This window comes from Pelobates fuscus, chromosome 8, assembly GCF_036172605.1.
Source record: "Pelobates fuscus isolate aPelFus1 chromosome 8, aPelFus1.pri, whole genome shotgun sequence".
Classification (NCBI taxonomy): domain Eukaryota; kingdom Metazoa; phylum Chordata; class Amphibia; order Anura; family Pelobatidae; genus Pelobates; species Pelobates fuscus.
Genome location: NC_086324.1, coordinates 49,991,288 through 50,063,376, shown reverse-complemented (window position 1 = coordinate 50,063,376; position 72,089 = coordinate 49,991,288). Strand labels below are relative to the sequence as shown.

The following is a 72,089-nucleotide window of genomic DNA, read 5'->3' as shown; positions in this document are numbered from 1 at the left end:
TGACGCCTGCAATAGCATCCTGTCATACCCTATACAGTACAGAAAAAATACTTACTATTTATGGGCATTAAACACACATACACACACATTCTAATAAAATTTTTTGAAAAAATACTGATTATTAGACATATGCATCAGAGACATTTTCTTTTCGTACAAATTAATTTGTAGTAAATAAAAATGCAATTTTTCCATTCCAAATTTAATCCATAAAACATTTGTTTTTCAGATGAAATTTGGTAAACAATAATTAATTTTCGTCCATTAGGACAAAAATAACACTGCGCATGCGCAAAGAAAAAAGCAAGGAGGGAGCTGGCAGTGCTACCAGCTCCCTCCTTGTAATAAAATATTAACAATTCCTACCCCCCTTGTTTGTTTTCTTTTATCATGCAATGTAAATTAATTTAATAATTCACTAGAACTACTCAGACTAAAACTAAAAAAACTAATAGTCAGTCAATTCATAGTTAGGGCAGGAGGGATTAAAATGTAATTAAATAAGATTCAGAAAATGTATAAATTGTATTAGAAGGGATAGGAAAGAAATGTTTACTGAAAACAAGGTTGTATTGTTGATCTGAAGATATAAGAAGGATATGAAAGTGTTACTGAAGATGAAAATAAGGCAGAATAGATCGTAGGATGTATAATGTAAAAGGTGGCATATATTATTTTGCATTTTGTATGGTATTATTTTATTTTTTTGGGGTTCTTTGTATATTTTTCTGTTAATTTTTTTGTAATTGGAAAAGCAAAATAAAAATCTAAATATGAAATAAAAACTACCTATGGGGTAACTATGACCCCCATAATAATAAAAGGGAGGTTAAATCCTCCAGCATGCCCCTACTCGCCTGTGGCTGCTCACTGTCATTTAAAACTACTAGTGACTGCCCTGGTCAGTCTCAATTCATGAGGTTCCTGTGCGAACACCATGCAAGGAAATCTCTTCATTTCAGGATACAAATGCTCCCTCTGTTCGGTAGTTCATATCTCCCGAAAGTTGTTCGTGTAGGTGATCGGGAAATAGAACGGGCAGCAGTCTAAATTTTAACAGGGTTTGCACGGGTGCCTAGCCGAAAAGAGTTCCAGGCACTTGACGACCAAGTATCGATGCCCACGTTTGGGAGACAAGATGGCCGCCATTCTTTTGTCTGCCACGTGTTCGTTTATACGAAATGGATTAATTAATTACTTCCCTTGTGGTTTCGCACTTAAGTTTATGGTGTTAACGTTCTAATGGGGTGGTCCTCGTTCGGGAGACGAAAGAATTCTGTTCGCATGAAGTACTCACGAATGGAAAAAGGATAAAACATACGAAATAAAGGGGAAAGCATACGAATAGGTGGCAAGTTCCGCCACAAGACTCTTACACGCACGGGTAAAGTCTCCAGCTGCAGGGAGATCCAGGTTTTTTTTGTTTCTCCTCAGTGCTGTGTGGGGTTAATTCTCCTGCAGCATGGAGTCTATTAAACGAAACGTATGTAGGACTTTCGTTTATGTTATAGTAAGCGAATATGAAAAAAGTCAGAAAATTCTGACGAAATCAGATTAGTCCGATAACGAATGTCTACTGATTATTTAAAAATAACAATAAGCAGGAGAGGAGGCTCCATTGTAATTTATATTTTGTCACACCTACTGTATTCGACAAAAAAATATGTGGGCCCCTATAGGCAAATATTTCAGAACCAGTCAAAAAACAGTTGCAAAGTACATTGCAAGGAATACTTACCATCTTTACCCCCTCCAACATATTCCTGTAAATTAAAAAATAATTAATTAAAATTAACATTGAGTAAAAGGTATGCTGAGAATCCCTGGACAGTGACTTGAAGGTTTTTCCTAAATTTCCGTTGTAGCTATTTAAGCCATATTTCAAACAAATAACAACACACAAAAACAGAAAGAAAGGGTGTGCCTAACTTACTTAAAAATATACACAAAAGTCCAAAGTCCTACAGTGAGTCTGAAGTAATAAGTTCCACAAAATATGGGAGATGCTTGAAGATGAAGATAGTCTTTACGAATTGACACTTGTAATTCGGTGGTAATATGTGGAGATAACAGAAAGACAAAATCCCAATGGTACAGTATGTCAGCAGAATATAATGATAAAATGGTAGTAGTGAATATTACTCACACTTTTCAGAACTTCGGACTCACTGTAGGACTTTGGACTTTTGTGTATATTTTTAAGTAAGTTAGGCGTACCCTTTCTTTCTGTTTTTGTGTGTTTGTATCTTACCTATATAAGGGGATTAGGGGAACTCCACTTTTTAAGGTGTGCAGCCGTTCTATATATCAGTTATTTCTCTGTGGCAATTTAGCGCTGACTCTTCTCCCTATTTTTTCCATATTTCAAACAAATGTTCATATTATTGTAAAAAGAATAACAAAAGGCTCTATGCATTATGTACTAGAAGTAAAATTTTGTATTAACAGCTATTGGTGTGTGCATGATACCCATTACATAGTAAATGATGGTGGATTGCAAGAGTAGAGATAAATATTTATCCTGCAGCTTCTCATTTTTTTGTTTTTTTGTTTTATAATAATATTTATGTTTAAAGTTTTAGAAATGACACAATAAAAAAAGATGAGTAAACATAATTATGAATGCATCCAAAAAGAAATGCTGACTTAATTTATACAGGACTACAATTATAGGAGTAAACAAGCAGACGTCAGAAGTATAATAGTAAACAATAAAACCTCAACAAATAATAAAGCAACTTAAATGTAAACCTCTAAACAAAGCTAGGAGCATCCCTTCAAAGACAAAATGGAGAAAAAAAATGGATAAAACAGAGAGAAGGGGAAGGATGGGAAGAAGTTGGCCATGTTGGGCAAATTAAGGGTTCAAGAAACATATATAACGTGTAAGTTTCAGGTAAAGGAGAAGAGGGAGAGAAACTCTTTCCAGAGGAACCAAATGAAGCCAACCTGGGCCGAATGACCCTGAAGAGAAGCTTCATAGAAGGCAGTTTCTCTATTTTGGTAATCCATTGCTGGATGGTGGGAACAGCAGATGTCCGCCACAGAGAACGGTTATTTGTCTCTTACATGTGCTCCTGCAAAAAACACATTGATTTATTTATAAAATATTTTACCAGGAAGGATACATTGAGAATTTTCTTGTTTTCAAGTATGTCCTGGGTCCACAAAACATTGCATTGTTACAATAGGGTACAATAAATGACAAAAATAATATTGATAAACAATATATACAAAATTTAACATGTAAGAAATATATAATCAACCATGACATGTGTATTCTGTTTTGAGATATGTAGAGAAGAATCTCTTAAAGAATCTTAGGCCAGGGGAAGATTTGAAAGTGTGCTAGAGGTCGTTCCATAATTGCGGTGCTCTGTAGGAAAATGAGGATCGAGCCACTTTCATTTTGTATTGAGATAGACTAAATAAAGTGCTGGTAGTGGATTGGAGGTTATAGGAGGTGGGGATAGCTGGGGACAGCATTCTGCTCAGGTAGGGTGGGAGCTTCCCAGAAAAGCTCTTAAACACAAGGCTGGAAAGATGAAGGGTGCGTCTGGTTTCCAGCGACAGCCAGTTTAGCTCTTTTAACCTGTCACAATGGTGGGTCATGCAATTACATTGTAGCACAAAGTGGCAGAACAAGTTATATAATGTAGTAAGTTTATTAAGGTGGATAGCTCTCAAAAGTGAACTATTCCTACTAGTGTCTAAAACAGAGAACAAAGAGGTGGAAATTTTATTACTAAAATATTTTAAGGACAATGATACTACAAGTCCAAAAAGACACATTTTAGCATGTCCTGTCTAACGCATTTTCTTATGCTTTAACTCCATTGTGCGACAGTTGTGAGACTTTGTAATATTGTTTCTGGCCCTTGAGCCCTCCCTACATTCCCTCACAAACCCAATCTTTGTAGTGCATTTTTCAGATGCCAGGAGTTTTCAGTTTTGCAGGGAATTCCACTAAAGGCCAGTTGCAAGGACCATGTTAAAATAAAATAGCCTGTCACGCTCATCCTTGGTGACCGGAATGCTTCAAACTTACACTGAGAAGCATTAACTTAGGATCCTTTCAGATTGAGGGAGCTGAGGAACTAGACACTTAGGAAAATTACTGGATGACTTTCATGGGGAATGGCATGGAGTTAAACACCAGGAAGACATCTAAGTGGTCTGGACACAGTGGAGTGAGGACAGAAGACAGTTTATAATTGGATGGCTTATATTTATAAAAATTCCCTGTGTGTTATCAATAAAATTTTATTTTTCTCTACCTCATCAAGCATCTTGCTGGTGTTTTAGGGGATTCAAGAGATTTATCATCTATTGATAGCTACAATGATTATCCAGGACATACCTGACAATACAAGAAGGTAGGATGTCTGACGAACTAGCTAAGAACCCAGAGCTCAGCTATGACAGGTATTGGGCTGATAAGTGATTATGAGTTGGAGATATGAGTGTGAGCAGAAGACAGGTGTAGGTCTTTTGAAGAGCTGAGAGGCCTGGATGGAACATATTTATTTTTGGGATAAATAGTTATGGGCAGTGTTATGACGTGATTGGTTTTAAATAATCACCAAGATTTGAAATTGAACTCTTAATCATATAGGAAAGCAAAGTAAAGACTGATGGAATGATGAGATGAAGGAGGTGTCAAGTTGGAATAGTATTTTATAAACTGACATGGGTGGCAAGAGTCTAAAACTGTTTTTACAGAGAAAGTACTGATTGGCATTGCTGTAGAATTAGAGAATGTTGCTTTTCCTTCGGATGACCTTCCATTTTCACAAGTTGGACAGAAAAGGTGATAAATAAAGGGTGGATATTTATGAAGAACAATAATTTCCAAATAGAAGGTGGACAGTCAAAATGAACGTAAACGCTCAAAATGCTGTTAAATTATTCCCTGTAAAGATACCTTTGCTGCAAAAAGCAATACACTAAATGCTACCAGCTGTGGTCAATTATTAGGTATCCCCGTGGTAGCTTAAAGAAATAATCACAGTAATTTAGTAAAACACATTCAGTATGACATGATTAAATTTTACTGACTGCAATAACATTTAGGGACTCAGTTTACATTGCACAGACACCACTGATTAACTAGTTTCTGTCTGTCTTGGCACTGTGCTCGGAGTGCATACTTTCACACATCTAATTTGTGGCCGTTAGAAATTTGTAAGTCTAATTGTATCCTGCAGTATGAATTATAGGCATTTTACAGAGCTTTGGAAAATTCCCATATGGTAGGTAACAGAAGAAGTGTCAGGTCAAGTCCCAAAGGAAGTACCAACTATGTATTGTGCTCAGTTTTCTGTTTACTGCTAATTGGTTGTTTTAACGGCTTATGTATATTCTAGAAAAAAAGCCTAAAGAAAATTTGAAAAAGACCCATTCGTAGAAATATATACATTTATATAAATTTGTGTATGTGTGAGCATGTACCACTTCGGTATTCAAGCAATTTATGACTTGTTTATTTATATATGTATTTAGCTATCATATACGTCATATATTATACACTAAAATTTGAGGAATTCAAAGTTAATTAAAAGTGAATATCAGGCATAACAGAGATAAACTGAAAATGTAGCTGACTATTTTTGGGGGACTTGAAATTCACTTTGAATTTTCTGACAATTCTCATTTCAAACAGAACACTAAATAGATATGTATTATCAACGTTACCATATAGCTCCACGCTCACTCATTTCACATTTCTTATATTTTCTGAACACATTGGGATCCCCTGGCAATGGTACCAAAGATCAAGATGACATAGATCTTTATATCAAACAGGTAACCATGTCGTCACATTTATCACACTACACTTTCAAAGTTCTGTCCATATGACTGTTGCTATATCAATATTTTGGCAATTCACCTTTGCTTTTATCTTTCCTTGTGAAACGTTGTTTGTGATATATATTATATATGTACTATATGTTATTCTAAATGTGGATCTGTGAAAAGAGAAAAAACACGAATAACTGAGATGCAACCTAATATTCTGTATGTCAAATCTCAGACAAAGAATTAAGCTATGTTCTTAGTCTTTCTAGGGTTAAACTGTAATCCAATCATAGCTTTTATGACATCAAAGTCTTCTGGCTGTAACTTAATCTAGTCCAACAAGACAACTCAGTAATGTTAATTGTGTATTTAAGCAGGAATAGTGGGTGTGAACACAGAGTCACTAGATAAATACAGGTACAATTAATTACTAGTTATCATTATCCTTAGTTGGACTTAATAGTTTGAAATTCCAACCGCAGAGTTAGATAGTTGCACAGATATACTTAATACACTGAAGAGAGACTTTCATCAAATAGTTTTTTAATCCTTGCTAATCACGGTGGCCCAGTAGGTCAAAGCTGATTCCATCTAAGTAGATGATCACTCTGGTACTAGAGATTTTGTGAAACCATTCCTAGCATCCTGACAATAGAAAACATTTTCTTGAAACTTGCCATAATTTATCTTTTCTCGACTATTCCATGGAAGGAGAAGGTAGCAGAAGATAGTTAGGTAGCTGCTACCCTCTTAGCTAACGGGACAATTAGAAAACAAAAGTCTTAAATAAACTGTACTGGAGGCTCTGTATATCCCCACTTTGTAATTTCCCCACCACACTGCATGTCAGTTGCCCACACTACCTACCAATTTTTGTTTTTCATAACTCAGTCTCCTACTCTCCACTGATGGAGCACAGAGTTGTACTCCAAAAAACCATCTTGCATTGAGCTTGTCTGGACCTTTAAAACCAGTTGGGTCCCTCTTCCTTGTCCTTTACCTGAAGGTAAATTGTTGAAAGGCTTATCTGGAATTTCTGGCCCCAAGTTGTGATCAGGAGCACTTCCTGAAGAAGACACCGACTTCTGTTTCACTTTGTTGGTTGAGTGAGACACCAGTGTTCTGCTGACTATCCCCAAGGAAATTCATAAATGAAGAAGGATTGATAGTGAGGAAGAATGTGACATGCGGGATGAACCCATTTTCCCTGGGCATGAAACTGCTGAAATAAAGACTCAACTAGGACTACTGGCATGTGTGGTAAAGATGCACAAATGTACGAGGAAAACTGATTCTGCTGGAGTTTTCTGGAGATCAGCCGTCAAATGTTTACACTATCACGGCTGACGGGTAGATAGGCTGATTTTACATCTGATGTATTACAAGATAAATGCTTGTTTATGGATCCCTAGATTCCTCTACACTCATTGGACTGAGCTTATTTCAAAAGAAAGAACCTTAAGAAGATTCATTAGCTTCCTGGCAAACAAGCATCTTCTTGTTTGTCAGGAAGATGATGAATCGGCCTATGTCATCTGTAACTGCTGATTGAACCTTCCTCATCCAGTCCACTGAATGAAACACTAAGTCCTCCTGGGAATCAAACTAGATACTCAGGAACACTTTGTTCAAATGTCAAGCTGATTTATTAGTTTGTCCCCCATTTAGATCCATAACTACGGCTTGTTGTCTGGTTAAAGGTAATGACCATGGTAACAGACTTTATTTTTATATAAACCTGGTCATCACTAAAAGTTGATAATTAACAGCAGTGTTCTTCATTGTTACAAAATCCACAAATATTTAATATTTCTGCAAATAAATTAAAAATACCCTAATTAAATGCACTACGTATGCTTATGGATGCAACCTAAAATGGAATATATGAAATATGGATACAACAGGATTCCATTAAAAGAACACGTACACTAGTACACAATAAAAGTGCACATAATGAAAGTTATTGTATATATGTATTTGAGCATTATACAGTTGACCTGCTTTCATTTAACCCTCACCAGGACATACTTGAACCCAGGACATACTTGAAAACGAGAGAAATCTCAATGTATCTTTCCTGGTAAAATATTTTATAAATAAGTAAATAAAATTATGGGTTAAGAGAGGTTTCAAAGGGACACTTCACTGCCCAAATTGCAAAAGGAAAAAAATATCCCTCAATCTTTAGCAGATATAACCCCGATGCAGACGTGTACGTTTTTTTTTCCATTGCAAAAGCTGCATATTTTGCTAAACTGCTTTATGGGTCCGGAGTGTCCCGTCAAACCTCACTTATACTAATGGTAGCCATATTGACCACCATAGGTTTTGTCACTTAGTTTTGGAGATATCGCTCCTGAACTAAACCTGAAGAATCCATTTAATCCCTCTGGGAAGGGTGAGATGTTAAAAATTAAATTTGTTCACCTGAATTTTGTTTGGAGCAAAAATATGCATTTTGGATGCATCGAGCAAACTCACAGATTCACTTAGTCTGAATCAGTATATTTTCGGACAAAATTTTAAGGGCAAACCGAAATTCCCATCCATGCACAAATCTATTACAAGTAAGTAGCATGATAGCGCCACCTAGTGAAATTATATTTACTTTTTTTTTCTCTCGCATACACTACTTTACACATGCAGGGAGTTTGAAAAGAAAAGATCTCCTTTACCAAAGTAGATACGCTATTTATAAAAAAAAAATCTTTATTTTTGTAGTGCTTACAGTTACAAACACGCTTATATTGCCACGACAGCAGCTACAAGTCGATGGAATAACACAGAATAAACAGTATCATGGCAATCGTTGACAGCACAATTTTTGTTAAAGGAATCATGCTAGGTATATATGTCTAGAACATTAGTCTCAACCAGGCTGGTAGATACGAAAGGTAGGATAGACATTCTGATTAATATCAGGAACGTATGAAGATTAAGCATAGTTTAAACCTACAAGATTAGCGATGCTACTAGGGCTAAGCAGGTGTATGAGTGTTGCTAGAGTGAAAATGCCATTTGTCCTATGCTATACATGAAACAAGTGAGACTATCAGGAGATTTAAATGGCAAGAGAGCTCAAAGCATGGTTTAGATTGATTGTAGGTATAAACAGTACTAATATGTTTGCTAGTCGCATTGCTATGTGTAACATGTTATTAATTACCACTGGGCATAAGATGAGGCAAATATAATACAATTAACAGGTCAGAAAAATCAAACAACTCAGAGTTTAAATAACAGAAGACTGAGGGAAAAAGACCAAACTTTGATAGCCCAGGTGATGCCTGGCTTTTGTCGATGTAGCTGTGTTCGAGGCACCTGCCTCCGCTTTCCATTTCTTGGCACTGCTTTAGATTTCCCAGCGGGTCTTATCTTAGTTTTGCCTCGCTGCAGGTGACGGTGGAGCGGTGCAGCCATGACAGATTTCTGCCTCTTGCAGTGGATTTGGGCAGGTGAGTTAGGGCTGTTGGACCTGCTGGCTATGCGGGTCCAGAAATCTCTGCATTGTTGTTCGAATCGGGGCTCGAGGCTCTGCTCCCAGTCCAGGCTCTCCAGGTTTGCCTGCTGCAGGGAAGGCCTCTGCATGGTGCCCATTTTTGATCCACCACGCGGTCTGAGACTCTGCCGATTTCGAGCTGTGCAGGTATGTAGCGTGCCCAATGGGGACCGGGATAACCCCCACCGGTCCAAGGGGGGGTGGGTAACGGGGTGTCTGTGGTGGTACCTCGAACCGCGTGGTCCCAAGCGGGAGATCGGCCGCGTCCCCCAGCTGTCGGGTCCGCAATCCAGGTAGGCCGCAAGGCAAGACGGTAGCTTTTGGCTTCCAAGAGCAAGTAGTTTGGGATCCTTTGTTTCCCTATCGTTAGAGATGCCTGTTGTGTCACATGCTGAGCCTTCTGCCCCTATTTTTTTGCAGATTTAATAGATTTAATGTTTGTGCTGGCAGGAGCTCACACAAACACGTCTGGCCAGCTTGCGAGTCAGGCCCCGCCCCCCAAAGTAGATAAACTATTAAACAGGTTTTTAGAAACACAGTGTTTAGTTCCCTAATCTTTGGCTGAAATGGGATATACATGACTGGGTTACCCAAAGAAATGGGGAAGTTGTATTCTCTAATGGAAGTCATCTTAAAGGGTTATTCTTCATAACCATTACAGCCCACTGTAAGGAGTACCATGGCAACGGTTTGGCCTCTTCCCAGAGTCCCTGTGGGGTTTTTTGCTCCTCTGCTTATGTGCCTCTGGCCTTTACAAACCATCAGATCCCAATGCAGTTACCATTCACTGGCTGAGAGGATCAGCTGACCGCTCTCAGTCAACAAATGGCACAAATGAACATTTGCACAGAATTGACATCTTGTTTCTTGACGGCTGTTGATGTCTCCATGATGTTGCCAGAGGTTAAACTCTGTATGTGCGGTGTTTTAAAGTGAAATGCTGCACATACAGACTCCAGGCACCATGACCACTTCAAATCACATTAGTTTAATTCAGTTCATTTCCAAGCTAAATTGATCTCAAATCCAAACATCAGTAATAAAAATATGCCTTGGTTTATTATAATGTCTCCAGATCCTAGAGATGTATTATCATTCAATAATACATGGCTTAACTTGATAACTATATTGTGTATAGGGCCCAAGCTTGCAGTATTTTTGAAAAAAGACTCTTTCCTTTAAAATGCATACATATTACAAGACTATTATATTGAATAAACATAAATATTTTAAAGTATCCAAAGAAGGGGCGGAACTTGACCTTCATAAGTAGCAGACACCATCTCACTTCATTCCACAAGAAACATTCTGAAAAGTTAGATTTTTGGGGACCACCCTGTGCACCCACACAGCTTTTAGCCAAAACTCTGGAAGCCATACCGTGACGATATGCCGTTTTTCCATAATCCCAAGGTGAAATCGCAGAAGCGCACAATAGGGGCCTATCATCCAACCCCAGATGTCGATTTGGCTGGTGTACATGGTGGTCTTGTGCCTCCCGGAGTGCTGGAGACAGTGTCAAGACAGATATACAAGCGGTCACTGATCGAATGAGGGCCTCCGAGGAGGATATTGATGACCTCAAACACGGTCTGTCCTCCCTAAAGTACTCTACGCAAACCTTACAACCATCACAATACGCTCTGTCCCTTCGCTATATCGTCCTAGTCGACAAGTCTCTGCGCAACCACCTTAAGATCAGGGGCATACCCGAGTGTCCTGCCTGAAGAGCTCCCACACTACGTGAGACACCTTGTGGCCTCTAGCCTCCCACCTACTCAAGCCAAGAAGTTCTCCCTTGACGGTGTTAATTGCCTCTCTAGATCTGGCAGGGCACCTACTTCCACATTGATGACTGAGAGAAGTCATCATCCGCTGCTCGCTATCTCAAGAAAAAAATAATTTTACTCATGGCCTTGAAGGACAAGACACCATACACCTTCAAAAGCTCCAACCTCACATTCTATCAGGATCTCACCTGGTCTACCTTACAGTGCCGGCAAAGACTGAACCCTATTACGATCCAACTGAGAGCGGGTGGAGTTGCTTACCAGTGGCAACTAGGTTCCACATGGTTTCACATAATGGGACAGAACACAATATATCCACTCTTGCTGAATCCCCTACACTCCTTTGGGCTTTCGACCTACCTGTCCCCCCTCTTGATTCTGCTTATTAGCCAAAACATGCATGTCTGGTACCCATCCCAAATTGTCCTATTCATCCCTACAGGTCATCAGAACCCGCAATCAGTGACATAGGGCACAGTGATGTATGCAGCTCGAGTTCTTCTGTTTATCGGTTAATTTTTACCTTTATATCTCTAGTTCATATCATTGTATACCATACAAAGCCAGTGGCGTACATACTGCGGTCGCAGGGGTTACAGGAGCCCCGCCCGGCGGACCCCTGCGACCGGGTATCTGGCATCTTTTGTGGCCCCGGCGCCACAGTCCAAGGGGTCCATCGGGTGGCCCATGCTGTTAAGGCCACCCGATGGCTATGGATTGTCAGGGGGCGTGGTCAGCGCTGGGCGATTTAACAACGCGACCGGGCCCCCTGTAATGACATCACATGCTGGGAGGAAGTGACTGCCCGTCACTCCTCCCAGCTAACACACAGAGCCCGCGCGGGAGGAAGCAGAGGGAGTCAGAGTGAGAACTTTGACTCCCATCAACCTGAGCCACCACTGGACCCCAGGAAAAGTCACCCTCCTGCACCTAAAATGTAGGAAACAGGAGGGTGACTTAAACATTGTGTGTGTGTCTGTCTGTCTGTATGTATGTATTTATGTGTGCCTTTGAAGGGACAGTTCCGTCCCGAGTGCGCAGCCCAGCCATACACAAGACATGTGAGAACAGAAACCGGAACTACAGACCGGATTGGATGAGGATCATTCCCCATTACTACTTCTCCCGATTAAGAGATATTCTTTTGAACACCTCGCCTAGAAAAAAGCAATTGAACAACTTACTGCTACTGAACAGATTCAATTCTATGATCCACATCTACAGCATATACAATATGTGGTGAGATCCAACCATTTTTCATCATTCAGTTGAGCACTTTTTACAGTCTGTTGAACACTTTAGTTTTTTCATCTTTCTCATTTTTTGGTCAGTGTTTTCTTATTTTATTCTATTATATTATTTGTCTTTTTCTTATTTTTTGTCCTTTTTTTATTTTTCAATTTTTGCCTCTTTACACCAGGATAATAATCAAGTGGTGGATCCACCTGAATATTTCTGAACTTTCTACCTCATGCATATGGTGTTTATGGACTGTATATACACTGCTCAAAAAAACAAAGGAAACACAAAAATAACATCCTAGATCTGAATGAATTAAATATGCTTCTGAAATACTTTGTTCTTTACATAGTTGAATGTGCTGACAACAAAATCACACACACACAAAAAATGGAAATCAAAATGTTCAACCCATGGAGGTCTGGATTTGGAGTCACACTCAAAATTAAAGTGGAATAGCACACTACAGGCTGGTCCAACTTTGATGTAATGTCCTTAAAACAAGTCAAAATGAGGCTCAGTAGTGTGTGTGGCCTCCACGTGCCTGTATGACCTCCCTACAACACCTGTGCATGCTCCTGATGAGGTGGCGGATGGTCTCCTGAGGGATCTCCTACCAGACCTGGACTAAAGCATCTGCCAACTCCTGGACAGTCTGTGGTGCAACGTGACGGTGGATGGAGCGAGAGATGATGTCCCAGATGTGCTCAATTGGATTCAGGTTTGGGGAATGGGCGGGCCAGTCCATAGCATCAATGACTTTGTCTTACAGGAACTGCTGACACACTCCATGAAGTCTAGCATTGTCTTGCATTAAGAGGAAGCTGAATTAGCAAGTTAGTATAGGAAACTTTATAATTTAATGGAAGACTCAAATATGTTACAGCCTTCTAGCTCTGAAATAGAGAAATTTTTGGAGGAAATAGATCTTCCTAAAATTTCAGTGAGTCAACAACAGATGTTGATGGAGCCATTTATAGAAGACGAAATAAGCAAAGCTATATTGGTTCTTCCCAAACATAAAGCACCAGGGCCAGATGTTTTTTCTAACTATTATTATATCAAAATGGAACCGATCTTGACACCATTTCTTACAAAGCTTTTTAATAGCTTTAAAACACCAATACCGCCGGAAATGTTAGAGGCATTTATAGTAACCCTTCCTAAGCCTGGTAAATCACCAACAGAATGCGCTAACCTCAGGCCCATTTCACTCCTAAATGTAGATATAAAAATATATGCTAAAGTATTGGCATCTCGAATAAAAAAGATCCTATTGGGGCTTATTTCAGAGGAGCAAGCTGGTTTTGTTTCAGGTAGACAAGTAGAGGATAATACAAGACATTATATTAATCTTATAGAATGGGCAAACATTAATAATCACCAAGGGATTTTGCTTGCTTTGGACGCTGAAAAGGCGTTTGATCGTTTGAATTGGGGTTATATGGAGCATGTCCTCCAGAAATACAATTTTCCACAATCCTTTGTGAACAATATTATGGCATTATACTCAAAACCATCAGCGAAGGTTATGAATACTGGTTTTATATCCTCTAAATTTGAGATCTCAAATGGAACACGCCAGGGGTGCCCACTTTCCCCATTAATTTTTATAATAACCTTAGAGCCCTTGATTAGACACATAAAACAACATGCTGGTATATGTGGGTTAAAAACCCCGATTGGGGAACAAAAATTAGCTCTTCTTGCTGATGATGCACTTTTATTTGTATCAAAACCTAAAGAATCATTACCGTATTTAGTAAAACTGTTGGAAAGATTTAGCATGATCTCCTATTATAAAAATAATGTTAAAAAAAAAAACAGGCGTTACCGTTGGGTGTACCTAAAGCGGAGATAAATCAATTAGCAGGTACTTACTCGTTCGATTGGCGCAAAGATTTTCTAACATACCTGGGGATAAAACTTACTAAAACAAGCTCTCTTTTAATTAAGCACAATTATATTCCTGTATTACATAAATTAAAAGATCAGCTAGAAAACTGGGGGGCTTTGGAGACATCTTGGTTAGGGCGTGCACATACAATTAAAATGATGGCCTTACCCCATATATTGTATCTTTTTCGAACTATTCCTATGGCTGTGCCAAAAAATGCATTAAACAAATTTCAACATATAAAATATGGGGAAATGGTGAAGCGCTATATTTGGATATAATGTAAGAAAAATAGAGAGAATATTGGAAACAAGTGGGTATACCTGAAATATCTTTTTTCTCTCTTTTGAAATCTTAACCTTGATATACGATTCCTTAAAAGTGTAAACACAAAGAATATATCATAGTATAAAACTGTAAAGTATGTAATAAAATATGTACATAAGATTATTCCCACTCACACTTTGTAGAGCCAAAAAGTTTTAGCTCAGTTCATGCGCCTGTAGGGTCCGTAAAGGCGACCCTCTCCCTTCTTGGGGAACTTTTGTTCTTCCTTTTTTCAATCTAGGACATAGAACACATATAGTGCAGCACCTTTGGTAAATACCGTATATACTCGAGTATAAGCCGACCCGAATATAAGCCGAGGCCCCTAATTTTATCCCAAAAAACTGGGAAAACTTATTGACTCGAGTATAAGACTAGGGTGGGAAATGCAGCAGCTACTGGTAAATTTCTAAATAAAATTAGATCCTAAAAAAATATATTAATTGAATATTTATTTACAGTGTGTGTATAATGAATGCAGTGTGTGCGTATGTGTGTGTGTATGAGTGCAGCGTGTGTGTATGAGTGCAGTGTGTGTGTGCATGAATGCAGTGTGTGTGTGCATGAATGCAGTGTGTGTGTGTATGCAGTGTGTGAATGCAGTGTGTGCAGGGCCGGTGCAAGGATATTTGCCGCCGTAGGCAAAAAACATTTTGCCGCCCCCTCCCCCCCATATGTCCTGACTTCCCCTCCTCCTCCCTCAGTGGTCCTTACCTCCCCACCCCCGTGTTCCTTCACCACACACCCCCCCCAGTGGTCCTGACTCACCACTCCCCTAGTGGTCCTTACCCTCCCCTCCCCTAGTGGTCCTTATCCCACCCCCTCCCTCTCATAGTGGTCCTTATCCACCTTCTCCCTCCCATAGTGTTCCTTATCCCCCCCCATCCCTCCCATAGTGGTCCATATACCCCCCCTCCCATAGTGGTCCTTATCCCACCCCCTCCCATAGTGGTCCTTATCCCCCCCCTCCCTCCCATAGTGGTCCTTATACCCCCCCTCCCATAGTGGTCCTTATACCACCCCCTCCCATAGTGGTCCTTATACCCACCTCCCTCCCATAGTGGTCCTTATCCCACCCCCTCCCTCCCATAGTGGTCCTTATCCCACCCCCTCCCTCCCATAGTGGTCCTTATACCCCCCTCCCTCCCATAGTGGTCCTTATCCCCCCCCTCCCTCCCATAGTGGTCCTTATACCCCCCCCCCTCCCATAGTGGTCCTTATACCCCCCCCTCCCTCCCATAGCGGTCCTTATACCCACCTCCCTCCCATAGTGGTCCTTAACCCACCCCCCCCTCCCATAGTGGTCCTTAACCCACCCCCCCCTCCCATAGTGGTCCTTATACCCCCCCCCTCCCTCCCATAGCGGTCCTTATACCCACCTCCCTCCCATAGTGGTCCTTAACCCACCCCCCCCTCCCATAGTGGTCCTTATACCCCCCTCCCTCCCATAGTGGTCCTTATACACCCCCCCTCCCATAGTGGTCCTTATACCCCCCCCCCTCCCTCCCATAGCGGTCCTTATACCCACCTCCCTCCCATAGTGGTCCTTATACCCCCCCCCTCCCATAGTGGTCCTTATACCCCCCCCCCCCTCCCATAGTGGTCCTTATACCCCCCTCCCTCCCATAGTGGTCCTTAACCCACCCCCCCCTCCCATAGTGGTCCTTATACCCCCCTCCCTCCCATAGTGGTCCTTAACCCACCCCCCCCTCCCATAGTGGTCCTTAACCCACCCCCCCCTCCCATAGTGGTCCTTATACCCCTTTTTTTTGTTGTTATTAATTTTTATTTTATTATTATTCTTTTTTGATTATTATTTCTTATTTTATTTATATTTTTAGTCCCCCCTCCCTGCTTGATACATGGCAGGGAGGGGGGCTCTCCTTCCCTGGTGGTCCAGTGGCAGTTCAGTGGGGGGGAGAGGGGGGCTGGCAGAGCTGTACTTACCTGTTCTGCAGCTCCTGTCAGCTCTCTCCTCCTCCGCGCCGTCCGTGCAGCTCCTTCTATCAGCTCACACTGTAAGTCTTGAAAAAAGTCTTGAAAAAAGGAAGAACAAAAGTTCCCCAAGAAGGGAGAGGGTCGCCTTTACGGACCCTACAGGCGCATGAACTGAGCCAAAACTTTTTGGCTCTACAAAGTGTGAGTGGGAATAATCTTATGTACATATTTTATTACATACTTTACAGTTTTATACTATGATATATTCTTTGCGTTTACACGTTTAAGGAATCATATATCAAGGTTAAGATTTCAAAAGAGAGAAAAAAGATATTTCAGGTATACCCACTTGTTTCCAATATTCTCTCTATTTTTCTTACATTATATCCAAATATAGCGCTTCACCATTTCCCCATATTTTATTCCTTTGTTTTAAGATAAGATTTTGGTGTTTTAGCAGCTACAATTGTATTATATTGTAACCAATTGGTATATATTTTGGTTCTTCAAATTAGCGCTGGTACATCCACCCATCTTTGACAAATTTCAACATATGTTTAACTCATATATATGGAAAAAAAAACGCCAAGTGTGGCAGCTAGGCTTACAGAGCTTCCATATCTACAAGGCGGATTGGGTATTCCTAATATTATTAAATATTATCAGGCATCTAGGTTGTCCTATGCTTTGGCAGTACTTTTCCGTTTAAATTCACCAGTATGGTTAAAACTGGAACAAGCTTGCGCTAAACCCTATTTAATAGAAAAGCTTTTATGGGAGACCTTAATGAATGGGTCAATAGGCAAAAACATGCTTTCTACGACAAAATTAATGCTCTATAATTGGTCAAAATGGACTCCTAAATTGCTAAAAGGTGTAAAGCTATTAGTCTTAGCACCATTTATATGTAATAAAGTACTTTATACAAGATTTAAATTTGAATACTTGGGAAACTAATGGCATTAGTAAAGTGCATATGTTATATAATGAGGTAGGGCTCAAATCGTATCCTAGTTTGCAGGCAGAGTTTGCCCTTCCGAATAAAGAGGTATTTTCGTATTTAAGCATCAAGAATTTTTTGTTAGAATTTACCCAACCAAGTCACTAAGGCCATATCTAATTTTAACAGCTTATTTTCTGTTTGAACCCTAATATGGAGAGTAAACCTCTTTCAATATGCTATAAAAGCCTTTTATATGTAAATGGGGAAGAAAAGTTGCCTTATATGATATTATGGGAACGAGACCTATTAAAAACCTTTGATCTATTCCATTGGTATCAAACTATAAAAATTACTAAACAAATATCTCACAGCCTTACATATTGGGAAGCTTATAGCAAAATATTAATGCGTTGGTACTTAGTTCCCGCAAAAGGTGCTGGAGGTGTCAAAGGGAGAAGGGAACTTTATTACATATTTTTTGGGGATGCTCTCGTTTTGTACAGTTTTGGAACGATATTAAATTATTAATTAAAATTTTAATGGATACAGTGATACCAAATTTCCCTGAGTTCTATCTTTTACATATATACCAAGAGCGGAGTCGAATAAAAAATAATGTAGTTCTTATTCATATATTAATCGCCGCAAAAATAAGCATTGCTCAAAATTGGAAAAAAAACAATCCCACCAAATATCTTGGAAGTGCAGGAAAGAGTAGATAAGACGTATCAATATGAGAGAATAGTAAATAAAATAGAAGCAAGAGAAGGTGGCCATGACAAAGCATGGCAAGATTGGTTAGTATATAGGTGTACGGTATAAATAGAGGTTATAGCAAAAGGAGGAATAGACTAAAACAGATATGAGGTTAAAGCGTGTACGTTATTGCATATTAAGGAATAATTGATAGGGTATGACTGCAAAGCTGAAAGATTTAAGTAAAAAATTGTTAAAACAGGACGAATATGCTGGGCATTCCGCTTGTGAGTAAGAACTAGTTGTCAATGTCAATTATTTTTATTTTGCATACTTGTATAAGTTGAATATAAGGATTATAAATGAAATTAAGGCAATAGCAAAGAAAAGCAAAATTGAATTTATTTTATTTATGTATTTTTATTTTATTTAATTTCATGTTATTGTGTTTTATTATTGTTTATAACTTATGTTGTTTTTTTCTGTGTATGTAAGAAATGAAAATAAAAAAAAATTAACAATGAAAAAAAAGAGGAACCCAGGGCCAACCGCACCAGCATATGGTCTCACAGGGGATCTGAGGATCTCATCTCGGTACCTAATGGCAATCAGGCTACCTCTGGCGAGCACATGGAGGGCTGTGCGGCCCCCCAAAGAAATGCCACCCCACCTGTGGACGTCGGGCCCTCATACAACCCTCATGGAGTCGGTTTCTGACCGTTTGAGCAGACACATGCACATTTGTGGCCTGCTGGAGGTCATTTTGCAGGGCTCTGGCAGTGCTCCTCCTTGCACAAAGACAGAGGTAGCGGTCCTGCTGCTGGGTTGTTGGCCTCCTCCATGTCTCCTGATGTACTGGCCTGTCTCTTGGTAGCGCCTCCATGCTCTGGACACTACGCTGACAGACACATCAAACCTTCTTGCCACAGCTCGTATTGATGTGCCATCCAGGATGAGCTGCACTACCCGAGCCACTTGTGTCGGTTGTAGACTCCGTCTCATGCTACCACAAGAGTGAAAGCACCGGCTGCATTCAAAAGTGACCAAAACATCAGCCAGGAAGCATAGGAACTGAGAAGTGGTCTGTGGTCACCACCTGCAGAACCACTCTTTTATTGGGGGTGTCGTGCTAATAATTTCCACCTGTTGTCCATCACATTTGCACAACAGCATGTGAAATTGATGGTCACTCAGTGTTGCTACCTAAGTGGACAGTTTGATTTCACAGAAGTGGGATTGACTTGAAGTTACATTGTGTTGTTTAAGTGTTCCCTTTATTTTTTTGAGCAGTGTAGTTGTAAATAGTCTGGGATGTATATATTATTAAATTTTGTCACTTGTATCATAGATTAATTCAAAGAGAGATCATCAATTTATATATTTAGCAATAGTGTTCTCCTTTTTTTGACTTTCATGAATTGTGGATTTAGTGTACAATAAATGAATTTTTTGCATATTTACACCGTAATTCTCATTTTTCATGCATTTTTATGCATGTGAGTGTGGTATTAATTGATAACGTGTGTGTGTGTGTGTGTGTCTGGGAGAGGGAGTGGAGAGGGGGGGGGGGGGGGGGGGGACGACTACGGATCAGTTTCGCACCAGGGGCCCATGGATTGTGTGTACGCCACTGTACAAAACCTTACATTACCAACGCCGTATGCAACATTTTAAGAGGTAGCGCGGTACCTGGCTCCTTACGCTCTGAAACACTGATAAGGGTGTTGCCCGCCCTCGTAGGTTCCCACACATCTATGCTATCCCCCTCCCCATCCTGCAACCCCCACGGTTAGGGGTCTACTGGCAAACAGCCTGGTTATACTCTCACAGATGGTACCGTGAATGATACTCCCTAATTCCCACAATCTAGTGAATTAACTACCATGTTGTAACTTTGTGTTAGGCTGTTCTTTTTATGCATTTGAACCTTCTTGTTTATAATCATTGGTGCTTGCCATTCAATCGCTTATGCATGTGACTTTACCCAAGCATGATTATTGTCATACTTTGCATATTTGAATATGTATTATGATTACTCTCTGTCAAGCAAAGATGCAAAAATTAATTTAAAGAAATCCAAAGAAAAAAGTATTGTTTTTCCAGTTTTATTACAAACTCACGTCAAAACAAATTGCTCTGAAAGAAGACAACGTACAATAATTTTATTACTTTTCAGTAGACAATTTTCAGACGGAAATGTGATATTATTTAGGACTAATTAAAAACATTCTTTAACAAAAAAAACAAAACAAAAAAAAACCCCCAGCCCTCTCCCTATACAATTTTCTTTTATCTGCCCAACTGCTTGGGATCGTGGAACATTTTTGTTAACACGTGGGTTTTGCCAACTGTGGTAGCATTCTTTAAACATTAAAAACATATTTCAACTCAATTTTGGTATACAAGATTGCCTGTCAACCAGACGACCATATCATCATATTGGGAAGATTCAAACTACACTGTCCTGTATGATGCACACAATCAAACAGAATCTACGATTTCCACTCCTGATGTTGCACAGGTTAAAGAAAATAAAAATATGGAGGGTTTCATATATTGCCATTCTAAGTTAAATGTGGCAACATTTTTAAGAGCAGACTGGGCAACAATTTGTTTGCAAACCCAAAATGTTTCCCATGGGGTAAAGGGACTATACAAACATGCACATACTTTGTCATGTTAAAGGTGCTGATCATACATCATAAAGTGGACATTTTCAGTTGATTACCCTGGGACAGGGTGCATGCTACGGTTTTGTCTAACACTGAGTGTGAATAGTGTAATTTTGAACTCAGGTCTAATATTTGTGTGTTCTATCTGCTTTTCTCTAGTGCAGTCTTGTCACAGCGCTGCCAACACTGCCCCATGTGTTCCCTTCAAAACTGTTAACAGGTTTATTCATGGGGCTTTGTAAGAAAGCTCACTTCTATCTCATTTGAGATTTATCCTTTCACTGCAAGGTAACTGAATGTAGGACTTCCCTTAAGAGGTTTACGGTTTTATTAAAAGGTTAGCATAGACCTCTGTTGAAAAACTGTAGACTGGGAACTTTGAAAGCACACAACTTTTGCAGTCCCCGCCCCCAAGTCTGCATTGCTTATTTTTGGGACTTGAACACACTGCAGTTAAAGGAGATACCTAGAAAGATGGGATTCTGAGTGCAAGGATAATATTTGTCAATATTCGTCGGTCAATTAATTGCTGCAGCTTTAATGCACGCAGTGAAGTATAAAAAATCCTACCTGAACTGTCAAAAGCAGAGCATGCACATTAAAGTCTTTTATTGTAGCAATAGGGTTCTAGATAATGGGTATTAAAGGAACACTCCAGACCCTTAAAGCATTTTCACTTAAGTACTTAATGCTCCCCCCCCCCCCCATTTTCCAAAAAGTATAGAGTAAATAAAAATTGGCACATTTATAAATTAACCTGGTTACACTCTGTGTCTGTAAGACAACAAGTCCAGTTACTTCCTGGTAGGTTAGCTCAGTGAAGCTAAACTTAAGAGGCAACAATTGCCCAGAGCACCTGCCTTGCAAAGATTTCTCATTGAGCTACATTGGGAAGTCTGTGATTGGACAGCCACAGAAAGTCTATGCGGGATCAGAAGTGGAGGGTTTACAAAGAGCTGCAGCTTTTTAATTTTATTTTTAGCTTTACACCCAATGGAAAAAAATGCATAGTTAAATGTATGAATGTTTTCATTGTGGTTATTTCTACTAATCATGGCTAGATTTATTTTCTGTATATGGACAGTTGAGTGGAGTACTCCACCTCCAAGCCCTAGTAACAGTGCAATTTATCTGTCTTCTTGTGGGTACCTCTATTAGTAAGGAAGGAATTGCAACCTCCCCTTCTCGTACAAGATGATTATCGAACTAGGTGATGCATGAAGTCCAAATCTTTGGTCTATAACAGGGTAGTATATGCAGACTATTTACACATTTGATCAGCTTCCATGGCTGCAAATCTAGGGATTTAGCTTGACAAACTGAATAATGTAGAACTAACCTGTTCAGATGAGTAGGCATTTGCATACGAATTTGCATGGTAACATGACATATGGGAGAGAGAAAACACATTTGAAATAATTTAAACTTCATAAGATACCGTTGAGTGCTGTTTGCACCATATACATTCACATTGTAAACATGATGTTTGGAGTCACCTATTTTGCAAATACTACATGCTTAATTAATAGTTTTTGTTATGAATGAGACACTGCTGCCACATAAGAAAATGACTTCATACTTAAAAAACTGTTACAGTAGCATTTTTCAGAATTAAAACAGCTGAAAATGTAATAATTACTGCATAGTTCTGCTAAAACAAAAAAGAAACACAGACAAAAAAACAGGCTTACAAAATATAGTAGTGTTTTTAAATCTCAAGAGGCACTTTTGTTGAGAGGAGTTCATGGGAATAATTAATAGAATCTAATTGAAACATTAGCCTACATTAATATGACACTACCTCCATAACAAGATGCTAATAAAAAGGATAAAAATAAAACAAACCAGAACATGTAATAAATCTTAAGCAGCATATACCATGATGAAATGGAGTTCGTTGACAGTTTCCACCATAATATATAAAATGGTATCTTAGAATTGGGACATTATTGGAAATTTGATACATTTAACAACTGTGAACATTACAGGGAAAACATATAGCCAATAACGTTCAACTCCTTTTGAAGAATTCACCTTGTGATTTTTAAAAACACATTTTCAAAAGCATATTCCAGACGGTGTGATGTAAATTAAAAGGCATCCAAGAACCACAGTTTAGAAGGCAGTTCTCCATACATGGCGTAGTCCATTGTTTCCACCGTTACTGCATATGAAAGTTTTATTTTATGTATTATTTTGATTTTCTTCCTCTTCCTTTTACTCAGTATAATTTTCAATGGGAATCCCTTGATAAGGCTCCATATTTAAATGTCTTGGCTATTTATTCACAATTCATCCTAAATAGGATTTAAAATAAAAAATAAAAAATTACATGAGTTTTGACTGCAGAAGTCACTATTTAAATAAAGCTAACAGCATAGCAGAAAAACAAACAAACAAAAAAAACCTGCAAATCTATATTATTACGAATACAAATCTATTGTCCTAACACTGTAGTGCCCTCTGGTTACAAAAATAAACCTGGCACTCCGCCTACTTCGAAGTCATCCAACAGTGGGACCCCTAATACGCATGCGTGCCAGGAGTGAGCATCAGGCCCTCCCCATAGGAAAGCATTGCCTCAATGCTTTCCTATGGGGATTTCATGGATGCTGGACGTGTCAAAGTGAAACTTGAAATTCACAGTCAGAATAGCTGAACTGGGAACTGGAAAATTTCTCCAAGTCTGTTAATGTTATACGTTTGGCTAAATCGGACCTTAAATTTAAAATTCACTTTAAATTCTCACTACAGTAAATGAACCTGACACATTTTGATGAAGAATGTTTTTGTGCTAAATACCAAAACCCTTCCTATTCACTTTAAACGTAATAAATATTACAGTCTAATTGCGCACTTTACTATTACAGATAATCAAGTTATTTTCCTTCAATATTTTTTAGTTGGCTTTTCAATAAAAGCAAAGCATATAGTAAAATGATGACGCGTGGGAAATCGTGCAATCAAGTGCCACATAAAGATTGAAACACTTCCCGTCTATATAATTAGACAAATATTAAAATCTTACCTTTTTCTTGGATTGCCTTTTAATTGTTTCTATCCTCGCAGTTAGGATTCTGGCTATTTCTTGAGGATCTCTAGTATCTATATGTTCACCATGAGCATTTTTCTAGTAAGAAAATAAAGCAAAACAATCCACAAAGCAATGTAAGGATTAGATGCAATTACAAACGAAAGCAGGGATACAAAGCATCTATAATAAACTGCTTATACAAACTAGCAGTACAGTTGCCAACTCAATGTGGAGGAAAACCAAAGCTTTGAAATGTTTAGGAACCAAAATAATTCCACATATCGTAATAAACTATAAGACAAACACAACCACCAAGAAAAAAATAAAAATAAAAAAGTAGAGAGTTAAGAGGGGATTTATTTACAAATCAGACTGCACACTATAAGTGGTCTAATCAATTCTGAGACCACTGTAACAATCCAAGGTGTCCATGTTTGTAGACACATCCCATCATAAAACAGAACGTAATGTTTTCATTTCAAGGAATGTGGGAGGTACATTTGTTGTTTCCACAACTAAGGTACCAAGTATCCTTTCTAAATGATTGGGGTGTGGTATCACGGTGTCTGGAGTTTGTTTCTTGCCTCTTGAAATTTGCTCAATAGAGAGCAGAGATGAAACATGTCAAATATTGTTGTGCCAACATAAGTTTAATAGCCTAGGCACATTACCCACAAAGGAAAGCAATGGTTAAACTCCATTTTCTTGTAGCAAGTCATACGAGAATTCCATGCTCAAGAGGTGCTATACAGCAAGTTCTAGAGATATGGTTCTATAGAGATTTTATATTTTTTTTTAGCTGGCAATATCTGAACTGAGATAGAAAAATTATTACTATTCTCCCTGAAAGGGACATGGTGCTTGTGGAATTTACAGAGTATCTTAATTGAAGGGGAAAATGAAATGGGAACAGCTGCCACAAGGTTGGCTCCAGACCTAGAGAGAAGTGTGGATTACGGGTAGGCGAGTGCAGGAGAGGGGAACGATTACAGGCCATACTTTTGCACCAATTGAAATTCATATTATATATATTTCTGTAGTTTAAAAACTTACAGGAACAATAGGTTGAAGAGGACCCTGCGGTAGTAATCCCCTGTTGCAGAATCAGTCAGCGATCAGCCGAAGAGGTCAGACCTACATACTCTTGGCGGGCAGATTGGCGTGCTCCCCGGCGAACAGGGTAAGTTGCTCTGGCTCACCCCCAGAGTTTTTTCAGACTTGGGCTGCCAGCGCAGCTCCCTTAGCCGATATTTACCAATCTGGTGGGTTTTAGAGCTCCCTGCCCGCCGGGGATGTTTATCATTTATTACATCAACCATCTATATGACGAGCAGAACTGAGTTACTTTTATATTCGGGACATCTTCAGTGTAGGGGCCCCACACAGATTAAGAACTACCTGTCCACTTGGATCAGAGTCTGTATGGTCAGATTATTATTGAGTGATATTTTATGCTTTATGTTTTTTGATTTTATGTTCATTGATCTTAACATTACCAGGTCAATGTATAACAGGATATGTTGATTTACATAATTGATGGAATTACCCTAACTTGTTTTATTTAACAATAAATAATTAGATTTTTATCATTCTTTATAATTACTTTTAGCCTCAATATAGATGGTTTATTTTTAATTAAAGGTGTTTAACATTATTCATATGTCTCTTAATTAGCTGAGGATACGTATAATGATACAGTGCTGCTACCTTAAGAGGGGTCAAACATTGTGTCACTTTATATAGATACTTTGTTTATCTTACTGCCATGAGAGTAATATTTGAGAAAGGAGACGTTTATTATTCTGTTTGGAGCGCTCACATTTTCGTATTCATTTTTTATATAGGTTCAAGTCGCTCAAGTTTATGTGATGCAGCTCTTATGATGTTCATTTGCACAATACTTTATCATTGATCTTTTAAGATTTTTTATCTTCTAATCAGTTCCTTGTTTTACTTTGTTGTTTCTTTCCCTGCCTAGTGTACGGTCCCCAATACTTATGTCAACTCGTACTTTGCCCTGGAGCCGGGCAGCAGTTGGGAAGACATTAAGGCTTGGGATAAAATGCCATCACTGCTGCTAACTTTCTAGAGTTTGCTGGGAGCCGCCCATGTTTCATTTGCTCAAGACTCTAGCAATTAAAATGCAAGGTGAACTCTGGGAACACTAACTGGAAATGTACTATTAGAGGCCAGGACAGAAGAAAGCACACGTTTCTAGTTCAAAAAACTAAAAGATTTGGCAGAAGCCAGAGTGGGGAGAAAATGTCTAAGAATTATTTGGGCTAAAACAGGTTTCAGCCCATTAAACTACCCCTATCAACCCTATAAATGAGAACATTTTGGAGTTTGTTAAAATGTAAAAGGGTTATGCAAAGTAATGCTTAACTTGGCTACTAATCTCTCCAATTAGTAGCCAAGTTAACCATCTTACTATAATGTACAATTTCTTAAGCCTTGCAAAACTGTATTGAGTAAGGCATATTGTCACGTGAAGCACTAGTGACCTCTAATGGTATAAAAAAATAATAAAAATAAAATAAAAAATAAATTGCCATAATTCAATATATTTATGCTATTTTAGTCAAAGGCAAAACAGCTCCGAGGAAGTTATTCTTTAGAGATCAAAAACAAACAAACATTGTGCATTTAGTAGAAAGCAAGTGTAAGTAACATTACCTTTTTAGATCCCTGATGTGGGTAAAATTTAACAGTAGGATACGCTCTGATGGCAGCTGATTGGCAAAGATATCCATGAGCCTGACAGTCGACTTTCCCAGCCTTCACTTTACCTTTAACTGCCTTAAAAAGAAATACAATAATTTGTAATTTCATTATGCCATCTTGGATTAGCCTAGAGCAGGGGTGCCCAAAAAGGTAGATCTCCAGATGTTTTAAAACTACAACTTACATGATGCCTTGTCATTCTAAAGGCATGCAAAGTATCATGGGAGTTTTAGTTCTACAACAGCTGGAGATCTACCGTTGGGCACCCTGTGCCTAGCGCCTAAGTACAGTTATTGACAAGTCCTTTAATATATTTTGCTAGGAGATGAAACAGTTACGGGTAAAAAGTGCTTTCGCACTGGTGGTGAGAGAATTTATTCTGGGCCAGAATTTGTGGCCAAGGCAATATCCTCTTACGGAGTATACATTCAGTGGCATTAACTAGACATGTTTTCTCAAAGTGAGAGAGAATTCCAATCGTTTACATTGCTCTTAAATAGAGAACATCTGGGTCTGACATATTATAAACCATTACCCATACTAAAGTGTCAAACTGTGATCTTGACGATTTACTTTGAATAACTCTGCCAACACTTACGGAAATTCACACCAACCATATGCCTATGTAGTTTGAGCCAAATAATTGAGTAGCTAAAACCCAAGACAGTTAGTTGCCCTATAAAAATTCATCATTCTCAGTTCCGAGTCACTACAGATTTTATCCTATTTCAAAAAGTTCTTATAAAGCTCTCAGCAGAGGCAAATTAGAAGTTTAATGTAGGTCTGCAGTGTATCAGCTCACAATGGATCCCGTAGAGTTTAAAATGTGAATCTACCTGCATTGCACCCCTGTTCCCATAATTATTGGGGGATGAGGAGGGGGAGAGTATATATAAAATGCTAAGCACCATAACCACTACACAGCTCAGTGCAGATATTATGGTGCCAAGAGCACCTTGGCACTGCCTAGGTGTCATGTGGCAAATCTTTATAGTAGTCATTTGCTTGGAGTGTTCCTTTAATATTATGGTGCTGCCTAAAGAACAGGCAACGTATATGTAATATGAATGCTTACCCTAGCTAGAACTTCAAAGTCTGGAGCAAAACTTCTACATGGGCCACACCACGGGGCGTAGAAATCCAGGACCCAATGATCTTTTCCATTTAGCACCTTATCGTTGAAAATTTCTGGTGTCAGGTCAATAGATACTTTAGGCAAATGCCTGCAAAGCAAAGCGAGTTGGTGTGAGATTATACACACCCACACATGTGTTAAATGTTAAGATTAAACATCACGTAAAGAACAAAGAAGTGGAAAAGATTCTATTTGTCTTCAAACGTTTTAAGAATAAAATGTATGGCCAAAGAAAACACACTTTCTACAGAGAGCTTGTGCCAAAATACATTACACACATCTGTTCCTCAGCACAAAAGGAGAGTGAGATAGAATTTAGACGTCATTGCTAAATGCAGCACCAAGTGATAAAAAGGCTGTATTAGAAAAGACTGAGAATACAACAATTTTGTTTCAGGGAAATGTACTGGTATTGACAGGATCAGAATAATAAGCTCCAAATTAAATAATTCCAGAAAATCCAACAGTTCTTTAATTCTAGTCTTCTACATAAAGACAGGCTATATAACTTGACATACTGCTACACAAGGAGCACAGACTCTTGCTTGCGCGTTTTACACAAGTAAAATAAAAAGACATGCAGATATTTTTTTCCCCTCACAAATAATTACACAGATTGAAGCACTTTCTACATTGCAACTTGGTAAACTAACAGGAAGGATTGCAAAATGGAAATTAAAGAAAGACAAAAATAAACTTGTGTAAAACTTACCCAAGTGCCCAAGTCTTGAGTGAATGGGCATCTCTATGCCATCCATTATATTGGCTGAAAAAAAGATAAACAAAGTGATGACATAATGCACACAAATCACATATAATGGCCTTATTTTAAAAGTTAGTACATCATTTGCACAATGACCAGAGGTAAGTGTAGTACAGTGGTTCTATTTATAAATGAAAAGTAATAATCTCCATGTCTCGTCTATCACCTTTCAGAGATGAAAAAAGAGAGGTATACAAGGTAGAGACAAGGGAGATATGGTCAGATGGTGGTGCCAGCTCCACCTGGGGCATGTACCCACATTCACTGCTAGTTGATAGAAAAAATAATGAAATAAATCTCCCCTAAGGGAGATCTACAGCTGGCAGAAAGAGAGGGTTAACAACACAGTATAGCAATCCCCACAGATCCTAAAGTGTATGGCATATACAGAATTGGGAAAATTAGGAAGCACAATTGGTGTTTCCTAAAACCAATATGAGTGTCCTATGTCAAAGAAATCATTTGTTATTGGAATAAAACTTTATTGGGTCCTAAAGAAATGAGGTAGACAAAGGAACACTATATAAAAGTATTGCTACATGAAAATGGTGATACAATCACCTATAAAAATGTTGTAGCTAGGGGTAGGAAAGAGGGTTCCCTCTAAGTCTGTAAATGGAGGCAGGACATGCCCAGAGACCAGAGTTACACTGTGATTAAGGTCTCATAACAATATTAAATTGACAATATATTTACATAGACCCACAGGTACCCTTAAATGCAGTCATAGTTTATATAAAGGAGTGATAGGGTATAGTAGCTCCAGGGGAGGAAAAAGGAAATAAATCTTTCAAATAAAGTCCTCAAGGCTAAACCCTAATTCTCCTGTAACACCTTCGTGGGTGTTCTAAACTAAAACTGCCTCTGATCGTTGAAATCAAATGCCTCAACTTAAATTGCCATACTAGCTAGGAAAGAGGAGAACACACAGTTGTGCAGAGTGAGAGATGGGTCTAAATACCCATCGTGAAACAGAAGAATCCCTTGGTGCAATTAAATAAAATGAAGTGAAGAAACGAGCTGTCGCCCGACGCGCGTTTCGGTGTTGTGTAACACCTTCGTCAGGGGCTATACTGTGTTGTTAACCCTCTCTTTCTGCCAGCTGTAGATCTCCCTTAGGGGAGATTTCTTTCATTATTTGTTCTATTTATAATACTACGAAATATCGAAATACTGTGAAATATCAATGTGATAGCATATAGCCAAGGGATGGCCAAAAGGTAGATCTCAAGATATTGACTTACTTATAGCTCCCATCATGATAAAACACTATAAGAGATGCTGTTATAAAACCTTTGCGGATCTAATCTTTTGGCCACCCCTTCTATTACCTATTATGGTCACAAACTACAGTGATCTTCTTGTCATTTGCAATAACTGGAATTATTACAGTGATTATTACTTCATTGCAATATAACACATAGTAAAGGATGACACACAAGATATGTTAAAGGACCACTCCACACCCATAAAGCACTTCAGCTTTATCCCGCAATAATAACATTTTATAAAAGTGTTGATCACTATTAGAAATCAGCACTTTTATAAATAACTGATTGACAGCCAGGATGGCGCTTCATTAAACACAAACAGAAGGAGATGCTTCTCAGTGAGATTCCCCTAAAAGGTTATTTTCCTGTGAAGAGACTGAAAGTCTCTTCCAAGAAACAGCTGTTAGTAAAAGCTGCAGTTTTTATGAACTACAGCTTTTGCAAACTGTTTTACGATATACCCCCAATGAATACATGCAGGAAAATGCGGGCATGTATGCATTGGGGTAAATCTACTAAATAGTGATTTCTGATTATTTTTTTTGCCCATTTGGGCAATGCAGTCTTCCTCTAAGCTAGGCACCCCATGGAATTATTTCAGTTCTTTAAGCTTGTGTTGGCTGCTGAGAGAGAGAGAGAGAGAGAGAGAGAGAGAGAGAGACACGAAATGCAGCTGTCACACCTACAATCCCATTTTCTTTGTTCATGGATGAGTGATGTAACACCATGCCAAGGGCAGCCTGCAGTACTGTTGGTACCCTAAAATGGGAGCCAAACGCTGGAGGAAGGTGAGTGTTTAACCCCCTTCCTCCCCCTTCAGCCCGGCGGGAGTGGGACCCTGAGGGTGGGGGCACCCTCAGGGCACTATAGTGCCAGGAAAACAAGTTTGTTTTCCTGGCACTATAGTGGTCTTATAAGGTGATGTGAACAGATTTTCAAAAATGCATTTGGAAGGCCAGTATTGGTCTCTCCACAGGTCATAACACATTATAGAATTGCACTCACACGTAATGATTTGGCGAGTCCATATTTGCAGGGTAGATTCTTATCTCGGGATATGCTTGCACCCGCTCTTGGCTGCAGAGATAACCGTATTTCTGACAGTCAACACTCCCAACGCTGATCATGCTATTAATATTCTGGAGAAAGAAAAAACAAAAAAACCCACAATATTGATGGTAATTATAATAATAATAATAAAAAAATAAAAAAAAAGCTTCAGTCTAAAAATGTATGCGTTTAATCGGTTAAGGTTTTGCCATTTTACAATATTATTAATGTATGATCACCATTAGATGATGTACTTTATAGATACTCATGTCGCTGAACAACTCTTAAGAGACTTTCTATGAGAAAGACAATAAAGCTTGCGGGCTGCAAGAAGTTTTAGAAGAAGAAGAAGAAAAAAAAAAAATTGATAAATTAAGTGATTTCTCTAATTAATATTAGCTGTGGATTATAAAACTATAGGTACAGTTCAAAACACAAGGGGAGACAACTATAGATCCTAAAACTCATACAATACTTGGTCTTCACAGATCACGATTTAATTATTTTATAAATTATCTCCACAATGTTTCTTCCCCCACTCCCCCCCCCCCCCAATTCACAGCTGCAGATTACTCAACACATTTTGCATAGGTTCCACTTATCAGACTGTGATCAATGTATACATATTTATGTCATTTACAGGTCTGAAACGTCAAGAAAATGCACATTTCATACCCTCGCCATCCGTTTCCATTCTGGCATTAGAGCTTGGCACGGTCCGCACCACGGAGCATAAAAATCTATCACCCAAATTTCATCTTTCTTCCTCCGTTTAACAAGTTCTTTGAAAGTTTCTGGTGTGAGTGTAACAACGGATGGATGTTGAAGATCCTAGGCAGCAAAAAAAAAAAAAAGATTTTATCGAATCAGTAAATTAGGAAATACTTTCATTTTTTTTTCATATTACAGCCATTTTTCAAAACCAATGCACGTCACATAACAAGACTGAAAGAGAGCAGAATTTGGGGGGTAGCTTTGCACTTTAAAGTTGATCTTCTCTTTTCCAATTTCAATTCAAGTCAGTCAAACCGCAACTTTGATTATATTAAAATAGAAATGATTGACGAACGCCAACTTCTGTATTATTAGACAAGACGTATTTAGTGCGTTTACTTAGCAAGAGTGTTGTTCTGCTTGTTTTCCTGCATACCAGACTGAGATTATAGGCAGCCTTGGAAATTTCATCTTTTTAGGACTTTAGCAAAACGAGACCGAGAACAGCAGGTAAAATACAGCAAAAGATCTTAAACAGGTCTCAGACATATTTCCCCTGTAGAGAACAGCAACAGACCTTGTATAAAGCATGTGTAGGGCAAAGTGCTACATCTTTAGCAAGAACCATGAAAACCAATTGAATAGTCCTGGAGATTAATCAACTTTTAGCACTTTTAAACCAGATTTTCTCATGATGTGTGGTCTACACGATCTACAGTTACGTTAAAATTAAGATTTTAGTTTGGAAACCGAAATTTGACTGTCAAAATATATTTTTATTGCCTTACTTATAAATTAATCAAATTAAATTAGAGTTAACAGATGTGATGCCCTCTCTCTCTTTGCTATGGGTCTTTACCACGCTAAATAGCAAAATATTTTACAGAAATCCATGGATGCTTATATTGCTCATTTTTCTATTATGAACCTGCTGGGTAGATATTCCGATCATATATAGCAGTAGAGTGTGATTGTGTGCCTGGTGGTGGCAGGATTTAATTATAGAGCTTAATAAAATCAGAAACATACACCCTTCGGAAATATAAAAGCAATGTTTTAGGGGACATTCATTTTTTGGGGTTTTGTTTTTTAAGCAGATATACGCTTTACTGGCAGTTTAACGGCATTTAGCTCATTGAAAATAAATAAATAAATAAATAAATAGACAGTGGAGAGTCACAAATGGTCATATATATTTAAAAATAAAATCCAAAGTAATACCGGCACTCCAAGGCTTTAGTTCTAACTTCTTTTTATTGAAGAATCCCAGACCGGAGTGCCGGTATTACTTTGGATTTTGTGATATAGATATATATAGATATATAATAGAATGCCAATAGAATGTAAAACATTTCATTTTCATTGCAACACTAATACTGCCTCCAGTGACTATCTCCCAGACGGCCATTGGAGGCGATTCCTGGATCCTAACAGACGTTTGGTCTGGTAACTGGCGCTGGACGTCCTCACGCTCTGCATGAGGACATTCAGCAATTTCCCTATAGGAAAGCATGGATTCATTGCTTTCCTATGGGAAGGCCTAATGCACGCGTGGCATTTGTTGCACATTCACATCAGCGCCTGTTCGGTGGAGCCGCGACCCAGCTCGAGGGAGATCGGCGCTGGGTCCAGGTAAGTAAAGGGTTTTTTTTTTTTTTTTTAACCCTTTATTCACTCGCGCGGGGGAGGTAGAGGGAGCTATAGTGCCAGAAATTTTGTGTTGTATTCCTGGCACTTCTAGTATCCCTTTAATACACACATACACAGTATTTAATAGTTTAAATAGGGCTACACAAACATCTAATTTTTCTGGAAAAACCAATACATACCTGTATGAACTCTAAAATCTGCTCAGCATTGTGATGTCCTTCATATTCATAGGTGTTTGATTGGTTGAAAACAACGGTGGTTGGATACGCTCTAATATTATGCTGTATTATTGAACAAGAATGAAACAAGATATATGCTGTTAATGGAGTAATACAACATTTTTTTTAAAAACTCTATATGAATTAATGAAGATGCTGTTAGAGGCCTGATTTGGGTATGCTAAAGAATGTCTGGTGGCCATCTCAAATACAATACAATACAATACAATCTGAATTAAATGAGTTATACTTTATTATATATTTGTATCTGCATCCATGAAAAAATGTACTGAAGTATAGCAGTCTTGGGAGGAGAGTCGTTTCTCTTTATTAGAGAGCAAGTCTCAGAGAGTGCCCTATAGGAGAGACACCTTCAGCCTATCCCATACATTTTTCACCCTTTAAACAATCCTTGTTTCACCATTGTCATTTTCGTATATATTTTTGTTAGTTATATGTTTGGGTAAGCAGGGCTTAACAAATGTGCTTGGAATCTAGTGGCCAGCAAAAAAAAAGTTAGGAGCTGGGTTTTTTTAATGTCAAAAATACAATTCTTACAGCTTAATGTAGTTGTTCTCGTGTCTATAATCTGTCCCTGCACACTTTTCAATGTAAACCCTGCCTTTTCAGAGAAAAGGCAGTATTTACATTGCTGCCTTGCAACACTTCTAGTGACAGTCACTCAGACAGCCTCTGGAGTGCATCCTGGGTCAGTGCTGCACAGTACCTACATATATAGTCTCCACGCCCTTTGATTATTGATCTCCAACTATTAATATAGTTGGGATGAGTATATAATAGGGATGAGTAAGGCACCACCAAATCAGACACCTTTTTTCAAAGCACATACTTATTTATCCCCATCACAAAAATAGATTTGATGTGTTTAAAAAAAAAAAATAAAAAAAAAAATGTCATCATCATATTAAAATGGGAAAGCCATCCAAATATCCCCATTCTAGAATTCTAAAGAGCTGTGCGATATGCTGGCATTGTATAAAGTCCAATAATACATTTGCCAACAACATTCAAGAGAAGTGAAAAATTTAATCAAAATAGCTGCACAGGAGAATTCTTCCTTTTTGACTATTTTGGCATAAAATGTTACGTTCTCAGTGGAATAACCCCAATTGATATGAGAGGAGTTCAAAAGCCAAATTGTTATTGTTATGGGAAAGGAAAAATGGAGCTGGGAAAATTCTCCATGTTTGATATTTTGGATCAAACTTTGCACATTTATATTCCATTTCAACATAATCATCTTTTTAGTGACTCAACTCCTTTAAACTGCATTCTGAATAAAATGTGTTGAATAAGATTTTGTAGTATTGGTACAAGGTTAAAGATCCCTTATAAAAACCTTCTGTAATGAATAAACTGTACAAAACCGAGCATGTTTAAATTTCACCATTTATCAGTACAGCAAATAAATGAATGTCAAGCGGCTTACCGTGTTACAGAGTCCTTCATGGATTGTACAATCTAAAGTTCCAAATCTAATCTGTCCAAACAAACGTTTTGATGCTTTCCTTAGTTCTGGCAGTAAGGCTCGACACGGGGGACACCACTAAAGGAGAACAAAGGAATGATACAATATAGAACTTAAATTGGAGAACAGTTTAAAGACATGAATCCATGCCATGTATTATTGAAAAAAAAATTAAAAAAAATTATGTATATAAGAAAAAAAAGATATATAAAATATACAATATATCTATCTCTTCCCATACTGTAGGAGAAAGACATGACAATATGGTTATTGAAATATACATTAATACAGTTGACACAAAATGCATTCTAATTGCAGCAAACAAATACAAACGTTTGGCACTTACAGGAGCAAAGAAGTCAACCAACCAGGCTTCCCTCTGATCACCAGGAAAGTTCTGGGGTCCCAGCGTAATGACATGAGAATTAACACTTTCTTTTGTAAAAGCAACCAATTCATACAAGGTTATTTTTCCTTTAAAACAAAAGCAAAGAACCGAACAAATGTCAAATACTACAGCAGCAAAAATGTATATACATAAAAAAATTAAAAAAATAAAACATCATTGGCAACGGTTTAAAAATTAAACACAAATATAAAACAATTTCAATTAAAAAAATCAGCAAGCAGTTATATATATATATATGTGAAAATTAATAAAAAAATGGAAAAAAAATATTTTGGGAAAAACTACAAGCAGAACTTCTAGTTCTTAATTATCAAAATATGGCCTCAATTTAATATTTTTGCATAAGCTTGAAACACCAGAGCTCTGTGGGGGAGGTCCACTAGCCCCCAATATAAATCCAGAGGTATAGAGCCACATGCTACACGGTGCAGGGTGAAGATTTAGGTATATTTTATTATGGTCCAAATTTATGATTTATGATTTATGATTAAGGCACAGTGTAGTCTGTGGCTGTATACTTCGAAATAATGCAAATTTGTTTAAAAAAAAAAAAAAATGATCTCCTAAAATAATGGTGACTTCCGTATTTAAATCATTTGAAAAAATATTAAAGGGACACTATAGTCACCAAAACAACTTTAGCTTAAAACAGTTTTGGTGTACAGATCATGCACCTGCAGTCTCATTGCTCAATTCTCTGCCATTTAGGATCACAGTTTATAAACCCTAGTCACACCGCCCTGCACGTGACTTGCACAGCCTTCATAAACACTTCCTGTAAAAAGTCATCTAATGTTTATCCTTTCTTTATTGCAAGTGCTGTTTAATTTAGATGTTCTTATCCCCTGCTATGTTAATAGCTTGCTAGACCCTGAAAGAGCCTCTTGTATGTGAATAAAGTTCAATTTACAGAGCAAGAGATAAAAATGTTTAATGCAAATTACATCTGATTCAAAGTGAAACCAGTTTTTTTTCATGCAGGCTGTGTCAATCAGGGGAGGTGTGGCAATGGCTGCATAAACAAAGTGATTTAACTCCTAAATGGCAGAGAAACCCAAGAGGCATGATCTATACACTAAAACTGCTTCCTTAAGCTAAAGTTGTTTAGGTGAGAATAGTGTCCCTTTAACAAATTTGAACAACTTATTAAATCAGAGCACATGTTTGACTCTGCCATCACAAAAGGATAAAATAATGTATGGGATAAACAGAAAAAAAACAGAAAATTATGGTTAAACAAATTGCAAGAAGTCAAAACTGCCCAAGATTAGAGGCACCCTGAAGGATAACCCACGTGAATGATTTCAAGTAACAGCTCTGAAGAACAACCATTTGCATTAGGATTTTCAAAACACTATAATAAAACGTTCAATTAGTTGCTCACCATGATGAATTTCATAGCTGTCAATGCCGTCTCCTTTAAAGGCAGCTACACAGGGTTTGTTAATGTAGTGTTTATGGCAAACCGCTGAGTTGGATTGACAATCAAATCTTCCAACCTTAAAAAGAAACATCAGATTTTATTTGCCGTTATTTTCCAAGGTGTCAACATTGCATTATTTGGGTAAGTATAAAAAAAACTCTGTGCCAATAGTGGCATATATCTGCTCGATTTCTACCTTCTCGGGAGAAGATTGCAATACAGACCATGTGATGTACCAAGACTGAATTCCAACTACACTCTTTACTACTCTTCTACTTACACCTTTGACTATAGGCTTTAACACAGAACCCGCTAGATTTCATGGGTTTAATATGATCACTTACCTGAACATCATCTTTTTTAAGTAAAACGTTTAGCTTCTTGAGCTCTGGAAGGAAGTGTTGTTGATCCTTCCCGTACGTAAAGAAAATAAGCCACCGGTGATGTGCTAATCTATCCTTAAAAAGAAAGACAATTTCTTGTAAAAAGTACTGAAAAACTCACATAGAAAATTTCTAATTCTTAAAATGCATTCATCTATGTACAGAGATAGCAAATGGATTTTGATCTACAGTGACACATATCTAACAAATTACATGTAAACATTCCAGATACACACTTTAATCCATGTCATGTGAGTACAAGAACATATTTGTGGCTACAGGAGACTGGGAAAATTTAATTTTCTTTACCTTTAAAGATTCTTCAGAGAGATATTCCAAATCAGGAAGACGATGAATTACTTCTTTGTAGATCTCTTTTGCATCTAAGGTTTCAAGGAACTAAAAAATATTAAATAAAAAAATTAATATACTTTTATTCTAAACCATTTTTTTTTTGTTTTTTTTAATTCGAATTGCTTTTTGACTCCACTTGAATTCTTCTTTGTTTTATCCGGCTTAGATTGCAATTTCTGAGTAATGGTGAAATTAATATCCAGTTCCAAAATTTGTGTCAATATAGTAAAGAGGAAATAAACTTTGGCTCAGCTAAATGTTGAAATTTCTGCTAAAACTCCTAATATCCAAGGGTCCAGATCAAAGTATTTCAACTTCCTTTGGTTTCTCATGGGGCACCGAATACACGACTTTGGGGTTAAACCGTTAATTAGTCTTCAATCATTTAAGAAGGGCCTTAAATCCCATCTCTTCAGGAAAGCGTATGGCCTCCCAGAGTAATCTCTCCCTTACATACCTGTCCCTATGGGATAGTGCTTTGCTTCACTCCTACTTGATATTTCCTATCCTAATGTTTCTAATACCCCACCTCCTATAGACTGTAAGCTCATTTGAGCAGGGTCCTCTTCAACCTATTATTCCTGTAAGTTTTCTTGTAATTGTCTTATTTATTGTTACATCCCCCCCTCTCAAAATATTGTAAAGCGCTACGGAATCTGTTGGCGCTATATAAATGGCAATAATAATAATAATAATAATAATTAATGTTTTTTTTTTTTTTTCTTCTTTAAATCAAGAACTGCAAATTGTGGCAGATTTTCAATGCATTTCTGTGGATGTGATGTAGATGTAATTGCTTCCCATAAACTATTCTAGTCCCACAATAAAAACAAAAAAGCATTACCAAAATGCTGCTCCTGTCATCCACTAGGGTAGCTCCAGGGGGGAAATAAGCGGTAGTGCTTGTTGCGATAGCCATGTTTTCGCAGAGATTTGCTTGCGTAGAGCAGTCCATCCATCCTACACGAACAAGCCCTTCCTGAAGAAGATAAAGAAAAGAATGACATTCGATTAGTCTACGAGGGAGTATTTCAGAACAGACATCTACATGTGGAGCAATCACCACGACAATCAATGAAATGTATGGATCATAACAAAGGAAACTGGTTTACAGAATTCAACGATTTCAATGCCACAACGAACCAACGTTCCCACGTAAAATGATGCAAAATGTGGTAAACACTAATGTATGACACGTTCAATGTTTCCTTTACCCAGGATGTGATCAATGTAAAAGTCATGCAGACAGAAACAAAAAGTAAATCATAATAAAAAGAAAATTCAATGTCACTTTAATGTAACTCATCGTTGAGCACTTAATATCCCCATTGTCTACAGCAATCTTTATTAAAAATGCTTAAAAACAAACACTCTGGGCACGATATCAACTTTACTGGAATTAAGTGGTTCTTGAGCCATGGCTTTCCATTCCATTTAAGGGTTAAACCGTTCACGATCAATTTAACCCAAAGTCAGTATCCAGCACCCAATCGCTCTGCCGCCGAGTCAGTTGGCATGCTAAGCCAACCAGTAGCTTCCCATTCACAAAACAGTTTGACAAATGTACATATTTTTCTCAAGCTATTTATATGAATGGGGCTCTACAAATTGGCTAAGAGCATCAGCGGCACCCCTGTCTACAGATACCTGAGGTTTCCGGGTTCAAGAATCTAAGCAGTCGACGGACATGGGGCACCGAATACACGACTTTGGGGTTAAACCGTTTATGAATGTTTTTTTTTTTTTTTTTCTTTCTTTAGCAGTGAATATTAAATTTCTTATAGACTAACTAGGTTCATAGTTGGGACAAGTGCTAGATGAATACCAAAGCAGAGTGTGTAACTTTCTGATTATGGAAACAAAGGTAATCCACTATCCAAATCATACAGCATCAAACCTATGTTTCCCAACTAATAACCTGCAAACACACTTCAGACACACCTGTCGTATTAGTGGCAGAGGTGAGGGGGAGGGGGAGGTGTTAAATGTATGCCAGGGAAGCCACTCTTCTTCGTATTTGTTGGTGGACATTCTGTCTGGTAGGAACCCTTTTTTCATTCTATACTGGAAATTAACCTGTAAGCTTATTTCGGACCAAATCAGAGGACCTATTTTCCTCCAATTTCTGGCAATTATTACTTTTGTGGCCATAAAAACATAAATCAGAAGGGTTTTTGCATTATTATTGTCGGGAGGGAAGCCAATATGGAATAAAAGCATGTGCGCTGTTAGTTTGACTTCTGCATAGTTTAGCAATTTAGAGAGAGTCTCTTTTGTTGTGGACAGCTCCTCACACTGCCACCAGATATGAGAAAATGTACCCAAAGCTTTGCCGCAACGCCAGCAATCAGGAGATACATCGGAATCCATTCGTGAAAGACGAAATGGAACCAAGTACCAGCGGTAAATACGTTTAGAATATATTTCTAGAATGGTTACACTGTGTGTGATTCTTTTTTACAAAAACGAAAGCCCTGTAACCAACCTTCCCAAGCACAAACGAAGTGGAGTTCTTGTTCCCATTTTATCATTGCTGGGGCTTTGTCTTTATGTTGCGGAGTGTTAATAAATCTAGAGAACCTGGAGAACATTTTATTACGCAAGTGCTGAGTCAGAAACTGGTCTATCGGAGTTGGCCTTGCCAAGGCTTTACCAGTTAAAAAGGATTTCATTCTCAGATAGTTAAAACATCTCCCTAGGAGGAAGGTTAAATTTAGAGAAAATGTAACCCCTAAATGGAAAGCTTGAGCCAAGGATTTGGCACGATAAGAACTTTATTCTCATAAAAGTTGTTATGGTGTCCAGAGTGTTCCTTGTACATGCTCCCACAAATAGTGATATTTTACTGTAATGAACAACCAAAAAATAAAGACTACTTAGATTTGCTTCTTCAACCAACCAACTCACCAGCATGCCTGCAAGCTTTAAACGGGTCTGAGAACTTAGACAATCTGTAAACAATGTAAAGTAAGATGTAATTATTCATTCAGATATTGCAGAGAAAAAATAATAATTTGCTACTTCAGTCATGCAGTAGGTTTTCATCTCATCAATTGCAGGCCATGCACCAACAGTAAAGATATAATAATTGTGTTTTGCATAGTGTATTGGGGGGAAAAAACAACCCACATGTCTACACCTGTGGCAATCATATCTCACATTTGTTTTAAATGAAGTAGTTTTGGTGTATAGATCATGCCACTGCAGTCTCAATGTCAATGGCTCTGCCATGTAGGAGTTAAATCACAGGCCTAGTCACACCTCCCTAAACACTTCCTGTAAAGATATATCAAATGTTTACACTTTCTTTATTGCACATTCTGTTTAATTTAGAATTTTGTAATGCTAAAAGCCTTCCAGACCATGCAAGAGCCTTCTGTATGTGATTAAAGTTCAATTTACTGTGCAGGAGGGTAAGTATAGAGGCTATAGGGAGGGCCCTATCGATATGACGAGTTATAACCCCCTAACGGCGTTAAAGACCTAATTTTGAAGGACGGCATAACATGCCCCAACGTCAGGAAGGGGTAACGCAAAAGTTGTTTTGATGCCTCTAGTATCCCTTTACCATAGGTGCGTATAGAGAATGTATTTTGTAGTCCTGCAGTCAAACATGCATCCACATCCAGGACTCATCTTTAAAGAGGAAAAGTTATTGGGGGGAAGGAGAGCATATCAAGTAAAGTTAGTCTGTAGTTTTACTTTTAGTTTGGTAAAAAAAAAAAAAAATTATAAAAAAATAAAAGGTTTTTCATTATTTTTTGATTCATACCGAATACAAGACAGTTTATGCATAACACGGTGACCAAGAGACATTTCAAATGTTCCATGATTCTACATGGGTGCAGGGATTCGTGGGAAGAAGTTGTCTGGGCATATGTATGCCCTCAGTGATAAAAAAAAAAATCATGTTTAGAGAGATAAAGGGAAGAGGAACTAATGCAAGCAAAAAAGTTACAGTAGCTCTTTAAATCACGTAAATAGATAATTACACTAGGGTCCACCAACAAGTGTCTCCGCATTGTTATTGTGAATTATATTTAATGTGCTTTAGCAAACATACAGGTAGAATCATGCCAACTAAAAATCATATAAGTTGAGTTGGAAAGCAAGTGTTTTGGATGAAGTTTAAGTTGCACAGATAGCAAAACTTTCCAATCTTGAAACCACTAAACTAGATACTGTTATCACACATTAAATCTAGCAAAACAGGAAGCACAGTAATTGCATTATTGCCATTTCAAACTGATAAGTGATAATTCTTTTTTTTTTTTTTTTAACAAGGTTTTGTCCGCTTTGCTCAATTACAACTGGTTTATTATAGGGTGGCTTGCATACTGAGAGTAGGGTAATGAGTTTCACTTTAAGTGTTAATCGTTTTTTTTTTTTTTTTTTAACAGATGATTCACTAAATTGCCACTCCGGTGTGTTGGAATATAGTGATTGCCATGCAGGTGAAATAAACGTGTCTGATTTTCCCAGGATTTCTCAACCCATCTAGAGCAAGATATGTAGGCATGTGTTATTCTTTCATATGTAAAATTAGGTGTAATGTGATCAGTAAATAAGCTCAAACTGGTTGTAGCAGTTTAGTAACAGGCTTTGCCAACTTGATGTGATACAACAATCTCACAAAAAGTGATAATCTTACCGCCTGTGTCAGCACAAAAAGTGATTAGCCAACCAAGCCCAGAGGCGTAGGCAGTTTCAATGGAATTCCGGAAGTTTCCTAAAATGAAATAAATGAATGATTAAAAAAAAAACAATTAAAAAAAAATAAATAAATGTCAAACATAAATTGTTTAAAAGGAAATGAGGAACACTGCCTTCAATAACAGAAATACACTTAATTTCACCAAAAAAAATATATTACATGCAAATTAAACAGGCACATACAAAGAGTTATGCAAGTTAATCAGATCACTAGAAATTAAAACTACTTAAAGTCTGAAACATTCATAAATTACAAATAAATAAATCCTAATCCGAGCATGCAAGAATATATCTTGAATTGAGAACAGCAGTCATTGCTATACATACCTGCCCACAACTCTGTCACTGTACTGGATACATACTGCATTGCAAAATTAACCAAATCATCTGATGTTCGCTGCCCAAAATATTTTACTGGATTCTGTAAAAGAAAAGAATTGTTAGGTACCAGCTAATTAACACCCACCTACACAGGAGGTGTATGAAATATTTATCAATATTAGTGGCGTTAGAAACTTTCATGGGACATGGTATGCAACCTTTCAGTCACACTAGTATTCACCATTTATGCCTATAGCATAAAACTCCATTCCTTGCTGGCTACCCTTTAAGCCACTATCCCTTGGTACTCCATGTTGGATTTTTTTTTTTTTTTTTTAAGTGACCCGTTTGGCACCAAAACCACTATAGACTAAGGTAATAGTTCTACAGGGACTGCTGTTTCTGAGAAAAGGTATTGTTTACATTGAAGCCTATGATAACCTTTAGTGGCTGTCTAGTAAACGTTGCAGGATTCCCTGTCAAGCACACTAGGTGGAAGCATTAGAGTGGCCTAAGAAGGAAAGACTGCTGGGGGGGAATTGAGGTAAGTATATCTTTTATTTAATTACATTTAAGGGGTCTGCACCAAAATGGTGGAGGAAGAACTCTAATGCTATAGTGTTCCTTAAGAATCTCCCTGTCCTGTATACAGCAACTTATGCTCATACTAAAAGTCTATACATTGTGCTAGAGTAAATGCTAACAAATACATAGATTTTGAGATATGTATACAGTAGTCTCCCCCGTCAGTCAGTTCTACACATAAAGTGTTATTTGCTAAAGTGACAAATTAAAGTCAAATTCTAGGTGAAAAGAGCAAAAATGGACAAATTCACTAACTCTGTTATGCTTCCAATTCAGCTACTCTGGCCTTAGATTTGAAGTTCACTTTAGTGAGTAACCCCGATAGATTTCCACGCCAAGGACCGAATTAAAGGAAAAAAAGTCAGGAAACCCTCCTACAGGTTGTTCAGCTATTTGCAGCCCAGATACATGGTTTTATAAAAGTAAATTATCCATCTGGTCAGGCCTGTAGACGTGTGTCAGTGGTATGTGTGTCTGTGTGTGAGTGTGTGTGTGAGAGTGTCTTGGCATGTTCAAAATGCGTCTGAATATGAGCTCTTTCTGGTCTAAATGCATCAGCAAGACCTTATCTAATGAGAGGTATGTGCTTATTGGAGGGCAGTTGCCTGGTGTCACCAATAACTGAATACTGAAAACCAACCAGGGATAGCTAAGATTTTCTGCCAAACCTGGGACAATTAAGATGTTTGCACACATGTATTTCAAATAACCAGATATAATAATCCTGTTACTATTCTAATGATATAATATAGCAATGACACATACCATTCCAGTTCTGAAAATGTAGAGACTTGGATAGCTGTTGATTCCTTGGCTTCGGCAAAGCATTCTGTCATCGCCACAGTTCACAGCTCCAATTCGAATGAGTCCGTCCATTTCTTTAGCAAATTCTCTCCACTGAAAATATTACATGAAATGAAACACACGTTTGAAGATTTTAGACTCAATAGCAAAAGGGAAAATTATACAAAAGTAAAAGACACAAAAATATTTCATGCCTACTCATTGTTTATATATTATTTTCAAGACTTGCAAAAAACAACATACAAACGGCACTTTACCTGAAAATTAGAAGTTGCAGGGATTGGATTTCAGTATATCAAATGGCAATTATGTTTTAAAATACCACACATGATGATGGCATTGCATCCCAATTAGTTCCCATTACAAAGTGGGGCCTCTAATCTCAGAACCAGGGCACATATGATTAGAGTTAGGTGCAGTATGTTTTATCACAAGAGAGAGAGGAAAATAAAAAGGAAGGAAGATAGATAGATAGAATTTATAGCCAATTACACAGGCAAAGAGTATACGTTTCGGTTTACTTAGTCTTATTGGTTGTCCTTAACCGTTTTGTGAACAGACCGTTTTGGACCAGGGCTGTTTTTACATTTCTGCGGTGTTTGTGTTTAGCTGTAATTTTCCTCTTACTCATTTACTGTACCCACACATATTATATACTGGTTTCTCGCCATTAAATGGTCTTTCTAAAGACTACACCCCCCATAATGCTCTTACACCCATGGGAGGTGTAGTCCAAAACATCTGGAGTGCCAAAGGTTGCCTATGTCTGTTTTAGGCGATGGTTAGCATAAGTGTTAAGGTAGCATATGGGTTAAAGTCTAGTGCAGTGTGTTTTGTTGATGGGAGGACTTCGCTCTTTGGGCAGGACTGGGACAGTGCTTCTCTAGATAGGTGGGAGCTACGGTCCCAGATGGTAACTAGTTCAGAAGCCGCCAATAAATTGTAACGTGTACTGTAAGATGTACTTTTGTACAAAATGTAACCGACACTAATTCTCAAATGCCACAGAGGAGATGGTACATTTAGACACCATCTGTGCGACAAGGAATTTGAAACCGTGATGAAATAGTATTAAAAATAAAATATGTTCTCTCTCATACCGTTGGTGCCAGATCATGACAGTGTGAGCATCGAGGAGAATAAAAATTAATGAACCACAATTCCCCAGAGTTGACAGCGCCGTCTAAAAGGAAAACAAAAGGTGCAAAATGAATAAAGCCACAGAGTAATTAGTGAATCGAATTTACAGTTTTTAGACAGGAGGTTGAAATGTCTCTTTGAAAAAGCAACTTCTATCCTCAGGACCCCTGAATGCTTGATGTAAATAAGCCTATTGCAGAACTCGTTAATGTACAGAGCTGTGTAAACAGCAGAAATTGTGTTGGGAAAGAAGTTTGTGTAAATACTTCCTTATAAGTGCTTAGGAACAAATGTATGTCTGTGATAAAAGAGGTACATTTTGCAAACATGATATCTTGTAGTTAACTGAAAAAGCCCAATACATTTTTTTTTATAAATAATAATTAAATATCTATCACACAAGTACAGTTCTTAAATTTGAATGTTGTTTTTAGACATGTTCTTTATGCGTTTAATACAGGCCCTCGGTTTTTAATAACGATTTTAAAAAACCACAAAAAAAAAAAAACACATAAGACTCTTTTATTCACGTGCCAAGACAGTCCTGCTGACTTTTGCTCAAACACATACGTCCCATGCAGACACACTAAGGACATACACTGCATGCACAGCAAAGAAGCACTGGTGCAACGTGCTTATTCTTAGATATGGCAGGAGGAGCATGTACCTACATCTATTAATTAAGGTGAAATTAACTCTGTGCTCAGACTGTCCCTTTTAGCAAATGTCCTTTTTTTTTTATTATATACTCCTGATATGTTAGTTGACAACTGGTTAAATGTGTTACGTGATTACAAAAACCTCTCTCTATACATGAAATTGTCTTGGGAAGCACTGGTCATTGCCAGTCCCCAGATATAGGCACGCCCTGAAAAACTCCCAAGAAACAAAACAAAAAATAAATTGGAAACAGTGAGTAACAGCTATGAGTTAATAAAGAATATTTTTCCATGGTTAAAAAGCGTTTTATTTTTGTCAGTGTAGAAAGGATTATTTGATATAAGAATCATGATCGTAGAGAATATGTGCAAAGCCAAAACAAACTAATAAGCTTTTAACCCCTTAACGACCCCAAGATGGCCTTTGCCGTCTTGCTGGGCTTTTATGCCTGTTGATGGCATAGCCAGTCATGCATTGAAAGTACCAGCCAATACTCCCCCGACCCAGACAAGTTCTTAAGCTGTATACAGCACACACACACACACACACACACACACACACACACACACACACACACACACACGCCCCGTTAACACCCCCCCCCCCCCCCCCCCCGGACCCGTGGGGGTGATCCTGGTCCACCCTATGGAGGTTTGTCTGCTAGCATGGGTGTATGAGTATACAAAAAACTAAATATTGATACCGCACTCCAAATTTGATGCTGAGAAAAAAAGTATTTAATTTATATACTATGCAAGATAATTAGTGCATCACTTCAAATTATAAAAAGAATTGATAATATGTACAAATATATTTACATAAAGATTGCTGACTGCATTCTGCACACTGATTATATATAAAAAGATATAGCCAATATTTGTAAATCAGATGAAAAAAAAATCCATTAAGTTAAATCATTGTATAAATTCATTCTAAAATTACATATATAGTGCATACAGAGATTATTGCAAGTGGATAATTCATATGTCCTGTAAACTGCCTGCATAAAAACTGTTTAGTAAATATGTTTGAGTGACCAGATGCCAAAGTCCAAAAAAAACAAAAAACAAAAAAACCCTTAAATGTACTTAAATGTCTGTACAAAATGAAAAAAAAAAAAAAAAATTATAGATGATAATGGTTGTATCTCACGAGACTAGAAGGGTACTGGGAGTATTTGGATCCAATACAGGTGGAGGCTGGGAGATGTCAGGTTTTTGTTGCCACGATCCCTGTTATGGTCGCCTTGCAGAAATGTGTGTTCGTGTTCTATCCAAAGGGTAGCTGGTTGGAGGGATAGTGGGGAGAGCAGTGTTGCTTGGAATAAATGCTGGGTTCTCTTGCAGGTACAGATGCAGGATACAGTTCACTGGGGGGGTTGCGCGCTAGGGATTGATATCCCTGAAGGACCTTTGAAGGGATATTGAATCCAAGCGCACAGCCCCCAGACGAACTGTATCCTGCATCTGTACCCTGCAAGAGAACTCAGCGTTTATTCCAAGCAACACTGCTCTCCCCACTATCCCTCCAACCAGCTACCCTTTGGATAGAACATGAACACACATTTCTGCAAGGCGACCATAACAGGGATCGTGGCAACAAAAACCTGACATCTCCCAGCCTCCACCTGTATTGGATCCAAATACTCCCAGTACCCTTCTAGTCTGGTGAGATCCAACCATTATCATCTATAATTTTTTCTTAGTTTTTTTTCATTTTTTACAGACATTTGAGTACTCAAAAGGAATTTTTTTTATATGAGACTCTTTTTATTTCTTTTTTCCTTTTTTCATTCCCCCCCCTCCCCCCCCCAATTCCCATAACTCTACTATTGACTGGCACTGCAAGTGCATCATACACAATTACAGTGTGGACTTTGGGATCTGGTCTCAAACATATTTAAACAGTTTTTATGGCAATTTACAGGACATATGAATTATCCACTTACAATAATCTCTGTATGCACTATAGATGTAATTTTAGAATGAATTTATACAATGATTTAACTTAATGGATTTTTATTTTCATCTGATTTACAAATATTGGCTATATCTTTTATATATAATCAGTGTACAGAATGCAGTCAGCAATCGTCATGTAAATATCTTTGTACATATTATCAATTCTCTTTTTATGATTGAAGTGATGCACTAATTAATTACCCTGCATAGTATATAAATTAAATACTTTTTCTCAGCATCAAATTTGGAGTGCGGTATCAATATTTTGTTTTTTGTAATCTCATACACCCACGCTAGCAGACAAACTCCTCTTTGTATATCTTTCATGTTAAAAAAATAAAATAAAAGTTCAGGATATCTGTATGACATAGTAGGAACAGCTTTTATGCCACTATTATTTTGTGCTTTTGGGACTGTGTCTATCTAAGCTTGTACATGTATTTCTTTTGCACAAAAAAAAAAAAAAAAGTACCAGCAAAGTTAAATCTCAAAGTATCATTGGATACCGGTAAACCACCTCTGTCAGCTGGGGTTACAGTTAGTGGCTGCAGACTGACAGATGAGCAAAAAGCAGCACCCAAAGTGAGAGCTGTACATAGTCCATTAAATCCATTTAAATACTCTGACTAAGCGATCATGCTTGGCCACATTAATTCTGACTCTGCCACAGCTTAAAACAGGGAACCCCAATTATCTTTCCATACCCGAGAGACCTGTCTGTCGTTTTGGGCCAAAGTTAGTGGAAATCAGCATGATGTCAGCAGAGGGAAACCTTCTGAGCTAGGATTAGGGGTGTGAGGAGGGCAGCATTAGGAGTTGGATGGGTTGGATGAGGTTAAAAGGTGTAAATTTGGGTTATCGTAGACGAAAACAGCAGCAGAATCAATGTTTCCTATGGGGTTTAGCAAGATGCTGGACATCTCATGCAAAGTGTAAGAATGGCCAGCATCGTTTCACAGAGCTAAACTCAGTGAAACAGCAGGAAGCATTTCTAGTGGCTGTCTGCGAGAGAGCCACTAGCAGTCTAACCCTTGCAATGTTAATACTGCAGTTTCTCAAAAAAATGCAATGTTTTCAGCTGTAGGGGACAGGGACAGTGCACCCAGACCACTTCAATGAGATGAAGTGGTCTGGGTGCCTATAACTTCCTTCTAAAAGGAAAAAAAAAAACAAAAAAATAAAAGATACCACTTTCCCTCCCCCATTTTCATATTTAACATAGTGTTATAAATACATATAGGGTGTCAAAATAAATCACTTTCTCCTTTAAAATTCTAAATATGTGTAATAGTGCATATAAATAGAAAGGGTGAAATTGTGTTAGAAGTAACGCATGGCGAATGTGCCAAAAAGATCCTGGTTATAAAAGAGCCTTAGTGTCAGGAATACAAACATGTCTACAGCCCCCTTAGAACGCTAAGAAAAGGTGATTTTACTCACGTTTTACACCCATGATGCTCCCCGCCTCCGTGGCTGAGATCAATTTTAATGATCTCAGTCAATCAACTGCTTTCCCAAAAGGAAAGCACTAGGAGGCTATTCCACACCAGCACCACTCAGTATCTCCACATAGAGATGCATTGAGTCAATGCATCTCTATGGGGAATGTTCAGCGTCTCCATGCAGAAACTGAACGTCAGTGCTGCACAGTGTGCGCACTAACACAGAAAGCACCTCTGGTGGCCGTCTGAGTGACAGCCACTAGAGGTGTTACTTGGCAGTAATGTAATCACTGCCTTTTCTCTGAAAAGCCTGCAGGGACATGCTATATACACCAGGACCACTACATTAAGCTGTAATTGTTCTGGTGACTAGTGTCCCTTTAAGGGGTTACAATTGAGAGAGAGAAAAAAAAAATTTACATAAAGATTACATACATTAAAAAAAAAAAAAAATCTATATATTAAATAAAATATTTACCAAATTCTCCGCTATCCAAAGTTACAATTTCAAGGTCATCGTCATAAATACCTGTTAAAAGAAAGATGGTGTTTAAACTAAATATAAAAAAAAAAACGAAGAGTTTCACATAAGGCGACCACTTTAATTTGCTTTAAGACGTAGTAAAATATACCAATTATACAAAAAAAAGACAGGATTATTAACGAAAGTGTAAACGGTCAGGAATTCAGAGTGATTTTCAAACAGTATATTGCTTTTAACCTAAAATTTTAATTGATGATAAATTTCAATGATCAACCCTGTCTGTATTTTTTGATGTGTAAATCCTGGAAAGTTTATACACCACTTTAGAGGTAAAAAAAAAAAAAAAGCATTTTCAGAATAATAAAAATATTAAATGGCAGAAAATAAATGTGATGTCCTCTTTATGAAGATAAAATAAGAGAAGGAAAAAACAAAAACAAAAAACAACACATACCAAAATCATAGCGATAATAACTCCAGCTTTCATAGTGGCCTCCCTGCTGCTGGTCCTCCAGGCCCTTCTCACCATATTTATCATACTTCTTTCGAAGGTTTTCGTCTTTTAAAACTTCATACGCTCGGTTTATTTTTAAAAATTTATCATGTGCTTCAGGATCATTCTAAAAAAAAAAAAAAAAAAAAAAAAAATATTGGAGGATCCCATTAAAAATGTATATACTATATTTTAAGAGGAAAAATTATTGATAATTTGTAGTTAACTTTTCCACCAGGTTTAAAGAGTTTTAAAAATACATATATATTAAAGATGCCCAGCATCCCTAGTCCATCTCAGCTACTCACAGCTCATCACTGCTGTTCAAGAAACAAAAGCCAAAGATTCCCTGAACCACAGACACTACAAAAAAAACTTTTGTGACTATGGTACTTAGAGTGACTTGCTGAATCAAAATGTAAAAATCTATTTATCAGAAACAGATACAAAAAAAATAATACAAATAAATAAATAAATTATTTAGTTAGAATTCCCATCAGTGTAAATCATGCAAAGTTTGTTGAGGCCAGATATTTTCCTTTTACACGTTTCTGTTTCTTAGGGACCAAAAGCTGGAAACCAGATAAAAAAATCTGGGATGTTTGAAGAGGTGTCCCATGCCAAGAATGGCCTGCAAGATGCAGGTTTCAGAACATTCAAAAGGAAATTAAATCCAGCAAGTGAATCAGTGTGTAAACAATGGCTGGCCAAGGCGCCAGGTTCATAAATTCTCTGGTGCACCATGTATCAGGTGGCAGGCCAGCATGTCTAGAGTCGATGTGCTTAGATGGCTTGGAGAAAAAAGAAAAAAAAAAAAAAAAAAAAAGAAAGACAGTACACCTGTGAATGGAAAAGGTAAACTTGTGTCAGCCGCCAAAATCGAAGAAGAGCAAGGAAGGGGATGTGAAAGAAAATGGCACAAAACGTAAATATAATGATCTGATTCTGAGAAACTTTATATGGTGTTCAGTATTGGAAATTCTTAAAAAACAAACAAAAGAAAAAACAAACAAAGATTTATAAAAAAAAATTCCTATGATGTTCTTTATGTTCATACAAACTGGGCATTATTTTCCTAAGATTTCCAGCACCAGTTCTTGTGGCAACTAGCTGACTGCAGGTAATTTACCCTTGCTGCAAATGCCAGTATAATACTATTTCTCACTGTATGTAACAGCCTCTAGCAACTACATTGATTGAAACTACCACTAATATTAATGTTGCCTTAGGCAAATAAACCTCAGCGATCACCCCCACTGACACTGCACATTTAAGCAATCACCCCCACTGACACTGCACATTTAAGCAATCACCCCCACTGACACTGCACATTTAAGCAATCACCCCCACTGACACTGCACATTTAAGCAATCACCCCCACTGACACTGCACATTTAAGCAATCACCCCCACTGACACTGCACATTTAAGCAATCACCCCCACTGACACTGCACATTTAAGCAATCACCCCCACTGACACTGCACATTTAAGCAATCACCCCCACTGACACTGCACATTTAAGCAATCACCCCCACTGACACTGCACATTTAAGCAATCACCCCCACTGACACTGCACATTTAAGCAATCACCCCCACTGACACTGCACATTTAAGCAATCACAACCACTGACACTGCACATTTAAGCAATCACAACCACTGACACTGCACACAAACACACTTCAGCGATCACCCCCACTGACACTGTACACAAATACAATTCAGCGATCACAACCACTGACACTGCACACAAACACACTTCAGCGATCACCCCCACCAACACTGTACACAAATACAATTCAGCGATCACCCCCACTAACACTGTACACAAATACAATTCAGCGATCACAACCACTGACACTGCACACAAATACACTTCTGCATTCATTTCTACTCTCATTAAACAGAGATGCACCCCAGCATTAGCAAAGTACCCAAGATTATAAACCCTTTATAAGAGTTCATATAGATGTGTGGTGGGTTTGCAAAACAGCGGTATGAAGCATCACACAGCAACACTATCACATCCCCAAAATGATGTGAGACAAGACGCTAATAATTAAAAAGGATCACTTTTAGAATGCTGCATATAGTTCTGTGGCTGTCCTTAAAAAACAGGCTACTTGCTATTCACAACTTTAAGACAAATGCACTAAATCAGGCACGGTAAGTTACAGTGGAGTAAAAAAAAAAAAAATATATGATATGCATAAAATTTAAAAGCCAACAATTAAAAAAAAAAAAAAAAAAAAAAATTACTTTTAATATATAAAATATAGAAATATTTCTACCGCACTGCCAGAATGCTGCGTTGCATATTCAATATGTGCACAAACAAACATGATACATAAACAGCCGTCACTTACCTGATTTTTGTCAGGATGTAATTTCAGTGCAAGTTTTTTAAAAGCCTGTCTGATTTCCCTACTGCTGGCTTCTTTTGACACGCCAAGTAAATTATAGTAGTCCTGGTCAGAGCAAACCAGTATGGCCAGAGTTATTAAAATGAAACACAAAATAGTTTTTTTAAATAAACCACTTCTGGAAACCATGGCGTTGCTCTCCATGATTAGCTTGAATAAAAGGCCGGTGAACTAAATAAAAGAAATGCTTTGGCAATCTTCAGGTGAATAGCTTAGTTCATCTTTCTGCTGTCTCTCACACCATGTATAGCCCGTTTAGGTAAATCTGTAAATAAAGAAAAGTAAATTAATTATTTAAATTCTAGAGTAAATGAACACTATAGTGTTAAGAATACAAACTTATATCCTTAAAGGGACACTATAGTCACCAGAACAAGTTTATCTTAATGAAGCAGTTTTGGTGTATAGATCATGCCCCTGCAGTCTCACTGCTCAATCCTCTGCCATTTAGGAGTAAAATCCTTTTGTTTATGTTAGTGCAGCCCTAGTCACACCGCCCCTGACTGTGACTGACACAGCCTGCATGAAAACAAAATGGTTTCATTTTCAATCAGATGAAACTTACTTTAAAACAATGCATCTACTGCTCTCTAAATTGAACTTTAATTGCATACAAGAGGCTTCTGTAGGATCTGGCACGCTATCAACAGTGCAGGAGGTAAGAAAATCTAAATTAAACAGAATTTGCAATAAAGTGTAAACATTAGATGACTCTTAAAATGGGAAGGCTGTGTAAGTCACATGCCAGGAGGTGTTATTCCATTTTGATAAAACCCTTGAGGTGAAACGCGTTAATGGATTTTATTGTATACTTTTAATAATAAATTACGTTTGGCTTTATCTCTGTGCCATTCATATTTTTATTATATATATTTTTATCACTCCAATTTTATATTATCCTTTCCTGGCATTTTATATATCCTAAGGTGGGGATTATACCACCCACGCCATATCTCAAGTGCAGTGTCATCTGCACTGTATACTGTGAGTATATTTATTTTGTTTTGTATATACCACATCTTATCTTCAGAGAGCACTATCTGTTATATATTTTTCTCCCTTCTCCTGAGAATTGGACAGCACCAGTGGATCAGAATTTCCTGATATCCTACTAGCAGGGATTATACTGCAGAACGCCCATTCCACCTGAGCTGGTTATAGCTCATATAAATGTGAGTTTATTACATCTTTTATTCTTCATTTTCCACGTACCCCACAATCTGCACCATTGGTCCTTTTCCCTTTTATATTTTACATATCACGGGAGGATCCAAAGCATCATAAGAAGAGAGAACACCAGCGCAACATAGACATTTATCCTCCTTTTTATATTGACTTTTATATATATTTATATATATCCTATTTATATTTTTATTGGGACTTATTTTATTGTATCTCTTGGCGCAGCCTTTTCTCCCCTTTTTTCCTGTACATCCTTATCCCAGAGGGTTAGAGGGTGACCCTCTGTAAGGTTGCTGCCTCCTTTGTATATTATTAGCGCTAACCTACTCTACACTTTTTCATGCCAGGAGGTGTGCCTAGGGCTGTATTAAAAAATATATAAAAAAAATAAAAGCATTTTAACTCCTAAGTGGCAGAGAATTGAGCAGTAAAACTGCAAGGGCATGATCTACACACCAAAGCGGTTTCATTAAGCTCAAGTTGTTCTGGTGACTATATTGTCCCTTTAATGCTATTGTGCCCCATTTCTAGTTATATACAGTCCTCCTCCCCTCCCCCCGAAATAAAAGTTAGAGCAATCGTACAGTCCAATACTTGTACCATTGCTCAAATAAAATTTAGAGCAATGGTACAGTCCAAGACCAATACTTGTCATAGAGGAGCATTGGGGACCTAATGCACATGCGCTCTGAGTGCCACACGTCCATCCAATGCTTCCCATTGAATCCAACTGTTTCCTATGACCTCTAGCGGCTCTGAGGAAGACAGCCACGTGTGGTAGATTTAACTCTGAAATGTAAACATTGCAGTATTTAAACATTTAATATTCCAGGGTTAAGATTACAAGATCACTGCACCCATACTACTTCATTGAGATTAAGTATTTGGGGATAGTTTGGCGTCCCTTAATACAGTGCTCCCCAACCTTTTTATCGCCGCGGACCGGTAAACGTTTGATAATTTTTCCGTGGCCCGCTTGTTTTGATTTAATAAGACAAAAAAAAAACCAAACAGTCACATATATTAAAAAAAACACGCAGACACATACATAGTCAGAAAATCACAAACACAGTCACATAAAGACATAGACTCAAAATTGTGTGTATGTGTGTGTGAGCGGTGCAGTGTGTATGTGAGGGTGGCAGTGTGTGTGAGAGTTGCAGTGTGTGTGGGGGGCAGTGTTTGTGGGGCAGTGTGTGTAGTGTGTGTATGGGGGAAATGTTTGTGGGGCAGTGTGTGCAGTGTGTGTATGGGGGCAATGTTTGTGGGGCAGTGTGTGTATGGGGGCAGTGTTTGTGGGGCAGTGTTTGTGGGGCAGTGTGTGTAGTGTGTGTATGGGGCAGTGTGTGTAGTGTGTGTATGGGGCAGTGTGTGTATGGGGCAGTGTGTGTATGGGGCAGTGTGTGTATGGGGCAGTGTGTGTATGGGGCAGTGTGTGTATGGGGCAGTGTGTGTATGGGGCAGTGTGTGTATGGGGCAGTGTGTGTATGGGGCAGTGTGTGTATGGGGCAGTGTGTGTATGGGGCAGTGTGTGTATGGGGCAGTGTGTGTATGGGGCAGTGTGTGTATGGGGCAGTGTGTGTATGGGGCAGTGTGTGTATGGGGCAGTGTGTGTATGGGGCAGTGTGTGTATGGGGCAGTGTGTGTATGGGGCAATGTGTGTAGTGTGTTTATGGGGCAGTGTTTGTGGGGCAATGTGTGTAGTGTGTATGGGGCAGTGTTTGTGGGGCAATGTGTGTAGTGTTTGTGGGGCAGTGGGTGTAGTGTGTGCATAGGGGCAGTGTTTGTGGGGCAGTGTGTGTAGTGTGTGCATGGGGGCAGTGTTTGTGGGGCAGTGTGTGCATGGGGGCAGTGTTTGTGGGGCAATGTGTGTAGTGTGTGTATGGGGCAGTGTTTGTAGTGTGTATGGGGCAGTGTTTGTGGGGCAGTGTGTGTAGTGTGTTTATGGGGCAATGTGTGTAGTGTGTGTGTGGGGGCAGTGTGTGTAGTGTGTTTATGGGGCAGTGTGTGTATGGGGGGTAAGGAGGCTTTTTTAAAATTTATTTAATTAAAATTAAGATATTCATGTCCCCCCTCCCTTCTTACCTTTACTGGGAGGAGGGGGGACATTTCTTAGTCCCTGGTGGTCCGGTGGGGATTCCCTGGTGGTCCGGTGGTGGTGAGGTGAACTCTAGCCCAGTTACAGGGCTAGAGTTCACTCTCGCGAGATTTGGAGCGTTGCCGTGGTTACCGCGGCAACGCTCCAAATCTCGCGAGAGGAGGACCCGGAGGAGCTGCAGGTAAGAGCTTCCGGGTCCTCTCTCACTCCCCTGCCGGCTGTCAGCACAGTGCCTGCAGACTGGGGAGGGAGATCTCTGATCTCCCCTCCGGTCCGCAGGCACATTGCAGGGCTGGCACTTGGGCAATGCCAGCCCTGCATTAGCCGGCAGGCTCGCACACCCCACACCCCTGGGCGGCCCGGTACCGTTTGATCCACGGACCGGTACCGGTCGGCGGCCCGGGGGTTGGGGAACACTGCCTTAATATACATAAACGCACACAAAGTGCATTAGACAAAGAACATGGAAGTGACATAAAATTCAATATTGCAATATTTTACCACAGTTAGTTTACAGGAAAAGGTTAGCTTGATAAAATCTAGCTAAAAAGAAATGCAATTGAATGTTTGTATGTAATTATATATATTTTTATAACCATTACTAAACACATGTATTGTGTTAAACTACGTTACACCAATATTGGAGAAATGAGAGGGCCACCTTAAAAACATGGTGTCTAATTTGGAAACCAGACAATTTTTTAGCATACAAGTCTACCCCTATTGTAAGTGGGTTCTACAGCAATGAATCTTTATCCCAAGCTTCTCGTTAACCCACCTACGCAGAATGAATTGCCAGAAAGGCCTGATGTAAACAAAAACACCACGGTTAAAAGGCAACTCAATGTCTAATTTACACACTCCTACTCAGAATGCCTAGCCACAGAGTATACACTGCATTCTAATGAATTCTATGGGAAAGCAAAGTCTGTGAACTTGTCTGGTATGTGCAATTCTGCTGGACAAGGCTCTACAAATCTTTTCTACAGGTTTAAGCAACAACCATAAAACGCGAGTAGCTATGATCACCTGGATTATGAGGTAATAAAATAATTAATAAAGCAGCTTTTTTGTCTGAAACGTGTGTAGCATGACTGGCCAGTGCCTTGGGTGTTCTACAAATTGCAGTAATGGCACATCTGTTCCCTGCCCAAATAATACTGTGTGTATCTGATCCAATCTGGAAAATGTGCTATGGAAAGGTTTATTACAAGAGAGTTAAAATCAGAGATCAGTTAACAAAACTAGACAAACCGGAAACTCTGGATTTTAAATAAATCTATGTGTTATCAATGCAGCTTTAAGTTCCAGGCCTTTGCCTGGAGTAAGTAAAATGTGTATTCAACTGCACAGCGTACACTGGGCTTACAAAATCCAAAACACAATGTGATGCAGGTGGCTAATAAATTCTGAAAAATATATAAGCACTAATGTAAGAAAAAAAAAATAGCGATAATAATGGCTGGATGACAACTCTTTTAATACCAAAGTAGACCGAGCTGCCTGCTTTTATAAACTTTGAAAGTGACAGTTTCTCATCCCCATAAATATTCTATTAAAGAACGAATGTGAGGAGTGCAGTGCAGGCAAGTCTAATACTGTGGGAATTTTGGCAGCAGTATTGGTATATGATGCTCAATAAATGTGACGAGACACATTGTGGGCATACAGCTGAATATATATATATATATATATATATATATATATATATATATATATATACACATACATATACACAGTATCTCAATATCACGTTCCAGCAATCGAAGTTAAGGCACCTATAGTTGCCAAAGTACAGATCCAGACCAGTAATATATGCAACACGAAGAAGTGCACTCACTGGTCTCTTTTCATATAAATTCAGAGATCAAGGTTTCAGTCCAACAAACTGGACTTTCATCAGGAGTTAAGTTAAACTCATTCATTAGGCAACTGAGATGCCAAGGCCATATTAGAATGTCAAACAAGTATAACGGGTATTACTAAAAAACAGTGGGAAAACATAATGACAATCCCTCCAAACACTATGTTTGAATGTAGCAGGTTTGTAGAACTCTCCCTCATATAAATTCAGTGGACACCCATAAATATGAATGGATTCCTGCAGCAAAATAAATAAATAAAGTCTGCCTTATATTGAAATATATGAATATTTTGTATCAGCGACCAGCAAGGCAACAGATCTACAAGCAAAGATGATTTCCCACTTAGGACCATCTTCAGTTATAATTTCAAAGAATCTGATGATTTAGGTTTTCATACAATGCTTTAAAGTCTTATACCTTCAAAAACGTATTCCTTGGGTATACATTTGGACAGGACAGTGTATAGAGATGCCAACTACACTGATGTAACTATTTAAAATCATTAAATTATCTGTATACAATACCAACCAGCCCCCTAGTTTAAACAACTAGCTAATACAGACATAATGCATTTTATTGTTAATAGAGTACACACACAGATTTCACTCTAAAAGCAAGGTTTATATACATTTTGTAAACAAACAGGACAGCTACAGTGGGTGTTTTATGTGACAAACGGTATTCACCAAGGAGCCACCACAGGAATGCAACTAGTTTCCAGTGAATTGATGATGACAGTGTCCCTGGAGGACCGCACTGCACATCCCGTCCAGTGTTCATACAGTCACTGTATACAGAAGCAGAAAGACTGGGAAAATCTCTTACCTGCACATAGTGATCACCAACCGGCATAGCAGCGTGTGATAAACCGGAAGTGCACAGAACGCAGCAGGATGACGACTAGGGCGGCGATGCGGAGGACATTCCTACTTCTGGCTGGCTATGCCAGTCCGCGCAAAGGATTCTGGGGGAGTGGGCGTTACTCGCTGTCTTGGCGCTGAAGGATAGGCTGCAGCTGGTTGCTGAGAGATGGGAGAGGACCGCAGCGTTCTAGAACGTGCAAGATACAATGTAAACGCGTTTCGAACGCCCGAGTATTAGTCTATTGGCCAAACTTCGAATCTCAGTGAGCTGCAACATGCGGGCTGTGTAGCCAGAGCCTGGTTGTCTGGGGCTTGGAGTTTGGAGTCCTGCTTTCAATTCATTATAGCTCACAGTTTAGGGAATAAATCTCTCCGTGTAAAAAAGGGGAAGTCCAAACATGGGTCAAGATAAAAGTTTCTCCTCTTTGTAAAAAATACAAATGGAAGCAGTAAATATGTAAAATAAAATAACCTTTACCTGGCATGAAAGAAATGTGTGTATTGTTTATATACAGTAGGCTAAAAATGAAATGAGGTGGGGTAAAAAGGAAAGTGTGTGTATTAAAATGGGGTGGGGTAAAAAAAGAAATTGGGTGTACTAAAATGGGGTGGGATTAAAAAAAAAGAAAATAAATTGGGTGTACTAAAATGGGGTGGGATTAAAAGAAAAGAAATGGGGTGTATTAAAATGGGGTGCCGTAAAAAAAAAGATATAGGGTGTACTAGATTGAGGTGGGGGTTAAAAAAGAAATGGGGTGTATTAGAATGGGGTGGGCTTGATATGTATTTCACCATTAAGTATTGCGATGATTTAATAATAGGACAACCTAAGAAACAAGGAAGGTTGCAAAACTCTAGTTGGGGCTATTTAATCTTCAATAAAGGTTGTCCCTTTAGATTATGATGTTTTACATTCTGTGATTCAGCTCTTTGCTGACTGAGCATCATGAGCCAGGCAGTTCACAACACTTTCTGTGCCATCAGCCATCACTGTTTGTAAGAATACATTGTGCTGACCCTCCTTGGTCAAACAATGCTCAGTATTTCTTCCTGCAGGTCGGCTTGTTACAGTGACTGTGGCTGACGTGGCCTGCAGGATGCTTTCACTAAATCCGGGAGGTGGGGAGTCTGTTCGTTTAACAAGTGATTTTGTTTTAGAGCTGTGATCAGTAGACCGTGATAATGTGAGGCTTCCCGAAATGTTTTCAGACATTTTCTGAAACATTGCCTTGCTTCCCTAAACAAGAAAAATAATATAAATAAAGCAATATACTGGATGAGAGATTTATTTATTTATTTATTAGGGGTGTATAAACTTAAAAACAAATTGTAGTCAATTTAAAATCTCCTTCCAAATGTAGGCAACAATAGCTGCTGATTTAGAAAAAAAAAACATTCTCCATCACCGCTTTAGAGGTTCTGCAATAAACCACAAACTATAGTAAATTGAGACACAAAATACTGTATATTCCTCAGTGACAGTATGGCTATTTTTTTTCTAAAACGTGGCATTCATTTCTTAATTTACTAATCTATTTGGTTTCAATTCAGTAAAATTCAATGATTATTCATGAAACATCAAATATTGGTGAACAGTAAACCAAATGATAAAATCTGCGTAAAAAGTTCTGTTTAAAAAAAAAATAAAATAAAAAAATAAAATTGAAAAATCTCCCGTGCAGCAATTGTCACGAGTAGTAGTTTAGTTAAAATTTTTCCAAATCATTATTCAATTCACTGCAGTTTAATGTCGAGCGAATAAACCCCTATTCAATTGCCAAGAAGATTGATGTTTGCTTTATTTTAATCATGCTTCAACTGTTGTTATTGTTTTTGTTAATCACATAAAGCATACTTTATAGAGTAAATATTACAATAAGAAGATTCTCTCTCTCTCTCTCTCTCTCTCTCTCTCTCTCTCTCTCTCTCTCTCTCTCTCTCTGCAAATATATTATTAAAGGGACACTCCAGGCACCCAGACCACTTCTGCCCATTGGAGTGGTCTGGGTGCCAACTCCCATCACCCGTAATCCTGCAAGTGTAATTAAACTATGCTGGATGCAAGTGTTTTAATCTACGCCAGTGGTGTATCCTGGTTTTGTGCTGCCCTAGGCAGGACAAAACTCAGGCGCCCCCCCTCCCCCTGCGCCACCCCCACCCAACCTTTCCCCCCGCCCCGCATTCTAAATACACACACACATTCACTGACAGATACGCATACACTAGCTAACAGAAACACACACTCGCTAACAGAAACACACACACACTAACAGACACACTCACACTCAGTAACAGACAAACACACTCACTAACAGACACACACTAACAGACACACACTCACTCACTAGCAGACACAAACTAGCAGACACACACACTCACTAACATACACACACACTCACAGGCAAACACACACTAACAGACACACACACACTAACAGACACACACACTAACAGACACACACACTAACAGACACAGACACACACACTAACAGACACACACACACACACACTAACAGACACAAACACTAACAGACACACACACTGACACACACACTAACAGACACACACACACTGACACACACACACACTAACAGACACACACTGACACACACACACACACACACACACACTAACAGACACAAACACTAACAGACACACACACTGACACACACACTAACAGACACAGACACACACTAACAGACACACACACTAACAGACACAGACACACACTCACCCACCCACCCACATTAACACATTTTTAAAAAAAAAAATTTTAACACATTTTTTTAAAATTTATTTTTAACACATTTTTTTGTAATTTATTTTGAACACATTTTTTAAAAAAAAATTTGTAACACATTTTTTTTAAATTTCTTTTTAACACATTTTTTTTTAATTTAACACCCCCCCCTCCCCCCCAGCCTCCTTACCTTTGGGAATGCTGGGGAGGGGGGGGTGTCTCTTCCTCCCTGGTGGTCCAGTGGCTGCTGGGCGATCAGGCGGCACTGCCTGGCGGGCGGGCGGCCGGTGAGGGAGCACTTCCCCATAGCTGTCTGCTCAGCTCCCTCGCGCGCCTCAGCCTGCGGCTGGCGAGGGAGCTGAGCAGGCAGCTCAGGGGAAGTGCTCCCTCGCCGGCCGGCCGGCCGCCCGCCAGGCAGTGCCGCCTGATCGCCCAGCAGCCCGCCGGCATGTCAGTTAGCCGCAAGGCTAACAAGACATTTGCCTTGGGCATTTGGGGGCGGCTTTTTTTGCCGCCCCCTGGAAAAAGCCGCCCAAGGCAAATGCCTTGTTTGCCTCGCGGCTAATACGCCCCTGATCTACGCCGGATGTACTCATGCTGTGCACGAAGACCTCCAGCGTCGCCGGAATAATGTTTTCCTACGGGGAGGTTTAATCAGGGCCGGCCATAGGGGTGTGCGAGCTGTGTCGGCCACAGGACGCCCCCTGGTCCTGGTCGCACACCCCTATGGCCGGCCCTGATTAAACCTCCCCATAGGAAAACATTATTCCGGCGACGCTGGAGGTCTTCGTGCACAGCATGAGGACATCCGGCGTAGATCAGGAGCGTATTAGCCGCGAGGCAAACAAGGCATTTGCCTTGGGCGGCTTTTTCCAGGGGGCGGCAAAAAAAGCCACCCCCAAATGCCCAAGGCAAATGTCTTGTTAGCCTTGCGACTAACTGACATGCCGGCGGGCTGCTGCGCGATCAGGCGACAGGGGAGCTAAAGCAGGTACCCAGGTGGAGGATTTCATTATTCTCCACCCGGGTCTATTTAAAAAAAATATATATCGAGGCGGCGGGGCTTATCGCGAGGTGGAGGCGGGGCTAATACCTACCCGAAGCTGCACAGGAAGAAAGAAGGAGTCCCTGCGTCACCAACAACCAACTGCATCCACTGGAAAGAGGTAAGTGTGTGTGTGTGTGACATTGCCGCACATGCGCATTAGGTCTCCCCGTCGGCTGATGGCAAGGGAGGGATGTAAGCGGAGCCTGATCCAGCGCCGAGGGACATCGGTGCTGGATTAAGGTAAGTCACTGAAGGGGTTTTAAGCCCTTCAGCAACATAGGATGGGGGTGGGAGGGAGGGGGTCACTTCAGGAACCTGCAGTGCCAAGAAAACAGATTTGTTTTCCTGGCACTGGAGAGTCCTTTTAAGCAATTACTAGCTCTTTAATCTAAGCACATTTTTAATCTTTATTTTCCGTTATTAATGTAATGTTTTTATTCTGATGATAAATCTTCGTAATTCCTTATAAATAATTTATGTATTTAGTTCACTTGTTTGTGGCTTTTTACACAATGTCATTACAGCCTAAACTAGAAACATAAAAAATGTGAAGATATTTTACTTCATTTATCTTTTCCTGAAAAGCAAGATTATCTTATTTCATACACACATTGCACTATACACAGGCAATGCTTTAAAGCTGTTTATCTAGAAGGTTTACATGGTTTCAAAAGAGGAAGCTGTTATTTTAAAATCGACATGTTCAAATGTTCCTATTCCACCTGTACATCTCATTCTGATCTATAGATCATCCACACAAAATTGCATCAATGAAAATGTCATTTTATTACATGACAGGAGGCTTCCTATTTTGCATTAACTCTCTTTACGAACTACACAGCAGCAAAGAAAAAGTATAACAGGAACCAATCAAAATGCAGTAGGAGGTATAGTATCCACAGTAAAAAGTGTAGAGTAGGTTAGCGCTAATAATATACAAAGGAGGCAGCAACCTTACAGAGGGTCACCCTCTAACCCTCTGGGATAAGGATGTACAGGAAAAAAGGGGAGAAAAGGCTGCGCCAAGAGATACAATAAAATAAGTCCCAATAAAAATCTAAAAAGGATATATATAAATATATATAAAAGTCAATATAAAAAGGAGGATAAATGTCTATGTTGCGCTGGTGTTCTCTCTTCTTATGATGCTTTGGATCCTCCCGTGATATGTAAAATATAAAAGGGAAAAGGACCAATGGTGCAGATTGTGGGGTACGTGGAAAATGAAGAATAAAGATGTAATAAACTCACATTTGTATGAGCTATAACCAGCTCAGGTGGAATGGGCGTTCTGCAGTATAATCCCTGCTAGTAGGATATCAGGAAATTCTGATCCACTGGTGCTGTCCAATTCTCAGGAGAAGGGAGAAAAATATATAACAGATAGTGCTCTCTGAAGATAAGATGTGGTATATACAAAACAAAATAAATATACTCACAGTATACAGTGCAGATGACACTGCACTTGAGATATGGCGTGGGTGGTATAATCCCCACCTTAGGATATATAAAATGCCAGGAAAGGATAATATAAAATTGGAGTGATAAAAATATATATAATAAAAATATGAATGGCACAGAGATAAAGCCAAACGTAATTTATTATTAAAAGTATACAATAAAATCCATTAACGCGTTTCACCTCAAGGGTTTTATCAAAATGGAATAACCATTTTGATAAAACCCTTGAGGTGAAACACGTTAATGGATTTTATTGTATACTTTTAATAATAAATTAAGTTTGGCTTTATCTCTGTGCCATTCATATTTTTATTATATATATTTTTATCACTCCAATTTTATATTATCCTTTCCTGGCATTTTATATATCCTAAGGTGTGGATTATACCACCAACGCCATATCTCAAGTGCAGTGTCATCTGCACTGTATACTGTGAGTATATTTATTTTGTTTTGTATATACCACATCTTATCTTCAGAGAGCACTATCTGTTATATATTTTTCTCCCTTCTCCTGAGAATTGGACAGCACCAGTGGATCAGAATTTCCTGATATCCTACTAGCAGGGATTATACTGCAGAACGCCCATTCCACCTGAGCTGGTTATAGCTCATACAAATGTGAGTTTATTACATCTTTATTCTTCATTTTCCACGTACCCCACAATCTGCACCATTGGTCCTTTTCCCTTTTATATTTTACATATCACGGGAGGATCCAAAGCATCATAAGAAGAGAGAACACCAGCGCAACATAGACATTTATCCTCCTTTTTATATTGACTTTTATATATATTTATATATATCCTTTTTATATTTTTATTGGGACTTATTTTATAGTATCCACAGTGAATAGGCTCCTCATCCTCTTTCTTTGCTGCTCCATCAGCAGACAGGTCAGAGTTTTTGGCTCTTCTCTGTGTTTTTATTACATAGTCTTTTACCCATGTCTTCTACTTTGTTTCGTTTTCCTATTTGTTCCTATATCTGTCTAACACCGTATTTACTACAATTTGCTGTTCTTTAGCCTTATTTTGTATTGGTGTATTATTTTGTATTACACACCCCTCCCTTTTCTTTCCTGCTGAAGTCGGTGGTTACTCATCTTCGAGCAAGAGGAATTTGCTGCATTATATACCTGGACGACCTACTTCTATTCTGCTCCGACAAGTCCAGACTAACACTACACACACGATTTACCATGGACTTACTGATTTAACTATACTTAGTTATTCGTCATTTTATAGTGGGGTAAATTCTTTTTTTCATGGTCTCGAGACTAGTGCCTAACCTATTTTCACATTCTCTTTTCAGTTTAATTCAAGGCGGGATTCTGATTTCTTCTGGAGGTGCCATACAAAGTTTACCCTACAAATCCTCAAAAAGGATTGTCTTCCTTCGTTTTGTTGATTGTTTCCATGTGTGAGGCCAAGGAAGATCGTTGGTTCATTCTGTTGGGACTTTCCCGTCTGTGATGTCGCTAGCTGAAAGGGAGCCTATTCACTGTGGATACTATACCTTCTACTGCATTTTGATTGGTACTAGTTATACTTTTTTTTTTTGCTGCTGTGGAGTTAGTAAAGAGAGTTATTGCAAAATACTCGCCTCCTGTCATTATTAAAATTAAGATTATGAATACATTAAAGCTAGCATAATCTTCAATTTTTATCTGCTGAGCCGTGTACAGTTGTTCTCAAAATTTATCATACCCTGGCAGAAATTGTGAAATTTTTCCATTGATTTTGAAAATATGACTGATCGTGCAAAAAAAATGTTTATTGAAGGATATTTACAAAAAGAGAAAAAACAAACCGCCCTACAATCACGTGAAGATCCGGGTGCTAAACTGGACCAAGGGCCAGCATCAGCCCCAGGGAGTAGATATCAGTAGTAGAAAGAGGATCCTGGTACTCCAAGTATCTTCAATTGTATTTGATTCGTTTCGACCCCTGAAATGGTCATATCTCACTGGTGTCTCACTTGTCTCAATAAACACATTTTAAGATGCTTGGAGTGCCTGGATCCTTTTTCTACTACTTTTGTTAAAGGATAGTGATCATATGAAACCATTTATCACATCGTTGTTTGGCTCCTTTTTAAATCGTAATGATAACAGAAATCACTGAAATGGCCTTGAATGTTTGGCCTTGTTACAGACAGACAAGGTTACACACACAGGTTAAAATCCAGAACCTTACAACTAAAGTCTTTCCCATACTACTCTTCTGGTGTCATAGCCTTCTACATTTATCTGTTGGTTCTACTTTTGTCTTGATTTGTCCTCATATGCCTGCTTTTGACAAGAGAATTCTGTCTACCTTTCATTTTTCTTTTTTTTTGGTAGGGTATTCCTCCATCTGCTTCAGCATTTCTCTTAGCTCCCAAATTGTCTGCCTGCTTAAACAGAATATCACAAAGAGAATTTTGGCAGGCCATATCTGTTGTCCATAAATTACACCAAATAGCTCTTCTTCCTACAGAGGGTTGGCAATAAGGCAAATAGAATGTCAAATTTACAGTAGAGGGGTAGACTTAGCAAAGCTCACTGAATGAGAACTAAGCAGTCTCTAGCCAGAAGAATGTTTCAGAAGATTGTATCCTGGTTTGGGACACTAGTAGTAGTGCTCAAGGCCATTAGAATGATCTGAAAAACTCATTGTCTTGTTTTAATAAGATAAGCATACTAGTCAGATTTGTTGAATGCTCTGACAATACCATGGGATTTTCCCCTAGTTTGTGATTATTATCCTCACTCTCATTCCAAGATTATAGAAGAAAATATCCTATGACAAAACCACAGTACTAGCTGTACTCTACTCTGGCAGAGACGAGCTTGTTTATATCTGGGCAATATATGTTCAACTGCCTCAAAGGTGCCTCCCCTAAAGGTTTTGGGGGGAGGGGCAACCATCTCCTTCCTGGTAGTCACCACGGTCCAAGAACCGAGCTCCAGAATCCAAGTAGTAGGAGATCAAATGCTTATATTTTGAGAACAAAATAAAGTAAAAGAAACAATGTAACACAAAAAGGTCCTATGCGTTTCGTTCTACTAAGAGAACTCCTTCAGGGACCAATATATTAAAAACAATATAATCACATGCCAAAGACATCCTAATTCAATTCCTCCCCCTACAGTTCCCTTTAAATAGAGCTAATCCCAGAAGTCCGTTGGTGGTGTAATGGGCATTTTTCCATCCTGATCCTGAGTTGGTCCTCTGATGGGTATTGTGACTGTGGCAAACCTAGCCACTTTTGGACTATAATATGGAAAGGTTGTCTGGAGGCTGTAATATGTGCCATGTATATTTGCTGTGTGTATGTTATGCTATGGTGATTCGCATGCTGGAAGCCGTAAGCTACCAGCATACAAGTACTTCGTTCGTCGAACAGCGGCGATCTAAGCCGTTCGCCGAACGAATAAGGGCCCCCCTGGTAGATCACACACTTAGGGTCGTGTGGCACTTGTTAACCGATTGCAACAATGTTGCAATCGGTAATTATAGACTATTCTGGGTGGCCGTCGTTCGACTACCGACCATGCGGCGGCCGGCCATCTTGGATTCGTCTATTTCGCAGCGGTGTTTGGTCGTCGAGTGCCTGGAACTAAAAACGGCTACTCGATGATGCGAACACCGCTGCACTTCCAAGCCATTCGGGAGCCCGGTTCTCGGTAGAATCGTTCCCCTAGATACGTTCGACAGATTGAGGGGAACTTCTATACAAAACTGTATTTGTGCGGCGTTCGGTCATTTCAGCTGGGATCTGAGCGGTATTCTCACAAAAGGTGCGCTCAGACCCCAGCTATCTACCGAACGTTCGGTCATCTCAAAGTACCGAATATTGTGTAAAATGTGTATTTTAAAGTAAATTGTCGGTTCTGCTGCACGAGGGGATAATCCACTTAATCGTCCATTTTGGTGGGAGTATCCCTCTCGTGCAGCAATGCCTGTTGGGAAAAGAACAATGCATGTTGGGAGAAATCCCCTGAATTATCTATACGGAAACCCCTTGCATGGGGAACTGCTTAAATATGCCAGCTTGTGAATAAAACAGTTAGTTGACTCCCAAACTGTGTTTCGTCCGGTTATTGGGAGGATTTGGGGACTTGCCTTACTTTTCAGCGCTGACTGGGGATTTACTCGTGGAATCAGCGGAGATCGTGGTCTTTAATACTGCCCTCCGCTACAATTGGTGGCAAGCGACGGGATCCGACCTTACAGCCGAAAGAGCGCAATTCGTGCAAATTGCAACTGCCGAATGAGAAAAGGGAATGGCAAGCAGAATCCAACGAAAGAACCGACTACCGAAGTGAATGGAGACGGATTATTCTAAATTAAAGAGACAGACGCTAAAGGAACTACTGGAAGCCAGGGGTAAAGTAGCCAGCAGCAAACCTAAGGCTGTACTAATTGCCGAGCTGATGGAGGGAGACCAAGCCCGCAGCGCTACAACCCCAGCAGTCATGGAAGAAACTCTCTACGAGAGAGAAATGAGGACCAGGCTGGCATTTTTACCACAGCCTATATCAGTGGACATGTTGAACTTAGTAATGGCGAATGTGCAGGAGTACGTGATGGCACACAGCCCGCAGTATACAGCATCTCGAGCAGGGAGGGGCCGCGACGGAGTCATCCCACAGCCAGGTAAAACCCAAAGTTCCTTATCAAGCATTTAAAGTATTCTGCGAGGAAAAGGAGGAAATCGATGGGTTTTTACAAGATTTTGAGAGGCTGTGCGATTTACATGACTTAGCACGGCCCACGTGGGTCCCCCTGCTGGCAAGTAAACTAGCAGGGCGGGCAGCTGACGCATACCGCGCTGTACCCAGCGAGGACAGCAAGGACTATGAGAAAGTGAAACGAGCGATACTGGAAAGGTATGCCATCACCCCAGAGGCATACCGGCGGAAATTTAGAGACCTGAAGAAACCAGATAAAGACTCACATGCCGAGTGGGCACACAAGCTGGACCAAGCATCCAAAGGGTGGATACAAGCGAGCCAAGCCACTACCATGGAAGGATTGCGGCAGTTAATGCTGCTAGAGCAATTCTTTGACGTGCTAGCTCCAATGACCCAAGAATGGGTACGAGACAGGAAACCTCTCACCCTAACCGAGGCGGCACAATTAGCCGACCAGCATTTTGACTCAAGAAGGCATCAGATAACCCTCTCCAAGAGTTACACGCGACCCACGGGGTCACCCAGCGTTCCCGTTTCCCCGGGTCCCACTGCAACTCCTTTTCGCACGACCCCAGGAAATATACCACCCGCTTCCCGGTACAATGGACGTGCCAATATCCAGTGCCACTCTTGTAAACAGTGGGGGCATATAGCCCGGGAATGCACCCAAAATCGGGGCAGACCCACCTGGAACCAAGCCCGACCGAATCCAGCACCAAGGGCTGCAGCCCACTATTATCAGCGGGAACCAGCGGCCCAAGAGATGTGGAGTGTTCAACCTGAGGAACCACTAGGGGTACTACACGAGGTGATGTCGGTCAGAGCCACTGACAACAGGCAGCATCATCGCCAGCTGGTGACGCTGGAGGGGAAAGAATTACAAGGGCTTCGCGATTCCGGAGCCACACTCACTGTCACGTTTAAACATTTGTTATGAAGGAACACAACTGCAGATTTCTTATAGTTTGAATATTTATTATAAAAAGTAGAAGATAATGTGACTTTAAGTCCAATTTACAGGTACTGTAGCTTTAATTAGTAAACGATAACTGAAGTCCACAATTATAGGCACTGTAGCTTTAAGTAGTAAACGATAACTGAAGTCCACAATTACAGGCACTGTAGCTTTAAGTAGTAAACGATAACTGAAGTCCACAATTACAGGCACTGTAGCTTTAAGTAGTAAACGATAACTGAAGTCCACAATTACAGGCACTGTAGCTTTAAGTAGTAAACGATAACTGAAGTCCACAATTACAGGCACTGTAGCTTTAAGTAGCAAACGATAACTGAAGTCCACAATTACAGGCACTGTAGCTTTAAGTAGTAAACGATAACTGAAGTCCACAATTACAGGCACTGAAGCTTTAAGTAGTAAACGGTAGTAATTAGCAGACACTGAATCAGAAAGAGTCTCTTAGTAGTATTAACGAATTAGGTGATAAGAAGTTACAATAGCTGTTCCATAGCATTTAACTGAAGCAAGACAGATGCAGCTAACTTGTATAGTGAATGAGTTGAAGATAGCTGTAACTGGGTTGTTTTATAGAAGGACTTTGGAGACAGGAAATAACAGCTTTGAGATGTAACGCTTATCACAGAGGTTTTACTTAGCTTCCGGCACATAGAACACTGGTTCCCGAGATCTCCTCAGAGGTGGTTATCATAAGTGAAGAGAGTTCAGCTTTAGTCGTGGATGAGGAGAGGTGAAGGGAACTTGAAGTGTCTTCCAGTCCGGTCCGGTAACAGAAGGCTTTCACAACGAAGTTGTAGCCGGTTCGTGAGTACGGAACGTAGTTCAATAATCCAGCGTCGATCAGCTGGTGCGGTCGGATTAAATAAGGAGACCGTGTCATAAAGGGGTGTGGCTAGGCTCCGTGGAACCAGGAAGTAAGAGGATACCATAGTTAAGGCATGACAGTACCCTCTCCTTAATGAGCAACCTCTGGGTGCTATTGACTTGGTTTAGAAGGGTAACGCTTGTGAAATTTGGAAATCAATTTGTCAGCATGAACGACAGAGGAGTTTTCCCATGTATCTTCATCAATTCCATATCCTTTCCATCTGATGAGGTATTGTAAAGAGCCACGATGAATCCTTAAATCCAGTATACTTTGAATTTCGTATTCTTCTTCACCCTGGACCAATATGGGATCAGGAGAAGTAGTGATATTTCTATGGAAAGGGTCAGGATGATGAGGTTTTAGCAAGGACACATGAAAAACAGGATGTAGTTTCAAAGTAGGTGGAAGCTTCAATTTAACAACATTACGGTTGATAACCGATATTATCGGAAAAGGACCAAGAAAAAGGGAACTTAACTTCTTTGATGGACGGTTTGTAGAGATGTTCTTTGAGGAAAGCCAGACAAGATCACCGATTTCATAAGAGGGAGGAGGTTGTCTTTTTGTATCAAAAAACTTCTTTTGATTGGAGGAGGCCAATTCTAGATTTTCATGCAATTTCTTGAATAAAGAGGACATATGAGAGATTTGATTCGAATCGGAGAGGTTAGATGAAGAAACTGTCTGAGCAGGAAATGAGGAGGGATGAAATCCATAATTGGATAAAAATGGAGTCATTTTACTGCTGGTATGAAAAGAGTTATTGTATGCGAATTCTGCCATGGGTAACCATGTTATCCAATCGTCTTGTAAGTGAGAACAATAACATCGTAGATATTGCTCTAAGCATTGGTTGACTCTTTCAGTTTGTCCATCTGTTTGAGGATGATATGCAGATGATAGTTTACGTTGGATATGAAGAGTAGCACATAATGCATTCCAGAATTTGGAGGTAAACTGAGTTCCTCGGTCTGAAATGATTTCGTCTGGCAGTCCATGAAGTTTAACTATGTTGTCAAGGAATATTTTTGAAAGTTCAGAGGATGAGGGTAACTTCTTTAAAGGAATAAAATGAGACATTTTCGTGAAGCGGTCTACTACCACTAAAATGGTGGTATGATGGTGAGAAGGAGGTAGTTCCACCAAGAAGTCCATAGAAATGGATTGCCAAGGCCGTTCAGGAATCGGTAAATTCAATAATTGACCGAATGGTTGATGATGGACATGTTTGGATCTTTGGCATATAGAACAAGATTTGACATAAGATTCAATAGTTTGGTCTTGACGAGGCCACCAATAGTATCTCTTAGACAATTCAAGGGTCTTTTTTATACCTGGATGACCTGCCAGAGGAGAATCATGAATAAATTCAAGTACTTTAATTCTGAAAGAGGGAGGTACATAAATCCGGTCTTTAAAATAGTAGAGACCGTTTTTCTTGGATAATTTAATTGATTTAGGAAGTTCAAGAGCATCTTCACTGAGATCTTTAATGTCGTCAATAAGAGAAGATAAGATTCCAATGACTGTAGGCGGAGGAGGTTCAAATATAGTGTCTTTATGGATCCTGGAAAGGGCATCTGCCTTTTTGTTTCTAGACCCAGGTCTAAAGACGATTTGGAAATTGAACCAGGAAAAAAAGAGATTCCATCTTACTTGTCGAGCAGACAGTGTTTTATTGGAGTGAAGATATTCGAGATTTTTATGGTCAGTATATACGATTAAAGGGGTCTGAGCACCTTCAAGAAGGTGTCTCCAGGTTTCTAAAGCCACTTTGATACTTAATAATTCTTTTTCCCCTATAGGATAATTCTTTTCGGCAGGAGATAATGATCGTGAGAAGAAGGCGACTGGATGAAGAGGTT

The 72,089-nt window shown here is 39.0% G+C and overlaps 1 protein-coding gene across 1 annotated transcript; it reads right to left on the bottom strand.

Annotated features, from left to right (window-relative positions):
* Positions 1–20,367: 20,367 nt before the first annotated feature.
* On the bottom strand, positions 20,368–58,680 carry DNAJC10 (DnaJ heat shock protein family (Hsp40) member C10). Its single transcript, XM_063429797.1, has 23 exons — positions 58,414–58,680; positions 52,387–52,708; positions 49,982–50,147; positions 49,522–49,572; positions 44,941–45,023; positions 43,802–43,933; positions 42,458–42,551; positions 42,069–42,146; positions 40,325–40,368; positions 38,262–38,396; positions 37,373–37,462; positions 37,025–37,138; positions 36,642–36,756; positions 35,195–35,322; positions 34,810–34,926; positions 33,321–33,422; positions 31,453–31,608; positions 30,733–30,866; positions 28,406–28,459; positions 27,634–27,781; positions 26,511–26,633; positions 23,829–23,930; positions 20,368–23,097 (listed from the first exon to the last, which is right to left on the bottom strand). The coding sequence occupies exons 2-23, from the start codon at positions 52,585–52,587 to the stop codon at positions 23,086–23,088; spliced, it is 2,379 nt and encodes a 792-aa protein (XP_063285867.1). The 5' UTR covers positions 52,588–52,708; positions 58,414–58,680; the 3' UTR covers positions 20,368–23,085.
* Between the last annotated feature and the right edge of the window lie 13,409 nt (positions 58,681–72,089).

Bases quoted from the DNA above. Each gene is read 5' to 3' on its own strand.
- DNAJC10 (XM_063429797.1), bottom strand. From the start codon at position 52,587: ATGGAGAGCAACGCCATGGTTTCCAGAAGTGGTTTATTTAAAAAAACT. The intron at 42,147-42,457 runs GTATGTATAGCA...ATTTCATTTTAG, and splicing joins AGTGACAGAGTTGTGGGCAG to GAAACTTCCGGAATTCCATT. The intron at 40,369-42,068 runs GTAAGATTATCA...CATTGTTTACAG, and splicing joins TTTTTGTGCTGACACAGGCG to ATTGTCTAAGTTCTCAGACC.